The 60,111-nt window shown below is 34.4% G+C and overlaps 4 protein-coding genes and 1 long non-coding RNA gene across 8 annotated transcripts; 3 read left to right on the top strand and 2 right to left on the bottom strand.

Annotated features, from left to right (window-relative positions):
- Positions 1 to 5,141: 5,141 nt before the first annotated feature.
- LOC115454473 (netrin receptor UNC5C-like) lies at positions 5,142 to 18,415 on the bottom strand. Its single transcript, XM_037443320.1, has 13 exons — positions 17,491 to 18,415; positions 16,708 to 17,075; positions 16,089 to 16,299; positions 14,448 to 14,647; positions 13,885 to 13,963; positions 13,239 to 13,415; positions 12,771 to 12,827; positions 12,288 to 12,449; positions 11,983 to 12,114; positions 11,375 to 11,543; positions 10,572 to 10,678; positions 8,323 to 8,574; positions 5,142 to 6,885 (listed from the first exon to the last, which is right to left on the bottom strand). Exons 1-13 carry the CDS (start codon positions 17,570 to 17,572, stop codon positions 5,738 to 5,740), a joined length of 3,144 nt encoding a protein of 1,047 aa, XP_037299217.1. The 5' UTR covers positions 17,573 to 18,415; the 3' UTR covers positions 5,142 to 5,737.
- Positions 18,416 to 18,445: 30 nt separating this feature from the next.
- Positions 18,446 to 31,975, bottom strand: LOC115449045 (antichymotrypsin-2). Of its 3 annotated transcripts, none has more exons than XM_037443324.1 (9): positions 31,851 to 31,975; positions 22,498 to 22,646; positions 21,306 to 21,449; positions 20,839 to 21,042; positions 20,402 to 20,500; positions 20,086 to 20,217; positions 19,278 to 19,490; positions 18,918 to 19,059; positions 18,446 to 18,835 (listed from the first exon to the last, which is right to left on the bottom strand). In XM_037443324.1, the coding sequence occupies exons 1-9, from the start codon at positions 31,909 to 31,911 to the stop codon at positions 18,720 to 18,722; spliced, it is 1,260 nt and encodes a 419-aa protein (XP_037299221.1). In that variant the 5' UTR covers positions 31,912 to 31,975; the 3' UTR covers positions 18,446 to 18,719. The 3 variants fall into 3 exon arrangements, with proteins under 3 accessions (XP_037299221.1, XP_030032595.2, XP_037299222.1); XM_030176735.2 differs by lacking the exon at positions 31,851 to 31,975 and adding an exon at positions 23,126 to 24,491; XM_037443325.1 differs by lacking the exon at positions 20,402 to 20,500.
- On the top strand, positions 25,068 to 25,841 carry LOC119190740. The gene is made up of 2 exons (XR_005113077.1): positions 25,068 to 25,142; positions 25,650 to 25,841. It is a non-coding gene; the product is annotated as an uncharacterized LOC119190740 (long non-coding RNA).
- Positions 30,345 to 37,535, top strand: LOC115455231 (esterase E4). Its single transcript, XM_037443321.1, is given in 6 exon segments — positions 30,345 to 30,668; positions 32,115 to 32,192; positions 32,651 to 32,782; positions 33,522 to 34,025; positions 34,027 to 34,823; positions 36,672 to 37,535. Coding segments are annotated over 6 exon segments (1,776 nt in total). The 5' UTR covers positions 30,345 to 30,584; the 3' UTR covers positions 36,853 to 37,535.
- A 69-nt stretch (positions 37,536 to 37,604) lies between these two features.
- LOC115449037 (cytochrome P450 4C1) lies at positions 37,605 to 55,261 on the top strand. 2 transcript variants are annotated; one of them, XM_037443322.1, is made up of 10 exons: positions 37,605 to 38,917; positions 39,362 to 39,451; positions 40,597 to 40,707; positions 42,927 to 43,112; positions 47,507 to 47,703; positions 48,953 to 49,007; positions 49,989 to 50,184; positions 51,498 to 51,649; positions 52,814 to 52,993; positions 54,971 to 55,261. In XM_037443322.1, exons 1-10 carry the CDS (start codon positions 38,680 to 38,682, stop codon positions 55,141 to 55,143), a joined length of 1,578 nt encoding a protein of 525 aa, XP_037299219.1. In that variant the 5' UTR covers positions 37,605 to 38,679; the 3' UTR covers positions 55,144 to 55,261. The 2 variants fall into 2 exon arrangements, with proteins under 2 accessions (XP_037299219.1, XP_037299220.1); XM_037443323.1 differs by lacking the exon at positions 37,605 to 38,917 and having other exon boundaries at positions 39,148 to 39,451.
- Positions 55,262 to 60,111: the final 4,850 nt, after the last annotated feature.

The raw sequence follows: 60,111 nt of genomic DNA, 5'->3' as shown, positions 1-60,111 counted from the left end.
CGCTGAGTGTTCGGGAATGGGTTTTGTTTCCCTGACACATGATAGAACACACGTGGAATGGTAAAGTGCATGTGATAAAACCCACTTGATGGACAACTGAATGAGAACCACTTTATCATTGCAGTACAGTGACGGGATGCGGGGATAAAAATGTTTATTGTTAGTATTAGTGTTAAAAGTTAATGTAAGTACTGTTTTTTTATATCTATGAAGCTGTGTAATTGAATGTTGTGTATAGTAGTAAATGGGCGCTAGATTTGTATCATGTTTGTTATGAATGTAAATATATGTAAAATTTTATCTGTTGTCTGTATCTATAAATAAATAAAATTAATACCAATTTGTTGGATGGGATTAGCATCACAAAGTATTTACATTAACGTGTTCGGTCAATCAACCATTCAGCCTGTCGCCGTGCACTGCTGAACGTAGGCCTCTCCAAGTGGACCGAACCATCCAGGTCTTGAGCAGCCCGCATCCATCCGCTACCCGCCGCCTCTTAGAAGTCGTCGCTCCATCGTGCAGCAGGACCTACCACGTCTACTTAATAGTTATAATGTGTTCGGTCAAATAAACTTATTTGTTTTTATGACAAAAATCCCGCTTGACCCAATAAGGGTGTGCTGAATTTGTACCTGATTATATAAAAATCCACTAGTGCTACGAAAGAAATTAAAAGGTCAAAACATATTATGTCATTTATTTGTCAATAAAACTAGTAATCCTTCTATTAAACATAAAACATATTTTATTTAGAGGATGACATGATCGATTCCCTTCTCACAAATTCCATTATCCAGATTCGCATTCGTCAAATGTGAAACATTTAATACAAGTTAATATTTAATTTGTATCTTATAACTATGTAAGTGTTCTCCCCCACTTATTTAACCCTTGTAAGTTATAAAAGTAAAAATTCCAAAAGTAAAAACCACAGGTGCCGGTTCTTTACCAGATTCTTGACAAGATGTCGCAAGAGGGCTTCAAGTAAGCGCCCTCCAATTAGGGCTGACCCTTGTGACTGTTCCGCGGAGCTCGGAAGCGTTTTTTAAATACCTTTTCTAGTACACGATTTTAAATATTTTTGTTAGTTGATAAAACATATTTTCTTGTTTATTTTGATTTAAAAAAATAGCTCGGTTATATTTTTTAATACCCAAATTATAAAGCTCTTCTTTCTTTATTCATTGCTAAACTAATCAATTTGGTTTAATTAGTGTCAATTTCATGTTATTGTATGATAACAAAACATTGGCAGCTCTTTGCGACTTATTTATTCTGTATTTCGAGCAACAAGTTAACAGCACATGCCTGCTGCAGACTAAATTAAAACCGCGTTACCTATTTTTAAATCTCGTTTTTTATTCATGAAATAAGTAATTGCTAACGTATTGGGATATTGGTGAAGGTAAATTTAATTACGGTCTTCAAGAGCTAAATAAACAAAGTGGTATTTACTTATTTATTTATTTATCAATTAAGTATTACAAAAGCTTACAGTGGAAATAAACTAAGACGCTTGAGTGAAACAAAAAAATAGAAGAAGAATTCCTGATACCAAAAATGTAAGAACTCATAATTGTCAAGCACAGAGTAAATATCTTGCAAAATTTTATTTATCTATAGCATCGATATATATGTACTACTGTGGTCAACTGCATTGAACTGCAATCCATTCAAACTGACTTTAGTATAGTCAAAATTGACAGCTTGTGGTTGTGTACGGAGTGGCGCTCATGATATAAAAACTTGAGTCTAAGTGTAAACCTGGATCAGAATAAAAATATTAGTCAAATAAGTAAAATTATTAGTTGTTCAAGTGAATAAATCTATACTATTATATAAAGCTGAAGAGTTTGTTTGTTTGTTTGTTTGTTTGTTTGTTTGTTTGTTTGAACGCGCTAATCTCAGGAACTACCGGTCCAAACTGAAAAATTCTTTTTGCGTTGGATAGCCCTTTGTTCGTGGAGTGCTATAGGCTATATATCATCACGCTATACCCAATAGGAGCGGGGCAATAATGGCTAATCTCAGGAACTACCGGTCCAAACTGAAAAATTTACTTTGCGTTGGATAGCCCTTTGTTCGTGGAGTGCTATAGGCTATATATCATCACGCTATACCCAATAGGAGCGGGGCAATAATGGCTAATCTCAGGAACTACCGGTCCAAACTGAAAAATTCTTTTTGCGTTGGATAGCCCTTTGTTCGTGGAGTGCTATAGGCTATATATCATCACGCTATACCCAATAGGAGCGGGGCAGTAATGGCTAATCTCAGGAACTACCGGTCCAAACTGAAAAATTCTTTTTGCGTTGGATAGCCCTTTGTTCGTGGAGTGCTATAGGCTATATATCATCACGCTATACCCAATAGGAGCGGGGCAATAATGGCTAATCTCAGGAACTACCGGTCCAAACTGAAAAATTCTTTTTGCGTTGGATAGCCCTTTGTTCGTGGAGTGCTATAGGCTATATATCATCACGCTATACCCAATAGGAGCGGGGCAGTAATGGCTAATCTCAGGAACTACCGGTTTCAACTGAAAAATTCGTTTTGTGTTGGATAGCCCTTTATTTGTGGACCGCTATAAGTTATATATCATCACGCTATGACCAATAGGAGCGGAGCAGTAATGGCTAATCTCAGGAACTACTGGTTTGAACTGAAAAAATCTTTTTGTGTTGGATAGCCCTTTGTTCCTGGAGTGCTATAGGCTATATATCATCATGCTATAACCAATAGGAGCGGAGCAGTAATGAAACATGTTGCAAAAACGGGGAAAATTATGAGTTTTGAGAGCTTCCGTTGCCTGCGCTGCGTAAACGGTTAAAGTTATGCAACAATGATGTATGACGGGATTGTTTCACTTAAAAAGTTCTAAATAATATATCAAAAGTCCCCCGCTGAATCTGTCTGCCTTAACGTGTTAAACTCAAAAACTACCTAACGTATTAAGATGAAATTTGGTATGGAGACAGTTTGAGACCCTGGGAAGAACATAGACTCCCGGGAAACTACTATTTTTATAACGGAAAACTTTAGCCTGAAAAACTTTATAACGCGGGCGGAGCCGCGAGCAAAAGCTAGTATGTTATGACATTGACGTTTTGATTGCCATTTTAGTTCAGATTTTGGACAAATAGTTTATATGGACGTTCGTGTCTATAGAATATACGTCAATGATCTATAAAGTCTATAGCTCCAAAACTCATTAGTAAGTTGAAATGGCAGATAGCTCTCAAATCGACGGTTGGGGCTAGAACTTTCTCGAATAGTGACCACCGGAAGATAAAGGGAAGGTCATCCCTTGCTAAATGAACGGATAAACTGATAAGGGTCGCAGAGGTCACTTTATGTAGTTCCAGACCGGACCTTGTAGATATAATGAGGCTTGTATGAAATTCCATATCTTTCGAAATATGAGATAAATGTACGAGTGTTTTTTTGATCTATAAAAAAAGAATATCAACTAAAACGCGGCCTGCATACATTCAGACCGCTTAATAACAATGAAATTATTGAAAACCAATTAAAAACAACTTATAAAAAACAGAAAAGCGGCGATGGCCTAGTTGAGCATGGAGCGTACTACCGAGACGAATTTTAGGTTCGAATCCCAAGGGCACACACCTCTGACTATTCTTAAGCTATGAGTGTATTCGTTGCGAATTATTGCTTGATTTAACGATGAAGAGTAACATCGTGAGGAAACCTGCATACCTGAGAAGTTGTCTATAGGAATTTGAGGGTGTGTGAAGTCTAATAATCCGGCACTGGGCTAGCGTGGTGGACTAAGGCTCTCTGTAGTAGGGGATGCCTCTGCCCAGCAGTGGGACAATTTACAATTCAGGGCTGATACTATTATTAATCCGTAGCTATTTAAATCTTAAATTTAATCAGTTAAAAATGGCACAAAATATTTTAAAAGAAAACCCATAATTCTATACCTAAATATATAATATGAAGTTGGTAGGTTATGGTGTGTGTAGGTAGGTACGTAGGTAGTCATCGCGAGTCGGCAGGTAGAACATTTAGAAACAACATAACACCTCCATCTTTATGAAGGGCTTTCTTTAATACAAGCCGAATGGAAACTCGTGAAACTGTGATGTGTGGTACAAGGAACGCGCTGTAGCGAGTTAAGTAGTAAGTGAAAATAGAGGAATTGAACTTACGTAGCAACTAATCTGCCTATATCAATATATTGAATAATGTTATCGTAAAATTGCGGAGTGTTGAAAAGAACCTAATTTGTGTTTGATTTATTTTGTCATGTACTATTATTTTTTTTTTTTACTTAAGATATTGTGACTATTATTTTAATTATATCTAAGAGTCTTTAACATCGAAAGAATCCAAAACATACCTACTTTACCACTAGCCACTACACTTCAATCTCACTATTTCAAAACCAGCAATCTAATTCTTAAATTCTCGATATTTCCCAAACCAATTAACTATTAAATTTTTTTCAAGCATTAAACAAAAATAATCCAAACCGCTTATCACTCGCACCGGCCCGATCCGAAGCACCGTGTCGGAACGTGGTCTCAATTATTAAACAATGCAATCGTCGGAGACGCAGCGCAACCTTAGCTTTAATACTTGAATACCTAGAATTTGGGTCAACGGACGTGGAATATATGATCCGTGTAGCGAGTGAAATTATTTAGTGATGATATTTTCACTTGAATTTTACATTTATTCCGGTTCTAACTGCTTACCGAATTTATAGTGAGTCGTAAAGGTGTGTGTTGATTTTTTAATAAGTTTTGTTTTCTATTGTAATGCTCTTATAAGTGTTCTTTTTTCGAATTTGATTTTCTTTTATTAGAATTCAGCCTGCTTCAACATTCAAGCAATATTTTTGTTATTTTTTTAATAGGTCAATTGTTGTGCCTTAAATTATATTATGCATCAAATGGATGAATAACTCATTGTTGTACTCTTGAGGTTTCTGTGGAAACTACGAAATAAATACAATTTTCAAAATGCTTATATACTTTAATTCGAAAGTTTAAAATCACTACATCATTTTTTCTTAAACAATACAATACATTGTCTATTTTTTCATTATATACATCTAATAATGTTTTTTAAACATATTCTTTAGTAAAATATTCATAAAAGCCTTTCTAATAATTGTTAATTTTTTATTTTCGAACATTTGGTAACATTTTACATTATTTAGAGTTACAGTGTTTTTTTACTAACTTATAAAGAACGAGATCTTACCGTAATTATATTAAAATAAGTTAAAGTAAAGCAAAACACTTTAAAACTAAGACCAGTGAATAAGAAAAAATATAAAAAGTGTTAAGACTAAATGCTATTGGTGTCTTACATAATGTGATCGCTGACAAAAGTTGCCACAGATTTGAATATTATTACAGTAGAACAGTTTACATACAAATCAAATAAAACATTGTAAATTCAAACAGCATGCATAGACTTAAGGCCAAAGAATTACTTATTGTCATAGTAGGGTATGCATTTCGCAATCCTAAAAAAAACATAAATATGAAAACAAACCCAAAAGACAGAATAACTTAATGCTAATAAAAGAATCATATCAAAACACAATTCAGTTAAAAATCAAAACCGTTACGCGACGTCTACACGCTGTTTGAATCCCATAGATTCACGCAATACATTATCACAAAATCTAAAACGCATTCAATTTACTCCCCATTTCGTCGAGTTTGTACAGTTACACACACCGCAACAATAGAATTCAATTGGGGAAACAGCGTCTCTCAACGACCGTGGCGCAATCAACCCTGCCCATCTCCCTGAACACTCTCGACAGATTAACCAACATATTTGCATCGTTGTTCCTGCATAACCACAAATTGAGAATATTCTCCGTTGGCGAACACGTATTCGAAAAGTAATAGTAGTACGAAGTTATCCTTAACTTCTCCGCTAACAAACGCCAGTCGTTCCCTTTCGAAGTCTGACAGTCTAGCAGCTTGCACAGTATAACTCTATCAGAATTGGTCAGTACGTTAGTTCGATAATTATTGTCAACGCTAAAATTACTTTTAAATGTGTTGTGCTTGTAAACAAAGTCGTATCTGCCAGATTTTTTAGTGAGCGATGAGTAATTGAACGGGTTCTCGATAACGTTCACCACTGTGTCGACGGTCGAATAACTGTGCCGTTTGCAGTTCGTGTTCAAATCGTTCGTTTTCAAATTGAAATTGACTGAATTGGACTGTTTCTGTTTCTGGTATATGGAAACGTTTAGTTCCAAACAGTTTATTGAATCTGTTTGGTGAAGGATGAATACACAGGACAAGGATTTGACCGTCATGTTCCAGATTTGTGAATAGGATATCTCTTGATATTTTCCGCCTGAATGAATTTTCCAACCTACACCTACGTCCCTTACGTTTATACACAAATCGGAACAATTCTCCTGAAAATATAAAGTTTTAGGATCACAGAGCAACGAACCTCCCGATTTTTTCTCGGCGTCCAAACACTCGTTGTAAGCATAGGGAGTGTCCGCGAACACATGAGTTCGAAAACTATAAAAACTATCGTCCATCTTGGACACGAATAAAGCCAGTTTTAGAAGCTTAGCATCTAAGCCGGTAAAACTTCGACCGACTAAAACGAAGTCGCTTAGAAATTCGCACACGATGTAAACTTTGTTGGGGTCTACTTGGGCGAAGATCGGCGTGCCGGGCGTCTCTTGGCCTAAAGTAAGGACTTTGCGCCATTCCGATGGGTTGATTTCCTCCGGCTTTTGAAGAACGGAGAGCAACCAGCTGGTGTTCTTTAGTGACGCGAAGTGTGGCAAAGTTATCACGACGCCCTTGCGAAAGTGGAAATTCTTCGGTCCGCATCGCACGACTGGACTTAGTTGAGTTTCGCCTGATAAAAAGTATATTAGTTCTACATTAGCTATTTATGTTAAGTTTCCAGAATTGGATCTATCCGTTTAAGTAGATCATTTGTATTCAACTATTTCTTATACGGGTCACAAAATGTCTTAGTTATGGTGCCGCGGGCCGCAACGTAAACTCATTGACCTATTTAAGATCTTAAAACGAAGTTAAAATTTAATTATTTATTTACTTTAAAGTATTCATATTTAATAGAATGATTTCATTGTTATGGAGTTAGTAAACAGATTAGGTGGTCATGGGATAAGTTTCTTTAGTTTTAGTGAAATTTTTAGTCACGTGGGCCACTTGCAAACCTTTAATGTGTCGTATGAAAAAGCCCGTTCAGCCGCAGGCTAAGTATATCCGATCTATATTATAGTATGCATATAGGGTACTCTTAATTATTTTTTTTGACCACCACACCGATGTCAAAAGTCCAATAATTGCCGATATTACAAAGAATTAATAACTTTAATCCCATAATACACTTTAAGTTACTTTCCCAACATTTAGAAAGAATATAACCAAATTTAGTTCACTTGTATTCTATTTTGTCTTGGTCCGGCTTCTCTAGCTAAAACTAAATCGTCTGACATTTGAGATTTAGGTCACAGCACGGTTAATCCTATTTCGGTGCAGACACTGCCTTACAATGGACACGGGTTAATATTAAATAGAATTTTCTTGCTTGCTTCGGCGTCTCTACAGGTGTCTTCTATCTTCTGATCTATTATCTGCTCTATTCTTTACCGATAAGGCATAAAATCAAATGACTAACCTACAACATTGTCATATATTTAGGGATTCCACTATAGCGTTATTTTCTACCGCCAATTTAGGTCGGAGAAAGGTCGCGGAAGCTATTAACAACGGATTAAGGGTGGCTTTGGTCTTCTAAAAAGATATTGTAACAGATATTACTTCTTTTTCAATTCTTGCAATAAGTGGGTTGTAGATTAATTTAATCGTTGGAACGCAATTAAATGAGTACTTCCTTTTGTTTCTTTATTTATGTTGTACCTACTTAAGAATTATTGAATTTGACACAAGCAAACATCATTTAATTAGAAAATACCTATAACTTTTAAAATATTAAAAATAATAACCAAAAATTGGCTTCGTAATAGATTATTTTTTTAACCAACTTCAACAAAAGGAGGTTCTGAATTCGACTGTATTTTTTACCTCAGAACTTTTCACTGGGTAAACCGATTTTGATGATTCTTTTTTTATTTGAAAGCGTGTGCTTCCCGTATAGTCAAATTTCATTGTTGTTGGACCTTTTACTTCGGAGATACACCAGAAAACCCTTAAAATAATGTCGTCAACTGCAACATCAACGTATACTGATTTTTAATAACACCAAAAAGCAAAAATTAAACCTTCAGTTTTTTCAAATATAAAAATAATGAAATATATTCACCTTCTTGTAACATCGGTCTGTGCCACTCCTCATCAACGACTTCCAGAGAGAACAGCTCATCCCCCTTGTCCACCACGCCATCAGGAACATATAAACTAACACCACATTTATCCAGACTGAACCATTCTCCATCACTAGTCACCATTTTAGATTTCGTAGTTTCAAAATGCGAGCTCAGATATTTAGAGTCAGTTGATGCGTTGTTTTTTAATGACGGCGACATTTCTACGCTCTCGTTGTATGACGAGCCGGCTGGAAGAATTGATTTTATTGTGAATGTAGTTGAGGCAGACGATATCCTCTGCACAGATGTACACACATCTAATAACAAACAGGGCTTGTATGACATCTCGTCGTGTACCGATTCATGTCTAATATAGTAGAACAGGGATGGCGAACCTTTTTTGGCGGACCATTTTTATAAAAATAATTGACACCACAGTATACATCTAATACTTAACAAGCGGAGGTTGTACGACATCTCGTTGTGTTTCGATTTTTGTCGGATAGAACAGGGATGACGAACCTTTTTTGCCGGGCCATTTTTATGAAAGTAATTGAGACGACGGTATACATCTAACAACAATCGGAGGTTGTACGACATCTCGTCGTGTATCGGTTTTGTCGGATATAGTAGAACAGGGATGGCGAACTTTTTTTGGCGGGCAATTTTTATGAAAGTAATTGAGTCGATGGTATACATCTAACAACAATCGGAGGTTGTACGACATCTTGTCGTGTACCGATTTTTGTCGGATAGAACAGGGATGGCGAACCTTTTTTGCCGGGCCATTTTTATGAAAGTAATTGAGACGACGGTATACATCTAACAACAATCGGAGGTTGTACGACATCTCGTCGTGTATCGGTTTTTGTCGGATATAGTAGAACAGGGATGGCGAACTTTTTTTGGCGGGCAATTTTTATGAAAGTAATTGAGTCGATGGTATACATCTAACAACAATCGGAGGTTGTACGACATCTTGTCGTGTACCGATTTTGTCGGATAGAACAGGGATGGCGAACCTTTTTTGCCGGGCCATTTTTATGAAAGTAATTGAGACGACGGTATACATCTAACAACAATCGGAGGTTGTACGACATCTCGTCGTGTATCGGTTTTTGTCGGATATAGTAGAACAGGGATGGTAAACTTTTTTTGGCGGGCCATTATTATGAAAATAATAATATGCCTGTGACGTGCCATCGAAGGTGTGCTTTAATAATTAGGACGCCTCTTTTCTGGCGATCTTTTTGGGTCCCCATTATATTTTTGTTTCGCATGGTTTTGTCACTTGCCACCACTGGAAGCTGTTATATTTGTTCGCCATCCCTGGAGTTATGGAAACATGGAGTGAAGGCGTTGAATTAGGGACATGGAATAAAAGCGCTAAGTTAGATTTTTGGCAGGGTTGCAGGGTTTTTGTGTAATTGGATAAAAACTATTCACGATAAAAGGCCAACTGCGTTTAGCGTAAAAAATATGTGAAAAAAAATCATTTTTTATAACATCTTAACAAAAATATCTAAAAGAAATCTTTCTCAATACATAAATAGAACAGTGCCATTGATCCATGATCTTTAGTTTAATAAAAAATATGATTATAAGTTAGTAGCAGTCGTGTATAGTAATAAATTACTCAAACAATGAGGCATGCAACTAAAGACTAGAATGCGCATATTTGTTTTTATTGTTTAAACAAAATACACACATCACGCATTTATCCCCCTAGGGGCATGCAGAGGCGCAACCAGGACACCCACTTTTGCTAAGTGTGTTCCGTCCCGAGCAGAAAAAAACAAATATTACTTTGCCCGACCCAGGATTCGAATGCAAGACCTCAAAGCGCCGCCGTACCGCGCACGCAGTTCAACTACGCCACCAAGGCAGTCTTATTTTATTTATAGACTAATACAACTTTAAATTATATAATTATTTCAATATATTACTTAATGAGATTATACGTAGTTAGGAATGAGGATGCAATTAGGTGTCATGAGAGAAATGCTCCACCATAAAATTGATGGTTGCTTAAAAAAGTAAAACAATTGCCGGCTTCATAGTAGTGGAGAGTATCTCGACAAAGAGTTCACGCGGTGCCTTAATTAAAAACTACTGGTGACATTAAATTGGGCAAAAAAGCATCATAGAAAAATGAACCATGCTTTGTACAAAATATAAAACATTATTCATAAATCAGGTGCTATATCAAGGTATAAAAATATAAGCAGCGAAAAGTGCAACTCACAGCTCAAAAAGCAGCTTGAGTCAGAGCGGTCTGACTCGGCGGCTTCCTTGCAAGCGGTGTTCCTCTCCGAACGGTCTCTTACCTCGTGATCTATCGGCGATATATAGCTATAACAAAAATTCTTTATAAACACGTGTTTAAAATCAATAATTATCGTAATTTTGCTGGTGGTAGGATATATTCAATATCCGCTCGGATAGTGATCATACACAAGGTTTTAAAATCCGACATAGTGGCCCACGTAAGTGTGTCGTGTTCCATAGTCACCCTGTGTATATTTCAACAGGCCGGCATAATTATGTTGATTGTCGACGGTTAATCATTTCTCGTCAGTCGATATTCTATAGGACCACACTCCGCTTACCATCAGGTGCAGTGGGGCCACTTTGTGTGTACGTATAACAAAAAAAAGATCCGATTCTATCTCATTTTCTAAAATCCAATATTCGGGCCTTTTTATATATTTATCAATTATTATACCAAAATTAATGAGGATTTTTATTTAGAAACTTTACTGATAATAAATATTTGGGCCGATTATTATAGGTAAGCTATTTGTAGTCTATATAAGCTAATTTACATGTAATAAATATATTGTAGGCTATTAGGCAACATAAAGAATTAATAAAGAATGAATTCGAAACACAAAGTAAGTTAAATACAAATTCTAGTCTGTAAAATTGTCTCATAGCTTCAAATTGTAACACTTAACATTAAAACACTCCCGAAACTCGTTAGTTCCAAAACTTGTATATCCTTTACCACGTCTTGTTCCCATTAAATTAATTAAACGTAGTTCTCACCTGTTAGCTAGTTGCGGTACTTCGTATAAATGTTCGTGTCGCGTGTTAGTTGACGTGCTTGTGTGTCTGTGTGTGCGTCGCGAGTCCACCGTCTGAAACTCCTCGTGTATCGTCAGATCCGGCTGGTTGGTTAACGTCCTCTTTATGACGCTTCCGAAGTAGTTAGAACCTGGTTTGTTAGACGATGGTTTTGAATTTGATGAAAACAAAAGCGTAGTTGTAGGAAAATATTTTAGCTTCACACGTTCCTGGATTAATTGTTTCAGCAATTAGATACAATCAGCCATAAAAGCTGCTGAACATTTTTGGAATTTCAAAACGCTTCTACATATTACATGCAATGGAATACTTTTATTAATCTTATATAAAGTTAACCTTTTGAAGATTATTTTATGTAAGAAAAAACGATTATTGATAAAGGCAAAAAGTTTTGAGGCGATTTGATTTTTATTATTTTTTCACCTTTTTTTGAAGACATACTTACCTACATGTAAAGCAAACGAAAAAAATGTCTTTTATTATTAATTTCCCTACACATTAACATTAATTCGCTATACTTAAACTCAATAACTCAAGTAATATCTATCATATGTAGATTACAGACTCACCGGAAGGAGGTTTAACATATGGCGAATTTTCCGTCATCTTAATTTTCATATATTTGATTCCCAATACAATAACAACAATAAATATAAGGAAAGCAATTGACAAGGCAGTGAATAGAGGCCAATAATTTGAACCTGCAACAGATATAAATATTTTGTAGAATCAATATCTCTAAACATATTAATCAAGTCGTTAACAAATAATGTTATTCGCCATAAGCTGGTTTCAACCCGTAGATGTTTTTCAGATAGGCGATGCTGTAAGCCATAATAGTGTTTAAATAATTGTAAATAAGGTCTCCACTTACCATCGTTAATTATTTCAGATTTAGAAGTCCTTACGCACATAGGGCATTGTGCCATCTGATAATCCTTGCCGAGGCACGCGGTGCTGGTTAAACAACGTCTCCTTCTCTCTTGAAGACAATTTGAATCACACCTCGACCACTCTGACCATTGCGACCAACGACCTAATCCGAAAACAAATCAATACAAACACATATCCCCGAAGGGGTAAGCGGTGGTGCAACCAGGGCACCTCCCCATGTGCGTTTATCCCCGTGATGTGATACAGGCGAGCCTGTCGCCATATCACAAATTCCAGATTCCGGGTTGATACTGAATACAAAAATCCAATATCATTTAACTAGACCCAGGATTTGAACCGGAGATCGCAAACCGTTGACGTACCGCGCTTGCAGTAACATTACCGCACGTGGAAGTCATTATAATTTTAAAGTTATATGTATAAATGGATATTTAATATTCAAATGGTATTCAAGAAAAGTTACCTAATAAAATATCCGAGGATTCGTCAGCGAGCTCGTCAATACCGTCTACGTACAAATCTGCAAAGGATTCAAAGAATCGGGTGATATTAATGTAATTAAAAAAACACAAAACGTAAAATAAAACTTTATTTCCTTACACGGATTAAATATATCGCACCCTTAGAACTCAAAAAATACGATTTGTGGGAAACAAATAAAAAATATTTGAAAACAATATAGAAGGCAATGAATTGGGCGGTCGTCGAAAGTAAGAATCTGTTTCTATAATTTTGTCTTTTTCTTATCATAGGGTAAAAGAGCATGGAGGTCGTTTTTTAACAAAATCAGGAAATATATAACATTTGAGTTAGGTCACTTAAGTTCTAAGGGTGCGAATTATAATGGTTTTATTAATTGGTTAATCGACTTATTTTTGTATAATTGGTAGTTTCGTATATTTTGGCACTAGTAGGTCTAATTATGACGTACCTATATCACAATCCATGTCGCAGTCTTGCGTCTTCTGTACATTAGTGCCCACACAAGGCTGTCCTCCGTTGAGAGGTCGAGGCGCTGTACAAGTCCTTTCCCTTTTTCTCCCAGTTCGTCCTTCTCTTCTTGAACAACATTCCGTCCAAGCAGACCACGTGCTCCAACCTCCATTTACTGAACAGTCATGATCCGTTAATGTTTTGCTAGTTAATTAAATCTCTCATTGTCTGATGAAGATAGAAGGATTAAATAATGAGTAGTCGACACACTGATTAATATAATTTACTGAGAAGTGAAAAGTTGGACAATTATAATATTTCAATAATTTAATAGAAAGGAAGAAAGAAAGAAAAACGATTTATTAGTCACAGTCGTAATATAAACAAACACAATGTACCTAATTAAAATTATTAATAAAAATTAAAAATGGCTGATCGCGGCTGTGACCACTCAGTATAATGTTGTGATGTAGTGCAAACCACAACACAACGCTGTTTTATAGACTAAGTACGTGATGTCTTATAATTAGATGTCACAAATTTAATTTCGGCTTTTACAATCATTTTTGAATATGATGCAATGCAAAATATTCATTTCTTACATACATTTGCAATGCATGAAAGATTTTTCCATTTGCACATACCGAAAACTGTTAGCAGCGCCGGTTCAGACAGCCTTTTTCCTGCTAAATTTTCAGCGACACATGTGTAGTTCGCCATATCCTGAAAATTGTTTCACAATGAAATTCTCACGCGTCCGCTTGTCCGTTCTATGAATGCGAAATGTTTAGTGGAAAGTTTGTTGAAGTGTTCATTTATAAGAGTTATCCGCTTCTAGTTCGGTGGCGGTTTTATTGTCATAAACTATTGTAAGGAAATTAAATGTTGCGTTATACCGGCCGGTGTTTTCATTTCATACGTTATATACTTTAAAATTTTAACTACAATACTATTGTTACAGCATGAAGAATATAAAGGTCATATTAAATTATATGCCTATAATTAATAAATAAACAAAGCAAAATATACGTATGTAGATTCCAGTAAATATTGTAATTTTTAAAATCTGTACAGAAAGTGAAACTTTATAATTTGAAAAAAGAATAGTCGAATTTTTTTTTAATGACATTGCAACTGTCCAGCAAACTAATAATAAGAAATATTGAGTTTTCTTTTTTTAAACGTCAATGAAATAAATTCTACTTGCCAGTAACGATGCTTGTTTGATGACCAAATCCCCCTCTTTGGTAATCTGTACATTGTCATCGACCACGACGGGCGCTCCATTCTTAAGCCAATAGAGTTGGGCGAAAGGTGCGGCTGGTGGCGGTTCGCAGCGAAATGTTACTGGGGTGTACTGTTTTACCAGTTGTGACTGGGGTGCCACAGAGAACAACTTCTTTATATCTGCACAAGATAGTTATTACTCAGCCATTATGATGTGGTGATGTTGAATAATTAAGAGATAAAATAATAAGAGGGTCGTTTTAACATTGCGTTATCAAATAAAACCATATATTTGTTTTTACCACTGCTAACATTGTGCTAAAAATCATCGATGAATAACGAATATTTTCACCAAAAACCTCGGTATTACTTTTTTATCATTTTGTGGTTTAGTGCGAATATGTTTTTTTGTGTATTTCTGTCTGAAAGTATGATGTTACCGTTCCGAGGAATTTTCGTCGTATAATAGTGGCCTTCCAAGCATGTAAAACTAAAATTATTTTTTATTAAGATTATTATATTATTGATTTTATTATATTATTGTTTTAAGAATGCAATTATATGGTTTCATTTATTAACGAAATGTCAAAATGACCATTTATATGTTGGTGATACACAATATTGTACTGTTATTTAACTTCTTTAGCATATTTCTCATACAAGACTGCAACACAGTTATAATTCTTTTGATTCTGTGATCAAAAATAACATCTAGGGCTCTTATAGTTCCACCTTTACTAATTATTCTCAACAGCTACCGATATTTAAAACAAAAGTGGTTTCGGTTCAAGTGTTTACTCGCACAAATGTAAAGGAATAAAAATCACTACCTACTATTGATATACTATAAAAAATATAATATCATTTAAAAATATATCCAATCTGTCAAAAGAAAAGTCAATGAATTAAAATAAACCCAACTGAATTTGATATTTTCGACGGATAAAAATTAGTCGTAATTTAATTAAGTATTTGTATAATCTATTATAATAGTATGAATTAACGACCTTATCAATAATGTAATAAAGACATTCACTATAATATGACGGAATAAACTCCGCGCGTAGTCAGCGAACCGTAGCAAACTTGACTGCTTGTAATTTACGAGCCACTGATAAAAGCTTTCGGATGTCTGAAGGAAAATGCTAAAGATAGGTACTTTACACCGACGAGTTTGGGTTGTAAATCAGTTTTTAAAATTTCACCGCCACTTTGCAAAAATTGCATTATTCTAGAGTTCTTTTACGTCACAAATTTACTGTCGCAAGTATCTACTTTAAACTTATTAGAAAGCATTGCTGAATATAGTAACGATGACATACCTAATTTTGGTTAAATGTTTAATTTATTTATATGTAAGTAATTATATAACTTATTAACATGCCAAATGTTTGTAAACGAATAAGTTTACAGCCTAATGTATAAGATATAAACCAAATTATGCAATACAATAATTATTGTAATTTTTTTTTAATAAAGTTGACATTTTACCTTTTAGGGATTGAAAACTAGTTAACTTTATTAATTAGCATTAAGTATGTATTATGATTCTAAGCTGTTTTGTGTGTAAAATGAAATAAAAATTCAAATTGGAGAACTATAAAAAAACATGGATACTCACAAGCAATTTCAATAGCAGCAGGTTGACTCCGTATCTGTCCCCGACTAGTCCAAGCGAAACAAGAGCATTGGAACTTATCATTACCAAAGTATTCTTCAACATTCTCTCTGGTCACTTTGTGTTCGCCCTCTATGATCCTCACTCCGGTTTGCGGATCAACAAATTCGAAATTAACCGCTTTTGTTTTAACACCGTTGCATTTAAAGAACACCTTCAAATAAAATTAAATGTAAGTAATGAAGTGAGAGATTTCATGATATCGACTTCATTAAAATTTTAACATACGTTGTAGATTTATCTGTGTTTTGTATCTCAAGCTCTTTAGGTAAGAAGGTATTTAACAATAATTAGTAGTTAAGACAATTTAAGACCTTTAAATATTGGCAAAATGGTTACTTTTATATTAATAAATTTTATATACTGTGTTGTACATTTGTAAATAATCTTGGAATAAATTACTAAATATATTAAAACATAATTCGTTAGGTTATAATAATTAAACATAATAATTAAAGATGTTTGTAGTTTAACTAAGTCAACGAACTTTCACAAAAATACTTGAAAGAATATATTCCGTTATAATTCATAAGACTCGCAATACGACTCGCAATCAACTTACTTCTAAAGCATTAGCCGCGCGACATTTCAAAGTGGCCGGCTTATTTTTAACGACATAAGTGTTCTCCGGTTCCAAAAGAAAAATTGGCAGATTGTCCTTAGTTGTGTGCAATGGTATTTTATCATCTGTCCCTTGGTTCGCGTTACTTCGTGCTGTTGCTAAATCAGGCGAGTCTTTGTAATTGGATTCTTTTGTGTCATAATCGTAGTCTAGATACGTGTTTTCGTCATCGTCATCATCATCTTCTTCCTCATTATGAGTGTATACGTGTGGGAGGTAATAATCTTTAGTTTGTTGATCACTGGCTAATGACATAGCGTAATTATCGTCGATGATTTGTGATGAAACATCTTTTCTTTGGTTTATATCTACAAAAAACGATATGAATGCACTCATGTATTTTGATTTAACAGATTTGAATATAAAATTGAAATGAGGAGTAAATATTAGTTAAAACTCAATATATTAAAGAAAATTATCTATGTAGGTAGTTTATATATGATTAATAAATAATGAATTATGTTAAACAATATCAATGAGTACAATTATCAACTGTTTTGTTATAAACGCACGTGAGTAAATAAATTGTTTATATGAAAACTTCTTTAAAAGTCGAAGAATTGTTTAGCAGAGACTAATAATAATGAGGAAGAGTAATAAATTATACGAATATTGAATTAGAAGGTTATTTTGATAATAAAACTTAGTAAGAAGCTATTCAGAACAATATAAAAAATATCTACACATATAACAACAATGGTAATTAAAAACTATAATACTTACTCTTGCCGGTGTTTTGTCCTTTTACAATTAACACTAGCTGTACGTGTATTACGTAAACGCAAATCCAAATATTCACTTCCATTTATAAACTTATCGTTTAGCAAAATATTTAAAATAACAACTGCTTCCTCGCAATCATTTTCCATAACTGTTTTGATTTTGACTTAAGTGTCTACAACTACATATTTTGCTCAAAATAGAATATGAATAAGTTTTGTAATACACAAGAATATTATCACTAAATCATTCCATTGATAGTCCTTGATATTCAAAACTTCACTAAAGCGTCCACTATTTAATTATTGCATGATTTAAAAAGTCTTGTAAAGTAATAATTATTAATTACTTTAATCATTAAACGTACGAGAAGTCATAAATTGAATTGCGTAATTCAGATTTTTGAACTTACACTCCGGTTTTCGTAAAGAATGTCGTAAAAGTTTTGTATTTTACCCCCACGTCGGGTAGGTGCTGACGTCGCGGCGTTCGTAGTTCGACTGCTATTATAAGGGATGAACAAAGTTTCCAACCCCTCAGAGGTCAACGCTGCGCATGTCCTAAACTTTTAAGTATTGTACTTTCAGCGACAGTTTTTTGATTAGAGAAATATCTTAAATGCTTGTTCTTTTGAACTGATTTCGCCGATTTAATAATTACTAGTTGATAATAAAATTTAGATGTTATTCCAATACTATGAAACTCAGATTTTATTATTATTGGATCATTTTTAAATAGAATACAGACATTATAATGAATGTATTACTTTTATAAAAAACAATATATAATTTATAATTTTAGGTGTACCCAGAAAGTTATAATATTATAGATTTTCTGATGATAAAAATTATAGCATATTAATTATCTAAAATCGACGTTGTCATGTGTAGAAACGGAAGAAAAAACATTATTTTATAAAAACTATATCAATTAATACAAAAAAAAAAAAAATACAAACTGCGAATAGAAATATATTTTTATTACTCGGGTGAGAGGCAGAGATCCAATAAAATATCGAAGCAATAACGGGAATGCAAATAAAAATAGCAAAACCGTATACAGTATTGACTCAAGCGAATAAAATGTTATTCGTACCAATAACCGTACATTGGTTAGGTTAGTCAGCATTATATTAAAATGCACTCCACTACGTCAATAATAAACAAAATCAAATTGCAAGTAGTTTGATGTTCATGTAGAAATTGTTTGTTGATAACATACGGAATCTCTCTTCAAGGTCCATTGTATATGCCAGCGAATAATTGTTCTCCTTTTACTTTCACGAAGAATAGAAACGGATGATCGGCGATAAACCTCATATTTAATGTCACAAACCCTATACTAATAGCTGAAAGTATTATATAAACTTTAATGAAAGCAGACTCATGCAAACAATTTTGATTAATGGTAAACTAAAGCCAAATGTTTACCAGAAGAAGCCGCTGCTTCTGTGCCTTTCTCATTTACTTCTATTACAGCTTTGTGAACGGCTTTCGAGACATACACTGTGTTATCCTTCACTATTCCTGTCAACCCTGAATGTTTATTGTTAAATATAGTTCGTAGACCTATCTGAAATAGGTAATATATTACTTAGTACACTTAATGTTCTGTATAGACAAGATTTCCTATGCATACTTATCTTAGTGAAAATAGTTGAATGTTTTGGATAGCGTTGCTATTGTTTATGTTATTGAGTAGGCTATTGATCGCCTTATCATTGTATTCTGCAGTTATTTATAGACAAAGTTTAAAATTAAATAAGAACATAGCAAGAACCTCTTTTTTACCTTTTCATATAAAACCTTTAAATCCATCTCGCTTTGAATTTTAAACTTTGGTATTGACACCTCCATACGAATCGATGTTAAACTCCTCATCTCTGAGTTGAGAATTTCTGGCGCCAGTTTCAGACTTCGAAGTAAAACTTGAAGCCCATCTTTCATAATGGGAAGCACTATGATAAATGACGCTGCGTTACCTTCGTACGGAATTTCTAAAATCTACATAAGGCAAACTTTATATGCATATCAATAATTAAGTATTATTTTTATGGGTAGATGAAGCGGCCATAGTCTAGTTGGGTATGGAACGGACTGCCGAGAGAAATTCCCCAGGTTGAAATACCAAAGGCCCACAATTCTGACTTTTCTAAAAATTATGTGGGTATTCTAATTTAATTGTCAGTATTAAAAAAGAAAAGGGCCCGGCTGTGCAAACACTGGGATGATGGAATAAAAGACGTTGCTAGATTTAATAAGTTAGATAAAGCGAGAAATCGACTATCCTGGAAAAAATTAGAGCAGGCCCTTATCCGAAGGGGCCTTAATTAACAAATTGACTAGTTAACTTACTAACCTAGACGTAAAATTTATTGTATATAGAGCTATATTGCTAAAGTAAAAAAGGAATGATTATTATGTTAAAAAGGGGAATAATTAAAAAAAAATACAGACTGATATCATTGTAGACTTGTTAAATTGCTGTTATTATTCTTTAAATATAAGATTGTAATACGCAAAATATTATGTGTGCCTCGTGACAAATATTATCGTGAGTATTATATATTTTTGTGTGTAACTTAAATATCAGACGTACCTGAGATTTTAAAATTTTGCTCTCATAATAATTGTAGTCCGCAACATTCGATATCATTGGAATGATGAGCGGACCCTTAGGAGACAAGAATGTAGAACTAAATACTTTCTGGAAAGCATACTTCCATTTGCCCTAAAAGTATTAAGATGTATTATATCATTTTTATCTGGAAAACATATTGATCTAAATACTAAACAATACGAGTATCTTTAAATGTAATGGCTTTCAAGTGATGGATATGAAAAATATTCGAGAGATTCAAGACTTAGGATAAAAAATCACACTAACCCATGTTTTAAAATTCTGTAAACCTTACCGAAAAGTATATGGCATTAACAAGAATCATAGACGTCGATGGGGAAATATCTCCAGGCGCCAAAATTGTTGGTATCATGTTATTAGTCTGCCTTGCTACCTATGAAATCAAATTACTTTATTTTTCTAACAAAAACGAACACGTGTTCTATTTTGATAATAATCGTTTAAAATCATATCGTGAAATAATCATAATCATATGGAATCGTAAGTGCATTTTTCTATACGGTGACGGATATAAACCTTGGTTGATTATCATCATCAGTAATGGGGCTTGAAAGGAAAGGCAAGACACTGCTGTCGTGTTTTGTTGAAATAAATTTGGTTTTAAATTACATCTAAGTTTAAAAAAACGTATGTTGATTATCTAAATCAATACACATGATGCTTAAAGTATATCCAGATTCTTAGAAAGTATTCAGATATCGTTTTGCTTACCCATGCATTAATTTCGTCAACAGCCTCTCTCGGTTTATCGAAGGAGACTTTTTCTACATCAGACTGGAAAGTGCTTTTTACGTTCTTACTAAAATTTGAGTTTAGTTTAGTTTTTTTTGCTAAATATATTCGGCTGGCTACGTCCAATACTACTCCAGGTAAAAATTTTAAATCTTGAATTAATTTCGTGAACACTTTCTTTACCTTTAAAATAATATTTTGAATGTTACTGATGCTATTTTAGATTTAGGCTTCAGCAATTTTCTTCTATATAAGCTTCCTATTTAACTTGGTGATTAATTATAATAGTTATTTACACTTATAACATTCTAGCATTAAGCAAATAAGAGTATTTAAAAACACGTTATTTATTAGAAAACATGTTTTTGATATAAAGAATTAACATAAATTTATAGATTTTTTTTAAAAAGAGAAACATCGGCTTTTTTTCTGCAAACTTCCCTTACTTGTTTACGTTTCCTGATACCAATTGTGGCTGTGATCTCCTGACGTGCTTGCCCTTCGGCACCGAACACCAGTTTGCCCAGAGGCAGAAGTGCCGACAGCGGCGAACACAATACATTCTCTTGAGGATCTGTTAGTGCCGCCCCCTGTTCTTCCATAAAATTAAAAAGTTTACAACATTAATTATTGCATAGCTCAGGGATCCATTCAGCATTTCGCTGTCAGCCGATAGGCACCCTATATTGTCTTGTGGACATATAATATTACATTCTTAAATTAATAATATTATCATTAAAAAGCAACGTTATAATCATATTAGACTTTAGATGACGATATTTTAATCATATTTAGACTACCTCGGTGGCCTAGGTGTATGGGGTGACTACCGCTTTAGGTCCCGAGTTCGAATCTCAGATCGGACAAATTGATATGAGATTTTTCTGTTCGGTATCAGCCCGAGATATGGTATTTGTGGCGATAGGCCCCTTATCACAATATCATAAGGTGAAACACATATGGCTAAACGTGGATGCCCTGGTAGCACCACTGCTTACCATTTGGGGGTTATCCTTGAAGGCGTAATGTGTGCGTACTTATTATTACAAGTGGTTTTACTCAATCATGGTAGAGTACAATCTTGTCGTATACAAGGGCGCGCGGTATTTCTTCATTTGTTTCTTTACAATTCTATAGCAATAGCTTTCTTATAAGGCGTCGAATATGGTAAGCGAAACTGCCGGAGTCGCTTTCCTTTACAGTTGTAGGTATTCGTTGTCAATGACTAAATCTACTTTGACTGGTGGTAGGTCTTGATTGGTAGGTCTTTCATATTTGAGAGTCTGCCTGGGTGTATGGCGTAATGGTAGGTACCACCGCAATATCTATTTCTGTTGCCAAGCAACAGTATGTAGTCACTGTTGTGTTCCAGTTTAAAGGATATTGTAGCCAGTGTAATTACTGAACATAACAAGACTTAACACCTCATGTTCGAGGATGGCGAGCACAGTGAAATACCAAACAATACTTTATAATTCCAGGTGTTGGATGGCGTTTCTACTGTTAATGGGCAGTCGTATCGCTAACCATCGGGCGAACGGCAAGCTCGCCACGTCATTCAAAGCAATAAAAAAAAAGACCGCTAAATATTATACCCTTTTTGTATAACCAATCTGCAAACCACTTTGCAATACTTACCAAAGCAAAAGACCTTTTTAGACTTCCTCTAAGATCAAAACTGGTGTTCTTGCGGATTATTTCGTGACTATCACTATAATCGGATTCGGATTGAGTTTTCTTATATCGCTTTGCTGCCACCAAAACGCATAACAGTAGAGGCAAGGAGGCTATAACAATACAAATGGTAATGAGCCTTATTATAATAGTGGGAATATATATTTAAATTGCGAGATGAGGTGTTAATTTATTATTTATCTCAGACCCGATGGTTTGATTGACGTTAATGATAAAGTTTAAAAAAAATACACGTTATTTACAAGGTCGGTATTGGGCTGGGAGCATCGTAAATCGCTGAACGTCATCTCCCTTAGTCCACCACGCTGGCCTAGTGCGGATTGGTAGACTTCACACACCTTCGAAATTCCTATAGAGAACTTCTCAGATGTGCAGGTTTCCTCACGATGTTTTCCTTCACAGTTAAAGCGAACGATAAATTCACAAAGAATACGCACATGATTTTAGAAAAGTCAGAGGTGTGTGCCCCCTTGGGATTTGAACCTGCGGACATTCGTCTTGGCAGTCCGTTCCACACCCAACTAGGCTATCGCCGCTTTCTCTCTTTCACTAATCATATAAAAATACTTACGAACTACCAAAAGCTTCATAGTTTCACGAAATAACCAGAATATTACGCACTGCACAATATTATTCGTTATCTATTCTAAACATTAAAATTCATTTTGATGCTGATTTCAGCGCGCATAATTTTCCAATTACGCGCACAATTAGTTTCTCATAGGATTTATGCAGTTTGCAGATTTTAAATCAATTAAAGCCCGATATCCTAATGTGGTAATCAAACGCAAATAAAACAGGTTTGGAATATACTAGAAGATAAAATTGTTTATTCTAATATTTTACATTTGCAGCACATTTTTTTTTTAACATTGGATCGTTGTAGTTTTTCTTTTATAGTAATTCATTTGGATGTGGTTATTTACAAGAGTTTAGATTCGGACCTGTTGTTTATTAAGATTTAATAGATATAATTAATGATTGAACATAATCACAACAAAAGTGGTAGGTCGGTATACGTATGGAAGGATTCATTAGCATATTATGTACCTTATTTGCTTAATTATTGCATTTACCTACATCTATAGATAGGCGATGGGGTTGTGGAATAGGGGAGGCAATTTGCCCAATTTTTTTACGTTAAAAAAAAACAGGAAAAAATATTAATTATACAGACCACTTTTAAATGATGAATATCATATGATACAAAAGTTACCTAATGATATCTTATCAAAAACACAATTTTGTGAAACATGGGAGCCAATACCATTAAGAATATGCGTGGTAGTCGACTTCACCGATAAAAGAATTGAGATCTAAAAAAATCCAAACTATCTATTGAACTAAAATAAATTTTAAACAATAAGTATTTCTAGATTTTTCTACTTTGACAATGTTTGATATTTAAAATTGTAACTTAACTGCTTTATGTTAATTGTTAATTAACATAAAGCAGCTGAGTAAGTAGCTTATAATAATACAGACATAATTAATAAATATGTTTGTATTATCTCTCAAGTATTGTAATTAGCTTTTTGTTATATTTTAGAAACATAACCAATGACAAAATAAATATAAAATGCAATAAAATTATGAAATGAAAAAAGTTTTCAGTCAATACTAAATACGTGTTATCCAATAACTAGCAATATTGAAATTCTACCTGATGATTCTGTGACAGGCAGTCAGAAACTAATTTAAAACACTCTGTAACTTAAGATAAATATAGAAAAGCGGAAAAAGAATATCGGTACTTAAGTAATATTTTTAAGTGTTCAGTTAATTTAGTCTCGTTTAGTCTTGACCCGTACTTATGTACTTGTTACAATTTACAGTCAATAAATCTTTTCAGTTAGTAGGTATTAATCCCGGATCGGACCACCAACAGCTAAAAATTTCAAAATGTGGTATATTTATAAAATGTAAGTAGATATTGTAACTCTGACTTTGCGGATGAACAACATCTCAGGCCCCCCCGTGACCATGAAGGCTGTAAAGTCTTCGAAACGTCGGGAGAAAAGTAAAATATTAAAGCCGCGGTAAAATTCGTAAAATAGTTTAATTTAAATTTCCGCAAAATTCAACAAACCTCAAATTTATTAGATAATTAAGTGATAAAAATGTGCAGCTTGGAATGAATAAAATAATCATTTTAGACCCCCCCCCCCCCCTCCACCATTTATAAAAAAAGTAGAAATATTTGTCTAGGAAGACTATTTTAGTTTTGAGTCAATTGTTAAACAAATAAATGTTAAAAACGCTAAATACATACATACCGCCATCTTGTCCACATCAATGGAAATACGAGAAAACCGATATGTTATTGACATAATTATAGTGATAACGCACAGATATACACATATTGCTACTGGCTCGCCTGTATATATGTATAGATTTAATTATGAAACAGATTTGAATATAGTTAAGATTTACACTGGAATGAAAGATAAAAAGGGCGCGATTCACGCTGACGATTTGTTTTACATTTTTTACAATGAGGCCAATAAAGATTATTACACCGAACAAGAAAGATTGAGGAAGATCATTTACGACTTGACCAAGTTGTGGGCTGATTTTGCAAGAACAGGGTGAGTTATGCTTGTTTTATCTATTTTTACTAATATACAAAGCTGAAGAGTTTAGTTGTTTGAACGCGGAATTCTAATCTCAGGAACTTCTGGTTCAAACTGAATAAATATTTTAGTCTTAAATAGCCCATTTATCGAGGACGACTACATAACATCACGCTATGATCAATAGGATTCTTCGCCATACCTATATTATTTCAAAAGCGGATGACCACAGCTACCGATTAAAATATGCAAGTAGTTTCGAAAAGCCAAAAGTGTGTGCTTTGAATGGATTTGAAAATTTCGTTTTGCCACCTCATTCTATTCTGTCTATCTTATCGTTTTTATTTGTTCGTTTATTTTGTAAAAAAAAAACAAAACAATAATTATTGGTTTTTGTTTTATTTGTAATGGCTTGAAAATTGACATAATATTATCGTTAGGTTAGGTTTAGCCTAGTTCTGTTCGTAAACTAGACACATCTATTATACCTACAATAAACTTTCTTTCGTTTTCTATTTCCAGGAACCCAACGCCAGACAAATGTGACGTGAAATGGAAGCCATACACGGCAGAAGGAAAAGAATATATGGCACTAAACGAGAAAATGTCCCTTGGTCACTACGCTGATCAAGACAGAACCGAATTCTGGGACAAATAGTACTGCGATGCTGGAAGGCCTTGCATGACTAAGAGCAATTTATAGGTTAAGGAAAATGATGACTCGACGTTTTCTTTTTTCTACTTTGATTCGTATATGAAACGTTGAATTTGATAGTTACAATATAGTTTTTTTTTATTTTTTTGTTTCTTTTTTTACTTTAATTCGTATTAGTACAAGATCCCTAGTACACGTTTCATCGTTTATTACTATCCAGCTGATTTTTCGTGAGTAGCTTCCTTTTGACTAGACGCCCAAGTTTTTCCTTACAGTAATGTTGGTAAATGGTAGCTTAATAAGGGTAGCTAGGATAAAATATGTTGTTTTGACGAATTTTAAAAATTTGTTACTAACTGAATTTTCCTTTGTTAATTATCGAGATAATTATCTAAATAACGTGAAAAAATATTTGTCCTACAAAATATAAGGTTTGGTTAGGGAGTCCCCTCACTCCAACATGTAATAAACAAGGTCATGAAAAATAATTACTAACCAGCAATTTTTTTTTATTGGTTAGCTAACATTTGCATAGCTTACCACTCACATTGTCCTACAAATTGCGTGGTATGGCATCTTGGTCCTACGCTCAAAAGTTGTCAATATCGCAGGACTTTTTTTTTTTATTAGTAACTGTACGACAAAGGTATTACTTGATAGGTTAATATATTTGTCGTCCAAATAAAACAATGTCCTACAAAAAAGGTATGTTTTATTAGTCCTACAAGATTAGTACCTAATGTTATGTTATGATTACGCCAATGATTTTGTTAAACAATCATAATAAAAATATAAAGTAAGTATAGATAAGTAAAATACATTGTAACAGTATGAACGGTGGCTATATTTGTATATAAACTATATTTATTGGAATCGTCTGTGATTGATATCATCGTTTGGCATTTAATGCCATTTATTTATATAAAAATGATTTTATTATTTATTTCTTTATTTACAAACTAGCCGTCATCAGATTGCTGTTTTACTGAAGCAAGAGTATTGAGGTTTTCAAATTACGAAGTACATATCTATTGGGACTCGTTCTCTACCTCGTATTTGAGATCCTAAATATCATCACGTCTTAATGCCTTTTCAGGGGTAAGTAGTGTAACATGTTGCGCCATGGGTGGCACCAAGATTATAGGGAGATAAATCTGTATCTAAACACTACTAAGTACTTACATAATAAAAAAAACAAATTCAAATTGCACGGGTATTTCGATATGCTTTACCATGAAAACCTGAAGAGAGAAATGAAGAGAACCTGAAGACGTCTCAACTCAGTAATTATGTAATGCTATGCTCAGTTACCCAGCCGATTTTGTTGATTTGTTATTTATTTACACATGTACTACACTTTGCTTGAAATCTTTTTAAAAATATCTACAGTCACATATGAGGGGTAAGATCGTATGCTTAGAACTACTAAAACAAAACAAACTTCGCTACTAAAAATATTTTACGAAATTTATAAAAAAAAAATGAATTTTATAAATGAATATGGAGATCGGAATATTATGCTCTTTTTTATTACGTAGTGAATTTTAGAATCCCCATATTATAGACAGTTTTAGAGAGAAGTCCGAACTATACCTGTGAAAGTCCTATTTTACTCACACATTTCTAAAAGTAACGTGCATTTTAAAAGCCTTATAAAACATTGAATGTTATATTTAAGGAATTAACTTAGTGTATTTAATAACACATAGCAAAGTTAATGATTCTTGTAAAAAATAATTCGCAAACATGGTTTAGCAATTAGTACGCTGAGAAAGCGTCCGATTTTATCCCACCGTACCTGTTTCGAAAGTTAATTTTAGTATAATTTTTAAAATTAGTTAAAAATTGAAATGAAATTACAAAAATCTCAAAAACGGAGGTATTTAAAATTATTAAATTATTTATTTTAATAAGCTTGTTTTAAAGGGCTCTATCCATGAATATTTTAATTATCTTGGTGACCTTTTTTTTTTGTAAAAAAGACCGTTTTTGGACATCTCTTTAATTAATTAAAATGCGTTCAATTGTTTCTGAGTTTATTTCTAACAAACATTTTCACTATGTAATTTTCGTATGAATGCTTTTTCGGATTTAAATGTCTTTCTAGATGTATACGCCCTGCTGAAGATTTCATAATAATATCGTGTAGTTATTTTAGGCTTTACGTTTTTGGCTTTATATTTACAATGTTTATAGGCACAGCTTAAAAGTACTGTCTAACGTCTTGGTCCAACTAAGGGTTCAACATCCAACCCAATGATTAAAGAGTATAGAGGATGGGTAATATGGTCACGTGAGATGCGGCACATTTAATGCATAAAATGGCGCCGACTCCGCCCCTTACAATAGTGATATGCTAGTACCGAAAATTTTGTATCGACATCGAAGAATTAAAAGAGAGACAAACAAGCCCAAAAAAAATCAAATACGAAAAGGGTTAGGTTCTACCATAATATAAATATAACAAACCATAATATAAACAAACAAACTGAAACTGATTTATAAGTAACAATTGTTAAAGAAAGCAGTACCTGTTGTGACAAACATCCAGTTGTGTTTGATCTATATTTGTATGTTGCACTATTCCTTGCTAAAAATTTAAGTTACAGATTAACATATTTACTTAATACATGATAAATGGAATAAGATAGCGTAGTCAGCAATTATTTGGTTGGTTTTATTTTATTTTATTATTATGCTCTTTGATCGAGAAACATAACTATGTTTCAGCAAACTAAAGTCAATGAGCGTAAAGATGGTGGTTAAGATAATCAATTATAATAAATATTTGCAATAACAACAATATGATTATGTATCTATTTCCGTGCATGCAAAGGTTGCTCGAAACATAAGACCGCCAATTGTAAAAATATATCTTACATTTCATCTTTATGTTATTTCTTTTATGTTTATCTATTATTTTATGTAACAATTCTAATTTTATTCATAACAATATATTAAAGTAATATTACTATTAGGTGAAGTATAATAATCATTACTATTTTACTTATCGGGAATATTGTTGGAAAACAGTTATCTTTTGCTCGCGTTAATTAAACGTGTGGTTTATGCATTTCTTCTCAAAATGTAAAGAACGAATATGTGTATTTGGTGTAGGATTCCAATCACGTCGCCCAATATTCTCAATTCATTTTGCCTTGGTTTTTAATTTTTTTGGTAATCTTAAAAAAATATTCTAATTTCACTTAGTTTGTCGTTCTGGATAATACAATATTGATGTGTGCTCTAACATTCTTTCAAAGACAAAATCCGTAACTGATAAACGGGCGTCTGTTAAAATATCGATATCAATAATTTCCAAACAAATCCACCCATCCCTAAGCTCGTGTGTAAACAAACATAATGATTTTAATGGATATACTTAAATCACGCCTATAAGGGTTCTAAGCTTATCAAACAAGATCCACATATAATTTTAATTGATAAAAACACATCCAAAAAGTAAATATACAAAGATATTTACTAATTTTCGGTAAAAGCAGTTATTAACCTATGAAAAGATATTTCGGGGTCTTTCTTGCGTGAATTCGATTTGCATCCTTTCACACAACACTAAGTCACTTTTGAAACTTAACAAATACACTAATAAACAAACTAAAAAATTGAGAATATGATTATATTACTTTAAATTCAATATTTATGAAGATTTGTTTACATCGTCTGACACTACATGTACTTGCTGACTGGGCTGCAATAAATGGCGTTTCTGCCGCAAGGCGGTCCCAGTGTGTTGAAGTAAACGAAATAGTGCCATATTCGAAGAAAGCAATTATTTTTGTCTTTGTTTGTTGCGTTCCAAATAAGCTTTGAGTAAAAGAGATAGACATATATATTGACAATTCTGCGTCGATTTCCCTAACATAAATATAACTTATTCATATAGCTAACTTTTGGGGGCTGTCCTCTTTATATTTAGTCATTGCTGATGAGTGATGACAATTATTATAATTTGACATTTGTAGTGTTGTCACTTTGAAGCATTTATCCCTATTTCAGGGCGAAATAGCCTAATATCTATAGGTCAAGGGATTTTTTAATGTTTTAATTTTTTTTTACTCGAAAGCCTAGGTCCCACTCATTTTATTATAATATTTTGAAAAAAAAAAAACAATCGATATATTACTATTATATTGTATTCAATCTTATTTAAAATGGTAATTGTTCTATTGTGAGTGGCAAAGATGAAGAGCAGATGTAAACCATAAATCCAGGATCGTATCCATATTTTAGATTATTTAATACATGAAAGTATTTCGTTTAAAAAAGCATATTACAGTATTACAAAGTTTCTGACAGACAAGTTTAAACCAATGAATTGATTTAATATTTACTTATAATAACTTGTATAGTAAAATAAGCATGTACTTAATTGTTACTGGTAAATTTAATCTAACGATTGAATTTTTTTTAAACTAATTTATAACTGATATATAATATGCATAAACCTAATTTTTATCTTTCACTTTTGCAAGTAGCATTATTATTTTTTTGTTTTCTTTTTTAGGGGATCTTTGACTTCGCGTTAGGGGGTAAATAATTTTACTAGTTGGTAACCCTAAACAGAAAATGTAATCCTGTGGCTACGAATAAATTAAAAAAAAGTAATCCGGTAAATCGTAAACTGTAAATAATAGGCGAATGGTCAAAGTGCATTCAATCAGATCTATTGGCAATTTGCATTGAAATTTCAGTTCTAAAGTACCAACACATACGTGTCTTTCTGATCTGAGCTGTTTCTTAGCTATTCTGCGCGTAATTTGATACCTAGGTATATAAAGAAAATGTTTCTATACAAAAGCTTAGACAAGTTCGCGCAGCGGACTTCGCGTAACATTAAGTTATATTTTAGTACTGAGCCTAAAATGGTAAGTGCTTAATATTATTATTATTATTTTTTAAATAACTATGAGTATTTGTGGTGGGCCCTTTTTTTTTGTTCAATTTATAATAAATCTCATGCATTCATTATTATAAAAAAAAATAACTTGATTTCTTAAATTCTTTTTTTCCGGAATATAAGGTATATTAATAAGCGAAACAATTATACAAAATTTTATCATAATTTATGATAAGTAAAAATTAAATATATAGATATTCTGAACTATTTGTAAAAAAAAATATATTACAAGAATAGTTTACCATAAGTACTTATTGTACCTACTGTTTAAGATAAAATATCTTGCCATTTCACAAGGAAATCAAAACCCCTAGAGTACTTCCTGTTGACTTAAAATTATAAAATTAGGCAAAACCATAGCACATGTGAAAACTGTAAATATGTACTTTTTTAACTAAGAAAAGGAAATTTACTATTACAAACTTATTTGCGCTACATGCAATAATCATATCTAGTGTTGGAATGGCAAAGCTAAGTTTTTCAAATAGATATTTGTATATTTATTTACAAGTTAGTATGGAACCCTTAAAGTGAGAGGCTAGCTTGCACTTGTCGAGTTTTTTGTTCACACCTAGCAATAGTTAGAGGATTTCCTTGGTACATGTTTTAAAATATTAGGACCTATTTTATTAGGTACTATTAGGCATTGACATTATCATGGTTTGGGTATATGTAATTATTTTAGAATAATTTTGGTGGAAATAAATATTTTAGTAACAATTATGAAAAATATGAAGTATGTCTGCTCATGTTTAGGGTAGAGTTCCATAGCTGTAAATATATGCATCAAAATGATTGTAAATCAAGCCTTAGCATCAAGGGCATAGCTACTGCTGTATCAGTCCAAATATTTATTTGGTTGCATAGCACATTATTTTAAACTAATAACTTTTATGAATGTATTATAAAAAATATTTTAGTAGATTCGGTAGTATTCCAGTGTTTTAAATACTCTTCAATTTAAAATATGTATAATGGGTATAATTAATATGTCCATAATGTAATAACTCTGTTTACAAAATCTATTCGAATTTCTTTATTGTTATTTAATTATAAAAAATAATATCGACAGTACAAATATGGCTGATGTAATCATCATTCTGATGCTCTATTTCCTATGTAATCAAAAATAAACAAGGTATAGACTCACCTCCACTCTCCGTTTGTATGTAAAACTTAAATGGCCCCAGCGCATATAAAATTGGTAACATAGATAATATTTTTTAGTGTAGTAACTGCTATTTAAAGATGTTGTGGAACTATAATCTTGTGTTGTTATGGAACTTTGATAAGAATCAAAACAGGTTATTCCAAAATGCACTTTATTCGTTTCATCATTATATCACAATTATATGTATTTAGTGTAAAGATGGTAAAAGGTTAATTTGTTTTGTGTGTGTCTGGTGGTGGCCAGCGGGTGGATTCGGTGTTATTTCAGCTTGCGGTGACTTTGGGAGCCTGCTACTGCTCTACAAATGTGTCTGTTCCTAAGGTAGTGTATAATACAACTTAAAAAAATCATATTGTGTATACAAAAATAATTTCCATCCTTATGCATTTTCACAAGGAAGTTCAGAAAAAATTTAACTTAGATATTACGACTGAGACCAAAGTACAAAAAGGCAGCAAATAAATTTTTTCTAAAAAAAATATATTTAAATTTTAGGGGTCTGTTGTATGCTTACATTACACTCATATCTGTTCAGTCAGTCCGTTGCTGGTGGGAAATTTTCAGTTTATAGCTATATCATATAAATACTGAAACATCTATACAAATGAAGGCTTTGGCCTAAGTTATACATTTATTAAAAAGCGACCGAAAGGAAATAAATGCTAAATTGTTTTCTTTTTAATTTTTTTTCTATAATTTATCATATTATATAAAAAACAATACCCGTTACTATTGAATTTAATCCATTACTGTGTTTTAACTTAAACTTATTTTTACAGGATAATCCAATAGTCACAGTTAAACAGGGAAAAGTTAAAGGTGCAGTTAAAAGCCTTCCAGATGGAAAGACATATTACAGCTTCAAGGGAATCCCATATGCGCAACCTCCAGTGGGGAATCTGCGGTTTCAGGTAAGTACATAAGTACTGGTATCGCTTGTGGTTGGCATTCAACCACTATTTTTTATGAAGAAAAGATTTTTTGTTAGTTCACGTAGATACATAACCATTTCGAAGGAATGTGAAGTGTGACAACCCCCTGCAGATCAGTTTGATGATGCAAGACCTAAATCATCTCAACAGTAGAGGAGGCCCATGTAAAGCAGTAGGTCAGCATACATGGCTTGTAGTATGTTATTATTGTAGATTGAGTGTACCTGAACGGTTTATATTAGCTATGTTCATATTACAAGAACTCTTGGATCTCACAGCCAAATTAGTTACTTTTATAGCATACAAATAATAAAAAAAAAATTACCATCCTTCATACCTCGACTCAGTAGATACTTCAATCAAATTACTGATAAACGGATGAATGGTGGGATAATTATAATGTATTGTTATTCTACTACTAACCTACAAATTGCCTATCTGTTAAACAAATGCTTTGTTTTATAATATGCATTAAGTATAAAAGTATGTTCATGTATTTAGACATTATACCTCAATGCCATTTGTTCAATGTAAGATGTTATTACCCATGTGAATATTTTTTCTTTTTGTACCATTAAACTTAGAAACTTAGAAGTCGATTTTAAATTATTTTTGATTGACATATTAATATGAAGTTATCAAAAGTATATATAGAATTATACTTTATTCCAGTTTGTAGACTATTTTTTACAAGAAACTAAAAACCCATAAATTTCAGGCACCATTGCCCCCAAAACCTTGGGAAGGGATACGAGATGCTACTGAACACGGGCCGGTTTGTCCACAATATGACATGACCACAACAGAATTTATCGAAGGCAATGAGGACTGCCTATTTGTAAATGTTTATACAAAGAATTTACGTCCAGATGCAAAGCTTCCTGTCATGGTTTACGTTCATGGTGGAGCATTCATGTCAGGATCCGGCAACACCGATACCCATGGACCTGAATTCTTATTACAACACGACGTTATATTAGTAACAATGAATTATAGACTCGAGGTATTAGGCTTTCTGTGTTTGGACACTCCTGATGTTCCTGGAAATGCTGGTTTGAAAGACCAAGTAGCTGCTTTACGTTGGTTAAGAGACAATATAGCTCAGTTCGGCGGGGATAAAGATCGAGTAACGATATTTGGTGAGAGTGCTGGATCGGCTTCAATTACGTATCATCTGTTATCACCGATGTCAAAAGGTTTGTTCCATCGTGCTATATCTCAATAGCGGGGTTTGTTTCCAAGATTGGGCTATAGGCAAGGAACCGGTAGAAAGGGCGTTCAGAGGGGCAGAGGTGTTAGGAAAGAAAGTCAACAATACAGACGAACTGGCGAAATTTTTTAGAAGTTTACCTGCAATTCAGTTGGCTAAACTCACGTTGAAAACCAGAACTCCTGATGAGAAATATAGAGGTCTGCCAATGCATTTTGTACCGGTAGTAGAAAAGAAATTCGATAACGTGGAAGCATTTTTGACAGAAGACCCGATTGACATGGTGTTACATAAAAAAGTCAATAATGTTCCTTTTATAGTCGGCTACAATTCAGCTGAAGGTCTGCTCATGCTCGAAGATCAATTAAATAAATCCAAAGTCATGAATGAAATACCTTCAAATCTTGTTCCTAGAGAAATAGCAGAGAAGGTGACAGAAGTGAAGTTGAAAGAATTTGGCGAAAGAATAAAGAAGTTTTATGTAGGTGACAAAGACTATGGAAATGATACTGCAGATGGAATAGTTAATATGCAAACGGATTTACATTTTGCGTATAATACGCATAGATTTGCTCAGTTCTACATCGCTACTGGCTCACCTCTATACATGTATAGATTCAATTATGAAACAGATTTGAATATAGTTAAGACTTTCTCTGGATTGAAAGATAGAAAAGGCGCGTGTCATGCTGACGATTTGTTTTACATTTTTTACAATGAGTTCAATAAAGATTATTATGCCGAACAAGAAAGACTGAGGAAGATCATTTACGACTTGACCAAGTTGTGGGCTGATTTTGCAAGAACAGGGTGAGTTATGCTTGTTTTATCTATCTTTACTATTATATGAAGCTAAAGAGTTTGTTTGAACGCGCTAATCTCAGAAACTACTGATTCAAATTGAAAAAATATTTTAGTGTTGAATAGTCCGTTTATTGAGGACGGCTATATAACATCACGCTATGACCAATAATATATTATTATTGTGAAAGATTCTTTATTATTTATTTTGTTACTACATTTTCGTACTTGATATCGGTAATACATTCCACAACTATATTTTTCGAGTTAACATTCTTATTACGAAATAATAGTACATCTTCGAAGGTTTTTCAAAGCTGAAACTAGAGCACTCACTTTTCGACAAGTAAATTTTCCTTCCTATGTAATCGAGGTGGAACTCACGTGTGTTTCTTTAAATAAAAAACCTCACACAGATTTCGGTTGCCAAATTTTGTTATCAAACATAGAATCTTTATTCATAACCCTACCATTAACCGACTAGGCAACTATGAGGAAAACTAACAGTTAAAACCTAAGCAGTACAAAGAAACTCAGTGAACGCTAAAGGAATTACCCAGCGCGCGCCTGATTCACGCGTATAGTGTTTGAACTACGTGTTTTCTGAGAACGAAGTCTGTAAGAAGTTTTCCTTGTATGATGATTGATATTCATGCCAATAAAAACATAATAGTTTACATTGCTTTTATAGTAAATGCATAGGACTCAACCCAAGGCAATTGGTTCAAGTTTAAACACACTTTTACGATTCCAATAAGTCTATTGTATATTCAACAGGATTGTGATGGAAATATAAACATACGTGAAACATTTTTGGAGTAATTCCGTGATTTATTGCATAATAAATCAGTAATGCGTTATGTGTGTGTATGTCAAATCAGTGTGATTTCACACTTTTCCTTGAAGTAGTATATTGAATACTAAAAAGCGACCTTATGTAGAAACCCTATAGGTATGTAGTATGTAGTATACCTATTATACCATGCATAATTTGGATTTTTTTACTGAATAAGACATAAAAGCATGTGATTTATTTATTACACACCTACAGATTCCGCGAAGTATTCTTTGATCTATTTAAAATTAATGTCATTTAGAGGTCTATTTAATTTTACATTTGTTTGTTGCAATCACTTGATGATGATAATAACTATCTTTATTATTATTGATAACTTATTTAATAGTTAAGGGCCTCATTGGTTTATTATTGGAGACATGACGTTTTTGATCGACCAAGCTGCCCTCACGACACTGCATATCTTGCTCAATTGATAACTCTCTCGCAGTATTTTATTTCACTGTTAAAGCGAATGACCATGGTTATCGATTATATTAGTGCCTTAAGACTGAATTTGGAAAATTTCATTTTATTGGTTTATGTTTCATTTGTAATGTCTTGATAATTTACATATTATTTTGTTTTTTTTGTGTATCGGACCCCGCAGTCAACATCGGAGGAAACCTGCATATGGGATACTGGAAGCACCTGGGTTAGCGTCTGTAGAGTCCTGTAGGAAAGTTAGGATGGATATCTGGGGAAGGAAGTGTAGGGGAAGGATAAGGAACCCTCTTAGGATGGGTAGACGGGAGAAGGCCAGGAAATGTTTGCGAGCCCTCATAGGCTTCAATGTGAATTGGCAACCATGAGGTATACACACTTACAATGACAAATGTGTCTTCGTGCTTGGGCATGCATTCGGTGTGAGACCGAGCGCACAAGAATTGCCTCGCTGGCGGGGATTGGAGGGGTGACGACGATGTACATATTATGGTTAGGTTTGGAGTTAGGTTCGGCCTAGTCCAAAAACTGGACACATCCATCATACCCACAATAAACTTTTCATTTTCTGTTTCCAGGAACCCAACGCCAGATAAATGTGATGTGAAATGGAAGCCATACACGGCAGCAGGAAAAGAATATATGGCACTAAATGAGAAGATGTCCCTTGGTCACTACTCGGATCAAGACAGAACAGAATTCTGGAACAAATTGTATTGCGATGCTGGAAGGCCTTGCATGACTAAGAGCAATTTATAGGTTAAGGAAAATTATGATTCGAAGTTTTTATATTTTGTACTGTGATTAGTATAAGAGACTTTGAATTTGATAGTTACAGTATCGGTTTTTGTCATTGGCATGACTAGGCTTTATTGAGTCTTGAGATGCAATTAACATTGCAACGATAACTGTATACGGGTTATCATGCGCGTACGCAGGTGAGTCCGCCAGGTGGGGGGGGGGGGGGGTCTAGATTCAATACAAGTATACTTTTATATGTACTCGTATTCGGGTTAAATTAAATTAAATAAAAATCGAATGTACTTATTTTATATAAATTTTGTGGAAAGATGAGTCAAATTGCTAATTGTAAAATCTACAGAGGAGAAAATGTAAGCAAACAATAGTACAATTTTTCACTGCTCTTCCTGTTGACTCTACCAAACAAATGAATGAAATAATATGGGAACAAGCTGTATTCGTTCCGTTTATTTATTTCTTTGTAAATGATTTTGTTAAACATTCACAATAAAAAGTATGAAGAATAGATAAGTAAAATTTATTCTAACGGCTTTATGCTGTCGGTCATTTATATTTGTAAATAAGCTGTATTATTATGACTGAATGAAATGTTAATATTTATAATATATTTATTCGAATCGTCTGTGATTGATACCGTTTGGCATATAATGCCATTGATTTATATAAAAATGTTTTTATTATTTATTTTTTTATTTATAACCTAACCGTCATCAGATTGCTCTTTTACTGAATCAAGACTGAGGTTTTCGAATTATGAAGTACTTATCCATTGAGACTTGTGCTCTATCTCCTAATTGAGATTCTAAATATCATAACGCTATCTTTTTAGAGGTAAGTAGTGTAACAGTGCGCCATGGTTGTCGCTAAGATTACTTATAGGGATAAGCATTCGCATCTACACACTACTACATACTAAAAAAAAAAACAAATTAGAATCGCGCGGGTATTTTTATATGCTTTACCATAAAAAACATCAGTGACCGATAGTTGGCGTTGTCGCAGGTTTATTGAGTAACTTATTAGTTTTTTTTCAGTATGTAAGTGCACCTTTTTGCTGCCGCCTCTAGGCACCCACGCTTTTCGCTAGCCTCTATTATTGTAAGTTGTTTTCCACAAATCCAGACTCGATACGGATACTGTACCGAAGAACTCATATTAGAATTTGAATTAAACACGGTAGCCGTATGCGTACAAATCTCTTGTTACCCTTACAGTACAGGTACGTGCATAACTACTTATATGGGGAACATAACCATTTCAAAACGGGATTCTAATTATTAAATATATTGAAAAATAAATATTGTTATGTACCAACATAATATTAATATAAATGATTGTAATTACAAGGTCGTGAGAATCTGACCTTTGTATTATGTTGTTTAGGCCAAAAATTTCATAGGTATAAAAACTGTCAGATACCTATAATCCTTGATATGATAATATCGAGACATTTCTAAAAGCCTTTGGAATTCGTAGTTATGATTTTTGTATAACGTTAATTTTTTTTTAACGATTTTATAACTACGGAATGTACTAATTTTGGGGCCGTAATACAATTCAACACAATTTGATTCTTTTATATGTAAAATGAAAGCAATAATTCGTCAAGCCGTGCATCGTAGCACGACACATCGTGTAGTGTTTATTTATTGCGTGGTGTATCGTGCTGGAAACGTACCGTGACCTAAACGGACGTGGAGTTTGCGACTACTACTAAACGCAACAACACTAACGGTGCGCCTACTGATTTAATTACAGCAAAATAATTACATTTATTGCTATTATGCTCGGAAAGGCGTTTATGATAATTTTATTATTCTAATAATGTATATAAAGAGCGTCAATTATTACAGTCTATTGTTAACGGTAGTCATTGTGAAGATAAAGTATTTACTAATAGTAGGTATGTTGTGGCAAATAGTAGTGTTGTTGGTTTTACTATGGATCTACTACGGTCATCACAAAAACCGAAGATTTATACAGTTTTCAAAATGTTTCAAGAATGATTACAAAACTTTGCCTCTGATTGGACACGCCTATTTATTTTGTGGTGATGGAGAAGGTAATTCATTTTTATATTTTTTGGTTGGATATCAGTTTCTTATAAAGTTATTCCCGCGTAAATCCCGACCCCACGGGAATTCTAAGATAAAAAGTAGCACTTACATCTTCCTTGAATTGCACTATCTTTTAGTTAAAACCGTACAAAATCCGTTCAGTAGATTTTGACAAAAATCGATCACATACACACGTACCGTTTTTGGGGACTTTGTTTTATAATATGTTTAAATTTGGAATAAAATAATTTTTCGCATTTTTAGTAATTTTTAACCATGTATCTTTACTTATGTGGTTTTGTCTTCGTAATATCAAAGTCCAAGACATTAATTTAAATAAATAGATAATATATTTTTGTTCGTGTTGAAGTTCATCATTCATGAATTTTGAAGAAAAAAACATTTAATTTGCTATGGAGTCTTATTAGCCCAATTTATTTTTCTTTTAGTTCGAATGACGGCATTCCAGTTGTTGGGTCGACAGGCCCTAAAGCATGGTGGTGCTGCCGGCGCGTGGTTCTGCAGGAAGTTTTACGTGGGTGTGTATAGAAAAATACTAACTACTGTACTACTTAAGTAAAGTCGCACAGTCATGATTTCGAAATATAGAATTTGATTATCGCCTTGTATACGATCAGGGATATAGTAAGAAGGAAGAGTAGGTGACCAAGTCAGTTACTCAGGATAAAATCATCCGTTATGATAAAGTTGTTCGCTACAATTTTATTAAATTTTTCTATGAAATTAGTAAGTAGTTGATGAAATGAATTATCTTTACTTTGAGAGAATAAATATAAGTAACTACTGAACATATATGTCTCAGGATGGCGAGTTTGTAATTCAAGTTGTTAGACGTTGTTTCTACTGTTTATGGGCGGTCGTAACACTTACCATCCGGCGAACGGCAAGCTCGCCTCGTCATTCAAAGTAATAAAAAATTAATTACAAATGTGTAGTTTACATAAGCCTGCCAGATTGTTCATTTTGATGATGATGGTAATCCAAGTATCCGTTGCGGAATTTCACTCAGGATGCTCGCAAACAGGCAGGTGACTAAACCACAGCACACCACCCCTACGAGTTTGTTTTGTGAAATTTAAATTCCTATCACACCCCCAAACAAAATAGCCTTTCGTCGAATAGTTCTCTGAAACTGATCCCTTCGAGCAACCTGGTTTCCGTTATTATTTTATTAATATTAAGTCATATGATTGTAAGGAAACATTCCTTTTAGATAAATTTGGTTTGCTACGCCTCTAGCATTTTGGTAATAAATTTTTAGAGAATTTATTTAAAAAGCTTTATAACAAGTGAATTACTACCGAGCAGAAATATGCCGAAAAATATAAAGAGGAATCTGAGTTAAGTAATATAATATTAAAAGTATCAACTATGTACCATATCTTAATCGTTATAATATGCCATAAAATATTAACAGGATGTTGTTGGTTTAAGAAGCTCATAATAATTACATGCCATTGCAAAATTGTTGATATTAAACTAAACAAAGTAATCATGCTAAAGTTAAGTATATTATAAAGATAAATTTAACCGTAAGCATAAGTATAAAGCGCAATATTATAGAAAAGCAGTAGTTGACAGACATAACGGTAGTACCTACCCAGGCGGACTCTCACATATAAGACACCTACGACCAGTACATTTTTTATGTTATATTTTACAGTGATAACGGATCCAGTAGATTTGGACGTAGTGATGAAGACTAGTTTTGAGAAGGCAACAATAATGCAATTCGCACGTAATTTAATCGGCAACGGTTCGATATTTGCTCCAGGTAAGTCTGCAATCTTTATCAATAAGAATTTCCAACCTACCCTAGTCCCAAATCACCGTAGGGTTCACGCAACATATTTTTTAAAGAGTATAAAACTAAATAAAATGTGTGTATTCTTTGTGAATTATCGCTTGCTTTAACGGCGAAGGGAAACATCATGAGGAAACCTGCATACCTGAGAAGTTCTCTATAGGAATTTCGAGGGTATGTGAAGTCAACCAATCCGCACTAGACCAGCGTGGTGGACTAAGGCCCAATTCCTCTCAATAGTAGAGGAGGCCCGTGTCCACATATACATAGGTATATGTATATAAAACAAAAAAGTCGTTTATTCAGATATTTTGGGGTACACATTTTGCTGGATATGTGATTTTGTTGAAAAATATATACGATATATAAATTAGTTTTAATAAGTAATTACACAACTTCCTTGTGAAAAAAAAATATTTTTAATGATTAGCTATCTTTGTTTGTACTCATGTTTACGTCATTCATTAACTAGAATATTAAAAATCTTATTAATTGAGTATTGTTATTTAAATTTTTATTATGTTTTAATGTCATAGGGTAGGTAATTTATGTCATAGCCTAATTAAAATATTTACTTGTCATCAGGAGAATGATTCTAGAATGATCTCTTATGTTTACGTGAAGTTTAGATACTGAAATAAAACTATTTTTTAGATTTTTTTTTATAAAATGATTTTCTCCCGACGTTTCGAAGACTTTGTAGCCTTCATGGTCACGGGGTTGATAAGTGTTGGTCGTCCAAAAAGTCATACTTACATCTAGGTACCTACATTTTATAATTATACAAAAAAAACCTCGATAAACATCGAAAAATTGTATTATTACCATATCGTAAAATTAGCGTTAAGACGCATGACGTCAATGAAAGGATTGCAATTATATTTATTGCATATAAATTTAAAGAGAATAAAGTAAGTAAAGTTGAAATGTCTGCGAATTTTATAGCTAAGGTGTTGCTTATAAGTACGTACGGTGTACGTTACTGAGTTTAATCAGTCTTACTTATAAAAAATTCGCAAAGCTATGCTTACGTCTTGAATAATCTGCTCTTAAACTTTCACTGCTCAACTTTTCTTAGTCAAAAACTTGGACTACAAAAACAAAAACGATGAATAAATAACAAAGCAACACATAGCGAACTTTACATCAGAGCAAATTATAATTATCCAAATCCATTTTTTAGAAAAATCACAGTACCCCGCCTTTACAATAATATATAACCTCAAAACAAATTTATTAGATCAGCTGTAAGTCAAAACCCGCCATCTTGGCTCTTAATAAGGTTTAAACTAGGCAACCGGTGATGTTTTTGACAGCTATTTAAGCAATTCTTAACCAACTCTTAACGCTAAAACAAGTTTATAAGTAAGGCTGAATATAGCCGATTTTATGACTTATGAATTAATTGGCTGTCTCGGTGGCGTAGTTGTATTACGGTATGACTGAAATGTTGAGGTCGCGGGTTCGGTCCCCGGGTCGGGCAGTAATATTAGTGTTTTCTACCTATGGCGATATGGCGATAGACGCGCCCCCTATCCTCACGCTGTCATGGGACGGAATATTCACGGTGGGAAGTGGGTGCAACTAGTTGCGCCTCTGCCTACCTGCGGTTAAAAGGCGCGTGTGTGAATAAATTCATGTCGCAAATAGTATTTAATCTAAATATGATAAATATGACACATTTTCTCTAAATAAAATGTTTTAAAATACGGTTATAAATAAGTGAATATGCTGAGACATTTTAGTATGTAAAGTTGTTTTTTAAGTTCTCCATACAGTTTTTAAAGTAGATATTTGATTGCTAGGTATAGTCACCCATAAAATTACCTGAAAAAAAATCAAAATATTTAAGACGTTGATTCACATAAACTTCAATCGAAATAATATTTTTCCTTTACGTAAAATAAATAAACCCTTTGAATTTTATTTCAGTGAAGAAAATATCTTACTTTATAAGGAAATATAAGTTTAATGGCGTTTTGAAATTTTGTATTTGTTCAGCTGCTTTTGTGGCTAATTTTACACGTTAAATAAAGAATCATACGCATTACTTAGAAATTGTTAAGTACAGCTAAAGAAACTGCCTGTCACTTTGATATATTTTCAATCACATGCCGACTTTTGAAATAATAAGTATTTTTGTAATTATTATTTTTAATATACACTTAAACAAGGTTATTTTGCCGTAGTTCCAATATGGCGCCCACGACGCAAGGTGCTCGCCCCGACGTTCAGTCTCAAGAACCTTAACAAGTTCATGAAAATATTTAATCACCAAAGCAGAATCATGGTAGACAAACTACAAAAACAAGTCGGTGCTGGACCCTTCTCGATTTGGGGGTATACTTCCACCTTCACCATGGATGCTATATCCGGTAAGAATTAATACACACAAAGTCAGATTATGGTCCGATTTTTTTTATTGTTTTGAATGACGAGACCAGCCCGCCGTTCGCCTGATGGTAAGCAATACGACTGCCCATAAACAGTAGACACATCATCCAACACCTTGAATCACAAAGTATTGTTTGGTATTCTACTGCGCTCGCCATCCTGAGATATGAGATGTTAAATCTCACTATATCCAGTAGTTACACTGACTACAATGTTCTTCAAATCGGAACACAACAGTGACTACATACTGCTGCTTAACGACAAAAATAGACATTGCGGTGGTACCTACCCAGGCGGACTCTCACATATGAGAGACCTACCACCAGTAATACGATTTCTACTTAGTCTGGCCATAAATACTGTTACACTTAATTATAAAAAAATATTACATTTGAATTTCGAATCTGTCATTTTTATACGATTGTTCATTGTGTTTTCTCATTTTGGCGCCAATACATTGTAAAATATTTTGCGATATTAAAATGGTGTGGGGTGATAAAGAGAACCGAATCGCTGTGATAGCATTACACAAAGTAGGTATGGAGCCAAATGCAATTTTTAAAACTCTCCATACACTTGGTATTAGTAAAATGTTTGTGTACCGGGCTATTAATAGGTACAATGAGACCTCCTCTGTTTGTGACAGAAAAAGATCTGGCCGTCCACGTAGTGTTCGTACGAAAAAGGTGGTCAAAGCAGTAAGGGAAAGAATTCGAAGAAATCCTGTCCGAAAGCAAAAGATTTTATCTCGGGAAATGAAGATAGCACCTAGAACCATGTCGCGTATTTTAAAAGATGACTTAGGACTTGCAGCCTATAAGAGACGCACTGGCCATTTCTTAACTGATAATTTAAAGAAGAATAGGGTGGTAAAATCGAAACAACTACTGAAGCGGTACGCAAAGGGAGGTCACAGAAAAATTTTGTTTACGGATGAGAAAATTTTTACAATTGAGCAACATTTTAACAAACAAAATGACCGTATTTATGCTCAAAGCTCTAAGGAAGCTTCCCAATTAGTCGACAGAGTGCAACGTGGACATTATCCGACTTCAGTGATGGTTTGGTGGGGTGTTAGCTATGAAGGAGTGACTGAGCCATATTTTTGTGAAAAAGGTATCAAAACATCGGCACAAGTGTATCAAGATACCATTCTTGAGAAGGTAGTTAAGCCCCTTAACATCACCATGTTCAATAACCAAGTATGGTCCTTCCAGCAAGACTCGGCGCCGGGTCATAAAGCTCGGTCCACGCAGTCTTGGTTGGAATCGAACGTTTCGGACTTCATCAGAGCTGAAGACTGGCCGTCGTCTAGTCCCGATCTTAATCCGCTGGATTATGATTTGTGGTCAGTTTTAGAGAGTACAGCTTGCTCTAAACGCCATGATAATTTGGAGTCCCTAAAACAATCTATACGATTGGCAGTGAAGAATTTTCCCATGGAAAGAGTGCGTGCTTCTATTGATAACTGGCCTCATCGTTTAAAGGACTGTATTGCAGCCAATGGAGACCACTTCGAATAAGCTTTTTATATTTTTAATTGTTTTATATTTATGTATTAAACTGACACACTGTAAAAGTAATAAATGTTATTTGCAGTTAACAATTTTCTTTTTTCTTTATTACAATATTTATGGCAAGACTAGGTATACATACGATCTTACCTTCTACCGTTGGTTTCATAGCGAAGATAGACCTATCAGAAGAAAGTTGTTATGACACGCTTAATGAGTTATTTTGATTGTTTTCTTTTCACCTTAGTTATTTATTATTTATATAACATAAAGTTTTAAGTAACGGAACTTTTTGAATACAACAGTTCTTGCATGTAAATAATGAAAATATGCGCAAATAAAAACAAAATACAGAGGGAACCACACACTTTTTTTATAAAAAAGCTCTCAACGTGGTACTCATATGATAGCTACTTGTTTATTTTATTTTATCACTCATTATGTATTAATATGACCTTTAAGTATTATCCGTTTTCCCTTCACATTGTAAACCTGCCTTAGGAACGCAAAAATACGTACGTGATAAAATTCGCGTAAAAATAAGCTCATATATTTTATATATATTTGGGACATGAAAAGAATACTGAATACGCCTTCTTAAAGATGTCCCTATTAATCTTAGAAAGAACGAAAGCAATTAACAATTAATGGATTAATTAACAAATGGATTTTTTTACATAATGAAATAGGGTATTTGTCTATGATTGGTTTTGTGAAATTTTTAATATGTAACAGAAATTAGTATGTGACAAAAAAGAAGTACTGCTGTGAAAACAGAATTAAAATTCGATAATAAATGACGGAGTAATTAATATTTCAAACTAGCTTCCGCCCGCAGCTTCGCCCGCGTGGATTTCGGGTTTCAAAAATGGAGAAGGTGCTCAATTTGTCGGGATGTTTTTTTAATTTATGGTGGTATGCAGGTGGTCCGATTGTCCGGTCAGGGTCTGATGATGGGATCCTGGTGAAATCGAAGGAACTTTTAACTATTAAGGTTGCACACGAAATGACGGAAGCTTAAAAAGTGGAGTAACTTCTCCTGTTTTCCCAACATTTTCCATCACTGCTATGCTCCTATTAATTGTAGCGTGATGAAAAGTATAATATAACCAGCTCAGGAGTATGAAAAATAATTGAACCAAGTTAAGTTAAAATCCGTCGAGTAGTTTTTGTTTCTATAACGGTTATACAGACAGACAGACAAAAATTTTACTAATTGCATTTTTGGCATCAGTATCGATCCCTAATCACCCCCAGTTATTTTGGAAATATATTTCATGTACAGAATTGACCTCTCTACAGATTTATTATAAGTATAGATATGCAAAAGTAGCTCAAAAATTGTCCATAACGAAAACATGCATTTTAAAGTAAAACAAAAGAAATAATATCGTGAAGCCAACCAAATAACTAATGATATATTAAATTTTGTGACTGTTCAATTTAGTCGGGTCCGCGATATCACTTTTGTTGAGTTTCAGAACGCGACATTACATTATTATATTCTGTGCTCCAACGCACACTGCTTTGATGTTAGGAACACACCTACATTGCTTAGACAACAGTGAACTTTATACAATAGCAATAAAGCTCAAATTGACTCTACGTATTAGTTAGAAAATGTTTGTATGGGAAATAGAAAAATGCTGTTTTGAGGATTTTCTCGGCAATTATTCGAATTTTTCTCACCTTTTAAACCTTCCCTAGACCTCCACGAATAATTCAAGACCAAGATAAGATAAAGCCGTTCAGCCGTTCTCGAGTTTTAGCGAGACTAACGAACAGCAATTCATTTTTATATATATAGATGTTGGTACGTGCAGGAGTGGGTGTGAAGTGGGCTCTATCTCTTTTTTTCGCATGCATCATAGTTTCCGATGACGTCACATGTAAGTATTTTGTCCCTTTTCTGTTTTTTGACACTCATCCCTACTACGTAACTTCAATGGCTTGTAACTTGTATATTTTTCACCATATTTCAATGATTTCTTCTGTTTTAGAATTTATACGCCGCACATATTTTATAAAAATTATAAGTAAAAATAAATCAAATACCCTATTGTTTTACAATGACTCACTAGGCCTAGTCTATTTTATAGAGGTCAGAAGTAAAGATTTAAATAATGTTTTGTTTTAAAATAAAGAAAAAAACAATTTGTTTACGGCTGTTACGTAATTGTGTAAATATTTTGTAAGAAACGCGTATTGAACGGATTTTGCCTGTATGTGTCTAGTATAGTATAATATTAAGTAGTAGGTATCCATTATTTCATTAACTTGCAACGTGGGGGGCGCGTCTCCTAAGGAATGCGTGAAAACATGCAATGGTGGTCGTTAATATAGATTTTGTCAATGAATTTCTACCTTCGCGAACAGTATTTTTTTCTAGATGCAAGGTACTATATGTTCTTCCGTAACCTTGATATATATGCAAAATTTCATGATTACGGGTTTGAGTAGTAATGGCGTGAAGTCGTAACAAGTAAACAATCTATAGATATTATAAGACAAAGTCCCCTTTCCTGTTTGTCTGTATGTAATAGATTTTTTCAAAATCTATGGAACGGATTTTTATGAAATTTGGTATGAAGATAGTGTTAAACCCTGAGAAGGTTATAGGTTACTTTTTATACCGAGAAAATATTTAGCGAAAAGACTCTTTCACGCGGGCGAAGCGAGCAAAAGCTAGTTTATTATAAAATTAGGATACTTGGTGAGAACCCTGGCTATCTCATACCTTTGAAAGAACGGCGGTGTGGGAATTTCTATTTCAAGGAACAAGGTGGCGAGGCAAATTCTTTTGGGAACCCCTGCTATATAGAGTATTATATATTGTTATCATTATATGAGTACATTTACAGAAACTGCACTCGGTGTTAAATTAAATGCCCAATCTCACTCGGACCAGCCATTCTTAACAGCGATGGATAGGTGTTTGTATTTAATTACAATGCGGATGGTCCAACCGTGGTTGCATTTCAAATTCATCTTGTCTAAGTTACCATTATACAAGGAGTTCAAGACATGCAAGAAGATCGTTTATGATTTTATTGATGAGGTTAGTATGTGTAATTACATCGAGTTACAAACACGCAGGGTTTAGTATTTGATTCCCAGAAGCACAACTTTGTGTGTATTACCAATAGGATTTAGGTTAAATTCTCCACGAGGAGTAGGCATCAGGCAGGTGATGGGTTTAATGTCAAATATTTTTACAATTTTCATATTTTTTTTTATTAGAGATTATGATAATTGCCAATATGCCTGCTTCTTTAGTCATATTACGAGATACGTTATAAATTCTATATAGATATAATGAAACGAGCAAATTGCTATCCTTAAGGTAGGCGTGATGTCTATAAACAGTAGCCATACAAAACTTGTATACCGTAGTAATGCTCTACATAACAGAGGTCATAGCCGAGATGCCTTTATACAATCACAGACGCTAATGAAAAAAAAAGAATAGTAATGGAATATCGTATCGATAAGTCTATCGCTAGTCATTCTTATACATAAGGTTAGAGTTAACGATTGTAAATAGGAGCCTTGGCTACAGTCCCTGATCTATGCTCGTCATCCTGCAATGGTGATCATAAACTGTGGATGGTTCCTAACTATTAGGACCGTATTAATAAATGTAACTCAGTTTTGCTTTAAAATGCATTATCAGCTACAGCTATTAGATACGGTGTCAAGTTAAGGTCAGCATTTTTTTTTAATTGCTCTAACGACGAGACGTGCCTGCCGTTCACTTGATGGTAAGCGTTACGACCGCCCATAAATAGTAGAAACACCATCCAACACTTTGAATTACAAAGTGTTGGATGATTCGAATACCAAACAAATATTGTTTGGTATTCCACTGCGCTCGCCATCCTGAGATATGAGATTTTAAGTTTTATTATGTACACTGGCTACAATGTCAAACCGAAATACAACAGTGACTACACACTGCTGCTTGGCGGCAGAAATAGACATTGTGGCGGTACCAATTCATCCGGACTCCCACATATGAGAGACCTACCAGCCAGCCAGACCTACCAGCATCTCAAGCTAGTCGCTGTTTAATAAATCCATGTTAACATCAGCTCAAACGATATCTTAAGCCACAACATGTGACTTTTGTTCATTTAATAGCTTGCTGCTTGCTTGGTTTATTAAATAGTTCATTAAATGTCTACTTGATATTTTATTCAAAGTTGAGATTGATTTATTAACACGGTTCTTAAATACCTATATATTATTCTATTAATCTTAAGATATCTTTTACGCGTCTTATAATTTAATGTTTTTCATTTGTCTAGATAATTGTTTCGAAACGCAAAACAATGAAAGGAAACATCAATGACGAATCTCAAGGTAAATGTTGATTAAGGAGCCTTGTGATGAAAGTAGTAATTAAAAAAATAACACACACACACACACACTATCACGCATTTATCCCCGAAGGGGTATGCAGAGGTGCAACCAGGGCACCCACTTTTCGCCAAGTGTGTTGCGTCCCATGATGTGATAGGGGGCGAGCCTATCGCCATATCGGGCACAAATTCCAGACTCCTGGCTGATATTGAGCAGAAAAACCCAAATATCACTTTGCCCGACCCGGGATTCGAACCCAGGACCTCAGAGCGCTGCCGTACCGCGCGTGCAGTACAACTACGCCACCGAGGTAGTAAAAAAAAATAACCCCTACAAAAAATCTGCAAAAAGTAAAACAATAAAACGTGTTCAGTTGTCCTTGTATAAGTAAGTACCTAGTAATATTTTGACCCAAACGTCGTCGCGTCGGGGGACCGAACCCTGGAACGAGGGGTAGAAATGCTTCTTTAGTGGTCCCTATACATAATAAAGTTAAAGGACAAATAAATACAAGTTATTTTTTACTTTTTAGAGTTTTTTTATTGAACCACAGTTAAATCTAGATAGGTTATGATACAATAAATTAGAAAAAAAAAAAACAATAAAAACATTTTGATCGGAGTCATTTAAAGATTGATCATGTATTTTTATTTGTCCATAATCTTTCAACATAACTTACGCCGTTAAGCCGCGAGCAACATTTAATCCAGCATATAAAGAAGCAATTATTATTTATTGTATTCTTAAAGGAATCAAACATCTGGAATTTTTTAATTATAAATTTTTTGTTTGATCACCAATCGACACATAAATATTAGAGATGTTACAAGTGCCTAATTTTTGCGTATTTATACGTTTTGCTTTTGTCGGTAAAATTCAATAAATAACTCAAAACCCGATTTTAATTTTTCCACCGGATTAAACTAATGACGATGAACCAACTGATTCTGAGTATTTTTTAAACATGATTCATGATTACAGAAGAGCAAGATGATGGAAGATGGAAAACCCTATTGGAGTTGTTCATAGAAAGTTCTGGAGGTTACACTGACGTGGAGTTGCGAGAAGAGATTTTGGTTATACTGACTGCTGGTACAGACACCTCCGCTGTGGGCATCTCTTTTACACTACTAATGCTGTCCAGACATCTTGATGTGCAGGAGAAACTTTATCAGGAGTAAGTGTAGGAAGGGGTGACCCATAAATTACGTCACACAACACGGAGGGTGTTGATGTAGTGTGAAATTATTTAACAAGAGGGCGGTGTAATAAGTTTCATGACGTTACATGATAAAATTTTCGATACTAAAACACAGAATAGTAATTGTAAACAAAATCTTAAAGATATATTTTCTTTCTGGCTATACATATAAGGTATGTGTAAAAGTACAAAACGTGACCTCACACTTCCCCGCTCGGTTCCGGTCCCGCTAATGTGCCCACGTGTGACAAGGACAAAACATCATGACATTCGTGCGACGTAATTTATGGATGGCCCCTAAACTGTAATACCTTTATGACTTCACGAGTATCGCACCTGTAAGCGAAGTAGGATCCAGATAGAGTGTCGACTGACAATAGATGAATGCCCGTCGCCAGTCGATACTATTATGCCGGCTCCATTAAACGAGGATATAAAGAAATGATTTACGTAATCGTTTAGCGCTGGACTGATCCGAGCTGGTCTGAGCTTTTTTTTCTTTCATGTCAACAATTAATGAATCGTTTACTTGATTGAGAGTAGTAGCTGTACAGGAGGGCATTATTAATAAATGTTTCCAACAGTGATCATTATTGTCTCTTAATCTTAAGTTATTGACTTATGACGTGTTTGTGATTTGGCTCGCGGTGCCGCCCGCGTGATTGATATGTCCTGAATAAAATCTTATCTTTGTACTTTTTGGAGATAAACTTTACAAACTAAAAAAACAAACAATCACACATAAGGCCTTTATCCCAGAAGGGGATGGCATATGTGCAACCAGGCACTTTTCGCTATATGTGTTCCGTCCTGTGATGTGATAGGGAGCGAGTTCATCGCTTTATCGGACATAAAGACTCCGGGTTGTTACCGAGCAGAAATACACAATATCACTGCCTGACCCAGGATTTGAATCCTGTTCCCCAAAACGTGCGCCTCACTTCCTCACCTCACTAAGACAGTCCAAAGGAGTTAAAAACACCCTTTAAATTCATTCCGCGCATTTTCTATCTGTATACAAAACACCCACTAACAAACAAACTTCCACACATCTTTACGAATACTTGCATTCATAATCTCTACAAATATATAAAAAAAGTTTTTTTTAAATGCACTTATCTCAGGAACTACCAAGCCGATTTGGATTTATTTTCACTAATAGGAAGCTTCATTACTTCTGAGTGCTATAGGCTATTTTTATCCCGGGAACATATTAATTACGATTTTTTTACGCGGGTGGAGCTGCCGTCAATAGCTAGTAGTAAGATATAAATAGATGTTTTTTTCAGATTGCAACTTGTTTTCGAGAATTCAGAACGACCTGTAGAGACGGAAGATTTTCATAAATTAAAATATTTAGATGCTGTAATAAAGGAAACTATAAGGCTTTACCCACCTGGGCCGATAATGGACCGGTACATAGAAAAAGATCTCAAATTACGTAAGTAACAGTATAGACCGCGCGAGCTCCGCAGAATCGCGGGTTAAGGCCCGAATGCGCGCAGGCCCCGACTGTCGCGTCGTTCCCAGTACTTTTTTTTTTTTGGGGAACTGCCGTGTTTATCACCGGGGGTACCCTGCTAACGGTGTACAAGCGATCCCCCGGCTTAGCAACCACGGCAGCCCCATGATGAGTTGGTGGGCTCTACCGCTATCGCTGGAGGCTCGGCAGCCTGCAGCTAGGCGGTCTTAGGGCCCGGGAGGAAGAAGGGAGGGGATAGAGGGATGGAAGAGAAGAGGAAGGAGCAGGAGTTATTAGGATGGTTGGAAGGAAGGGAAGGGAAATGTTCACGAACCCTTAGATAGACCTCACTGTGAATTTAGCAGCCATGAGATATACGCACGAGCTGTGCGTCTTGGGTCGCGGCAAATGTGCCCCCAAGCATTGGCGTGCATTTGGTGAATCCCAGTACGTTGGTCTAACGCGAAAATACATTATGTCGATGTTATATTATTAGTTTTATTTTATGTATTAGTCATCGCCTTAGTGTAATTTGGTTAAGTTGTATTATTGTTCTAATGGCTATTAATTACCTATAGCCACACATTACCAAATTTATTTAAATTAATAAATACATTTATAACAATAATGATAAAATCGGCCTTGTATTACATCTGTTCCATTGCTGAGCATGGGCCTCTTATACCACTGAGAGGGTTTAGGCTTTAGTCCACTACGCTGGCCTAGTGCGGATTGGCAAACTTCACACACTGTCGTATTTTTTATATAGAACTTCCAGGTATGCAGGGTTCCTCACGATGTTTTCATTCACGGTTAAAGCAAGCGATAATTCACAAAGTATACACACATAACTTGACAAGTCAGAGGTGCGTGCCTAGCAGTGGCGAAGGCTGAAGTTTTCTGAAACGTAACCCGATACAACATATAGGTACTAATAGGCATACATATGATCTGCAAATCATTCTAATGACAATTAACTTTTACATGAAAGGGAAGCCGGCAGGAATCGGACTGTATGGATCCTTCGCCACTGGTGCCTAGGGTTTTGAACCTGCGGACTTTCGTTTTGGCAGTCTGTTCCACTCCCAACCAGACTATCGCCGCTTGTAATATTTACATTTTTTAAATATATTTTTCAAACAGCATCAGGTCAAACTTTATTAAAAGGCTGTGGGGTGATGGTGAACGTATGGGCGGTCCACCGCAACACTAAGTATTGGGGAGATGACGCAGAAGGCTTTAGACCAGAGCGCTTCTTCGACTCCCCACCAAAGCATCCAGCCGCGTTCCAGGCTTTCAGCTACGGACCGAGATCTTGTATAGGTGAGATAATATCAACGATTGAATGTATTGACGTATATTCTATAGACACGAACGTCCATATAAGGGGCCATTCTAGTATTACGTAACGCAATTTGGAGGGGGTCATATAAAACGTTACGATGCGTTGCAGGCGCGGGAGGGGGGGTTCTTTCAACGCGTTACGTAACATTGGATTTTTTATTTTAAAACAATAACAACGGTATTTTAGCGATTTTCAGATACTTTGTGAAAAAAATGAAATTTTAGAGTTACATAACTTTTTTAAGGCTGGGGGGGGGTCCTTCAGGAAAACGTTACGGCGCGTTACATGCGGGGGTGCGGGACTCTAAAATCTTTAAAAATTGCGTTACGTAATACTTGAACGGCCCCTAAACTATCTGTTCAACATTTGAACTAAAATGGCAACACGTCACTGTTAAAACTTAGGTATTTATCCACTTGAACAACAAATAATTTTACTTATTTCACAAAATTTTTTTAACATCCGGGTTTACACTTAGACACGCGTTTTTATATTATGAGCGCCACTCAGTACACAACCACAAGCATCAATATTGACACCATACTAAAATCAGTTTGAATGGATGACAGTTCAATTCAGTTGAACACAGTGAATGTTCTGACGCCGAATCTAGTACGTAGTACATATATATCGTTGGTTAAAAGGCTAATTGACTTAAGTGTAATTTTTTGCGACACAAAATTTAATGCATATTTAAAATCAGCTCATGTCAAGGTTTTTTAAACCTAGGTAAAAAAAAAACGGAATATTATGTCACAGACACACACACACAACATCACGCATTTATCCCCGAAGGGGTATGCAGAGGCGCAACCAGGCACCCACTTTTCACCAAATGTGTTCCGTCCCATGATGTGATAGGGGGCGAGCCTATCGCCATATCGGGCACAAATTCCAGACTCCGGGCTGATACTGAGCAGAAAAACGCAAATATCACTTCGCCCGACCCGGGATACGAACCCAGGAGCACTGTCGTACCGCGCATGCAATACAACTACGTCATTAAGGAAAAATATGTCGCTAAAGTCAATTAGCCTTTCAACCGTGGATATGTGACATGTCTAAGCAGCCCCGGATCTTGATTTTTTTCGAAGCGGGGCAAAATTTTGAAAATGCCGCCCCCACCCAACTATATTTTTACCTTTGTCATCATCACCATTATTTCGCGCCCCGTGGAAAATAATTTATGTGTTGAATATATTGGACGTATCAGTGGTCAAAATTGCGTTAATGGTGAGTTATGTATTCGTCTGCCAAGTTTGAATTTGCCGCCCTCTGAATTGGCCGCCCGGGGCATGGGCTCCAGCTAGCCCCCCCTTAGATCCGGGACTGTATCTAAGGTTTCACATGAATTGTAGGTTTGCCGATGCTTCCCCACTACGCTGAGTTGGTATATTTAACAACAATTCAAAAACAACTTTCTTATTTCAAGTATATTAAATCGTAATGCCTTTAATATTATTCCCTTTGTGTTTACGTTAATGTACGAGCAATATTTATTTACGGAAATGTGTTTAACGATTAAATTATTATTATTAAAAATGAACCATACTTTAGTTCTATATCCCTAAAGGTTTAAGCAGAGGTGCAAGCATGGTGTCCATTTTCGCCAAGTGTGTTCCGTCCCATGATGTGATAGGGTGCGAGCCATAGCTATACCGGACATAAATGCCAGATTTCGGACATTAGCCCGTATTAACTGAGCAGAAAAATCCAATATCACTTATCGACCCGGGATTCAAACCTGAGATCTCAGCGCGGTGGACGTAATACGCATGCTACCAAAACAGTGTTCAAACCTTAATTTATTTTGATTAATATCTACCGGTTCAAGTCATATATTATAAAGGGTTATCTTCAAGAAGACAGTTCTTTAAGTATATGGTTTCATTTAGTAACGCAATGTCAAAATGAAACAATATACAACATAATAAGACTTCCAAATATATTTCCAGGTTCCCAATACGCGATGATGTCAATGAAGACCGCTGTTATATATCTGATGCGAAAATTCAGGTTCCTGCCAATTGGCGACAGGAATCACCAGGACGCACCAATACGCCTCACATATAGTATAATGATGAAGGATGTAGATGGGTTTATTGTTCAGCTTGAGAAAAGGAGTTAATATTTTACGATTAGTTAATTTATACAAGATTAATTTTTGTATACCATAAACCCGAAACACCATAAGATTATAAAAGTTTATAGATCACTTAAAAAAAAATTCACGTCGAATTGATAACCTCCTCCTTTTTGAAGTCGGTTAAAAATAAAATAATAAGAATAACAATGAAAACTCACGTAGAATTGATAGATTAAGCACACCGTCCGCGCCGTCGCATGGAACGAGCGGGACGTGTGCGGGGCCGCGGGGCGGGGTAGTGTGCATGTAACGGTCGGCTTACTAAAGCCGTAGGTATCAGTTAGTGACCGACATGCGCCTGATTTTTATTAATACAAAAGGGAACCAGCTTGACGAAATTTTAATATGTACATATGTTTTTGGCCTAAATATAACATATTTGTAAAATAAGTGTAATGGATTGTGCAACTGATTCTCGATAGACTAACTTCAGATTTGTATTATACTAAAAATAATGTTGTATATACAGTATGTATTTTAATCGAGGAAATATAATGTACAATACTTTTAATTAGATATTAAAGAAAATTATAAGCCCCGTATTCCTGTAAGAGGAGTACGGGCATCAATAAACTTGATTTTTTTTTTGTAAATCAACACATTGTATACTAATACATAACAACAATAAAAATCAACATAAAAATATCTCTAATACGAAGCTACATTACAATGGTCATTAACGCGTGTGGAATCGCGGGCAAAAGCTAGCTAATAATATGTGTAAAAATAACCTTTTTCATACATTTAATTATATGGACTTTGTATTATTCGAACGTCTTGCAACAAGAATTAGTCCAGTTAATCGAGGCTACATTGCATTGATACCAGTCAATATATACGGAAGTACTTTAAAACACTACTAACTACATTCATTTTAAAATAAAATGTGTTTTTGTTATCACTCCAGCTTGTTTACTTCATAATATACACACAAGTTAGTATTATTAGGAAACCTGCAAACCTAAGAAGTTGTACATAAGAATTTTAGAGGTATGTGAATTCTGCCAATGCGCACTAGGCTAGCGTCCTTCTGTGAAACTGTCATGATTACGAAGGAAGCCGCAGAGTGTGATCGGGAGAGGGCCGACCCCGTTCAAAGAAGAAGACCTCAAAGCATTCATATCCATCGCCCTGGTACATCTGCTTAACAGCTTACAGATAGAAGTTACAGTGTTAAGGTAATTCACGAGAAAAAAAAGTATTCCAACCTTCGACATCTAAAACAAATTATTGTTCAACTACTTTCGTACGACGAGCTAGTAATATTCATATCATGCAGTTCTCCGACATCGAATGTTTTTTATATCTATGAATAGTTTTAAACGTTATAAAATAGAATCTCTATGTGGAAATTCGTTTGTTAGTTCTCCAACTACATTTTATGCATAATTTTATTTAAGTTTTTTTTCCCTTTAGAATATGTTTTTATTTTATTTTTGTTACCTTTATTTCATGTTAATTAATGCTATTGTTCACTTTTTCCATACCTGTATTATTTATTAGTGGAAACTTCGCTGGATTCTGTAACATATCCTTTAATTATTTTGTATTTGATATCTTCTGTTTGTTTCCCAAATATTAAATAAATAAATAGATTGTAGAGAGGCTGGGGAGTTAGCAAGAGCTCTCATTCCTTCACCGAGACAGTGCTTTTAGCGACGCACTGATTTCTGGCGTATTCATTTTGAAGTCACGGAGCTTCACCAAGGTGCAGAGGGAGACCAAAATGGTGTTTTTAGCCGGTAAAAATACGGCATACCTTGCTTACAACTAATAGGTGGGGATCCAAGAGGATTTTCCGCAAGAAAAAAAGGCAGCGTAAGACTAAGGCCTAAAATTTCTCAGTAGGAGAGGAGGCCAATGCCCAGCAGTGGGGCAGTATGTAATCTAGGGCGGATATTATTACATATCATTGAAAATACGTATTATCTTGTGCTTACGGAGCTATGAGCAAAATCAAGTTTATACTGTTTCGTGACTTCCTATTTCAAGAACATAACCTTACTACAGTGGTATAGTATAAGTATCTTCTCGAAACTACGTCATCCATATACATTTTAACTAAACACATTTAGAGTGTATCTCAAATAAACGTTTAAACTGTAAAGTGCTGATGAAGTACTCCTTTAATAAAAAACCTTGAATTAATAGAAAAAACATATTCGAATCAAAACTTAACAGAGTTTTGTTTTACCTTAACGCAACTAAGTCATTGATGATGAACCCGATGGAGAAATTACAGTAGATACAAATATGGACAATGCTGGTGACAAAGGATTATGAACGATTAAAGCGCTCACTTTTCACTAAGTATAAGTAGGTAAGTCATATAAGTCTGTCTAACAAACGTAAGTAATGTAAATACGTCGATCAACAAGAGATGTTACACCTCTCAGTTTTCAGAATTTCATGATCTAGACGCCAGTCCAGAAAGCAATTCTTTCCTTATGCTAAATTATTCGTAGGTACAAAAAGTATGTATGCACCTACATCGTTTTCTTAATTTCCACTGTAGGTACCTTTGGGTATTTTTATAAAAATTATTGTATTTTCTAATATTTTCGACACATCATACGACGGTGTTCAGCAACCAGTATAGTCTATCCAGCCAATTAAGCCACTACGAATAATAGGGAGGCCTGGTGGCCGCCTAAATATTGAATATTGGACTTTTCCTTCAGGCAATTATAACCTTTAAATACCAGCTCAAAGAATGTCGAAGCTTTCTTTTAGCAAAACCGGATTCCTTAGATTTATATTTATGAAGTACGAACTATGGTCAAAGTCTGGCTCACTTGCCTTACATAAACTTGGAGTGGTTGTTACGTGTATGCTGTCATTTAAATAAATATTATCGAATTGGTCAGCGTCTGATGCGTTTCTATAAAAACTCTGTGTAATTTGGCTGTTAGATATCTATGTCTATATTATATACTTTTATAGAAAGCTGAAGAGTTTCTTTGAACGCGCTAATCTCAGGAACTACCGGGTCGAATTGAAAAATTATTTTAGTGTTGGATAGCCCATTTATCGAGGATGGCTATAGGCTATATCATCACGCCAACCAATGGAAGCGAAGCCTTAATGAAAAATGTAGCAAAAACGGGAAAATGTATTAGTTTTGAGAGCTTCCGTTGCGCTGCGTAATGTTTCACGGAATTGTTCCTCTTAAAATAAAACAAAAAAAGAAATATATAATATAAAACAAAGATCCTAGCCACATTTTTCTACCTGGTTAAACGCGATAAACTCAAAAACTACCTACCCACCGGATTTAGGTGAAATTGGGTATGGAGATATTTTGAGACCCTGGGAAGAACATAAGCTCCCGGAAAAAAATATAGCGTGATTTTTATTACGGAAAACTTTAGATTGACAAACTTTATCATGTGGACGGAGTCGCGGGCATATGTTTGTTAACCTTTAAAGTGGATGACATATACGGACGTTCGAGCTATAAGCGATTTTAAAGAATGACATACAGAGAAAAAAAGGTATTGAGTCACAAGTATGTACTCGAACGTGTGTCGTCCGCTTTACATTCTAAGAAATGTATCGTATATAGGCGTACGAAAAAAAAAAACAACAATAATGTGGTTATAATAACCGCAGAATGACAATATTTTTTACTTTTACATAGGTATATTCACTTTTTTGTGCTATTAAAATAATAAAAGATAGGCATATAAATAAATTCAAATATTTATAACAGCATAATGCATTGGCTATTTATTCACGTTTTCCAATATTCTGAACGGCCAAGGTCCCGATCAATTTCGGGGATGTCCTAAAACGAATATAAGTACCGGTCGTGTTTGATTTAGTATTTGTATTAGTCTAAGCTAACAGCTTAAAATGCATGTTTAAATATCTGATGACCTAACATGCATATATTCTCAAAGCGGAATTCATATATGATGCGATTACACTATGAAGGCTGCAAATAGTCAACAAACCAACTATATTTTAGTTTTATAGAATTTGTAAATACCAACAGAAGTTCATGTTTCGTTTACTTGGGTTTCGTCTTAACTTCGATATAAATAGACGAATAAGAATAAAAAGAATTTAACTGCAGATCATATTATAATAATAAAATAATACGAATTCTGTATTATATATTGTCCACTGTTGAGCACGGGTCTCCTCTACCACTGAGAGGGTTTAGGTGTTAGTACACCACGCTGTTCTAGTGCGGTTGATTTTACATACCATCAAGAGAGCCAGCCCAGAGGGGACAGAGTATGAATTGTAGGTCAAGTCGAGAGCACATGTCCTTCCTACACTCCCATTTTCCTACTTCAATATAGAGTAGAGCGTAATTGGGCGTACGGAATATTAGGAATGGAATTGGTGAATTCATTCGAGTTTCGACATACGGGAATGATCGATCGAGCAGGTCTAATCAAAGACTTGTGACAATGGCTACTTTACATTTGGCAACTTTTTTAAGAAGTTCTAGAGGGAGGGGGGGGGGTGGAAGCTGCTGCTCCCTGTCCCCCTTGGCGACACCCTTGCATACCTTCGAAATTTTTAGATTTATAGGCTTCTCACGATGTATTCATTCACTGTTAAAGCAAACTAATTGATAAACATAACGGACGTAACTTCGAACAGTTATACGTTTTGAAAAAAGGTCTTTTAGAACATTTTTTAGAAAAGAAATGTTTAGTGCTTGGTGCAGTAAAGTTTTGAACCTCCGGACATTAGTCTCGGCAATTCGTTCCATTCGCAACTAGACAAATGATAATATTATAAAGTTGTTTTTTTATATAAGTATAAGCTGCTTCTGAAATGTAAAGTAATAATATTTTTGTTTACATCTTACGTTACGAAATGAAATCCAATACGGAACAACATTATGTCACACAGGCGGCCTTTGGGGGAGGCAAACCGGGTAACTGCCTGGGCCCTCGCGCTTACAGAAGCTTCGCACGGTGCCTCGCAGGA

This window comes from Manduca sexta, chromosome 26, assembly GCF_014839805.1.
Source record: "Manduca sexta isolate Smith_Timp_Sample1 chromosome 26, JHU_Msex_v1.0, whole genome shotgun sequence".
Classification (NCBI taxonomy): domain Eukaryota; kingdom Metazoa; phylum Arthropoda; class Insecta; order Lepidoptera; family Sphingidae; genus Manduca; species Manduca sexta.
The sequence above is the reverse complement of the archived record's forward strand: the minus strand, read 5'-3'. Positions and strand labels throughout refer to the sequence as shown.

Excerpts from the sequence above, each read along its gene's own strand:
- LOC115454473 (XM_037443320.1), bottom strand. The coding sequence starts at position 17,572 with ATGGAAGTGAATATTTGGATTTGCGTTTACGTAATACACGTACAGCTA. Across the intron at positions 13,964-14,447 it reads TCAAACAAGCATCGTTACTG|GATATGGCGAACTACACATG; the intron begins GCAAGTAGAATT and ends AACAATTTTCAG. Across the intron at positions 12,115-12,287 it reads ATCTGAAATAATTAACGATG|GTTCAAATTATTGGCCTCTA; the intron begins GTAAGTGGAGAC and ends TATCTGTTGCAG.
- LOC115449045 (XM_037443324.1), bottom strand. The coding sequence starts at position 31,911 with ATGTTACCAATTTTATATGCGCTGGGGCCATTTAAGTTTTACATACAA. Across the intron at positions 22,647-31,850 it reads CATACAAACGGAGAGTGGAG|CCTCCTTGCCTCTACTGTTA; the intron begins GTGAGTCTATAC and ends GTATTGTTATAG. Across the intron at positions 21,450-22,497 it reads TAAAAAGGTCTTTTGCTTTG|GGGGCGGCACTAACAGATCC; the intron begins GTAAGTATTGCA and ends ATGGAAGAACAG.
- LOC115449037 (XM_037443322.1), top strand. The coding sequence starts at position 38,680 with ATGTATATAAAGAGCGTCAATTATTACAGTCTATTGTTAACGGTAGTC. Across the intron at positions 40,708-42,926 it reads CGGTTCGATATTTGCTCCAG|TTCCAATATGGCGCCCACGA; the intron begins GTAAGTCTGCAA and ends ATTTTGCCGTAG. Across the intron at positions 52,994-54,970 it reads CGGACCGAGATCTTGTATAG|GTTCCCAATACGCGATGATG; the intron begins GTGAGATAATAT and ends ATATATTTCCAG.